The following is a 71735-nucleotide window of genomic DNA, read 5'->3' as shown; positions in this document are numbered from 1 at the left end:
CCTCACTTTGGGCTCCCTAAGTGCTCCTCCTCAGAGAGAGTCCACATCTCACAGATCTTCCAGTTGGAGCCCACTGTTATTATACTGAAAGCCTATTGGTGCAGCAGTGGTGGTGATGGTGTGCATTGAATGTATGTATGTGTGTGTGGTATATGTGTGTGTATGGCTGTGTATATATGTCTGTTGCATGCATGTATATATGTGTATATGTCTGTTGCATGTATGTATATATGTATATATGTATGTATATATGTCTATTGTATCTGTGTGTGCATAGGTGTGTGCATACGTGTATGTATATGTGTAGTGTGTGTCTGCATGTGTGTGCAGTGTGTGTGAGTATTCTATAATCACATGCATGAACCTCTGTCTCTGTGCTGTGCTCCTCACAAGTGCTTCTCCCACAGACCAGCTGGTTTTCTCTTCCTGTCCCCTCCTTCCTGTCCCCCGGCTGCCACATTCCCAGCCTGTTTCCTTGAAACTCTGACTCCTCTTGATTGCAGTGTCACCTGATCCTTGTTGTCAGGTCACAAGAAGGCTGGAGGGGCCTGGAGGGAAGGAAGAAATGCCCTTCCTTCACCTGGCAGAGGCTTTGGCAAAGTGTTTTTCCTCAGAATAGGCTCTGGGCATCTTTCACGGTGACTGTTCTTCCTTTCCCCAGCCTTAGTCACAAGATCTTTCTCAGATGAGAAAGATGAGAATCTGCTGAGTTTCCTGAAGGGAAATTGCCTGGAAGCGGGCCCCTGAGACGGCCACCCCCAGCATTTCTCACTCACGCCAGCCCACGCACAGCCCCCGGGAATTTATCGCAATTACCATGTGGCTTTTCTCACCAGCCTACAGCTCCAGCAGCTCCTGCTCCTGGGAAGCAGATCTCAGCTGGGACTCTTCAGATCTGCCTCTTTCCAGACGAGGGGGGAGGGGCGACAGTCACCCTGCGACCTCAACTCTCTGATGGGCCAGGAGAGGCAACTGGTCTTCAGTGCATCCAGCTTTTGCTTGTTCTGAGGATGAGTGCTGGCCTCTAAGCCCTTTACATGTCAGAGATGAAACTGGAAGCTTCCCATGACAAACGTACACACAGTTTTATTCTTTATTATTTTACCATTACTTCATCATGGAAATTTGAAAACACTTCTTAAAGTAGAGAGAAAAGCATAAAGACCCCCTGGGGTGCCTGGGTGACTTAGTCAGTTAAGCCACTGGCTCTTGGTTTCTGCTCAAGTCATGATCTCAGGGTCATGGGATTGAACTGCTCATGGGGCTCTTTGCTCAGCAAGGAGTCTGCTTGAGATTCTCTCTCCCTCTCCCTCTGCCACTCTCACTTATGCTCTCTTTCTCTGTCTCTGAGATAAATAAATCAATCTTTTTTTTTTTTTTTTTTAAGCATAATGACCCCTCAAGTGCTCCTCCTTACGGTAGGTCCTGCTTCCTGGAACAGTTTCCTCCCGGCCCTCCTGGCTGCAGCCTATCCCAAAGCTCATAGCACACAAGTGTGTACTGAAGCTTGATAGGGCAGCGTCCCAGATACCAACCTGATGATGGATGTACATTACTATGAAAAAAAAATCCAGCTTCAATCATTATCAATATCTATGGCCCACCCACTCCCCCAAGATCATTTTGAAATAAGCTGGACATATTAAAATTTCACCCATGAACATTTTAGCAGGTGTGTCCCGGTGATTCTGTCGTCAGATGTGACCACCTGCTCCTACATTCAGGCAGCGTCCATGTGTCCCATCATTTCAGAATCATTTTGTAACAGATCATCTGAATCAGGGCCCAAAGAAAGACCTTTCTATGTCACAGTCTTCCAATTGTCCCCTCACCCCATACCTTTTTTGTGGGAAAAAAGTGGATAATTTGTCTTCCAGTGCTCCTCATGGTCAGCTTTTCACTGATGATTCCTCTATTCCTTGTACTTCCTATAAATCAGTAGCTGGAACACAAGGTTTGATCAGATTCATGTTCCTTTTTTTTCTTTTTTGGCAAGATTCCTTCCTAATTCTTTTTGTGATGCCTGTGGCCTTAACTCATGACTCCAACAGGGACTACAAAGCACAATTTTCTCATTCACAAAACCATCTTCATTTCCTGGCTGGAATATTTCTATAAAGAGAGACTGAGCAGGAAGTTGCCCTTCATGGGCAAACCCTGGCTTGGGGTTGCTCAGCAGAGACCACACTTTGCTGTTTGCTCTGTCTCCCCTGGTGGAGACAATTCGGGGAGATTCAGACCTGAGTCACCACCACCATGATCCACCTCAATTCTCACATGAGTCCTTTAACACCTAACAAAAATGAAGCAGAAAAAAAAAAGAAGGGCAAAACATTAACATGTGTTAGAATTGAGTGACTATGTTATTCTATGTCAGTAGTTATTATGATTCTCTACCCTTTTTTGAATTGTAGAGTATCTTATGGCAATGTTTCTTATAGTGTTAAGAAAATGTGTCCGTGACCTTGAGGTAGTGAAAACTATAAATAACTTGTAAAAACCCAGGAGATTAACAGCCTAAAGATAAATAGGTCAAACCCAGGAACAGAAAAAAACTAAAGAAAAGCAAATGGTGAATTAATCTCACTAGCAGTGATGGGGGCAGAATGAAATCAGGGTAGGATATGAGATGCAATTTTCCCCCCCTTTCATTTATTTTTTTCTCTTCGGCATTTAGTAATGCAAGTGTTTGGGGCATAGAATTTTCCACTGAGTGCAACTTAGACAAATGTCATGACTTTTGTTACATACGTTAAAAAAATTCATTACTTTTTAGGTTTCGTGCAATTTTGATTCCGAGTATCTCTTGGAGACAGAATTTGTTTCTTGCATGAGGCAAAATTAAACATTTTTGATGTTTGAGTTTTCCTGGTTGTTAATTTTCTTTTATTTCTCCTCAGTGCCGTTTGGTCTGAAAATGTTAACTGAGTTATTTCTACTTCACAGAATTTTTTTAAACTTTTATTTCAGGCTTTATATATCATCAGTAAATATTTCATGAGCAATTCAAGATAATCTGTATTCTTTACCCCCTGCCCCCCATAATAGTGTTCAATATCAATCTATTACTTTTACCTTATTTGGTGGGTCACTCGGATTTTCTATATCATTTTTCTTTTAAAATGTTGTCTGCACATTAGAATCATCTGGAGAGCATATTAAGTTCAGAATCCTGAGCCTTGCTCCAGACCTACGGGACAAGAATCTTCTAAATGCATTTTCAGAAGCATCACAGATCATTCTGGTGCACATGGCACTTCAAAAATCATTTGCTATAGTCTTCATTTTTCTCTCCTTGAAAATATACACCCACACACACTCATCCACCTACCCTCATACACTCAGACTTACATTCCCTCATCCACACACACATCGCAGCCCTGCACCTTGCACAGGTAATGCTCAACACAGACTTAGGTGAATCACAATTTATCTTCACATCCTTAACTTTTTGATGGCCAACCTATATCTAGATTGTTTTTGTGAACTCTTTGATTTTTAGATTTGGAGGTTATCTGAGATCTTCTTCTGAGCACATGTTGTAATTCCACTGATTTCTGTTCTTGATCTGTAACCCTGGATGGAGAAAGTGTGTGTGATGGATGAGTACTCTGCCTTTGGAGTCCTAGAGACCTGCGTGGGGTTTGAACCTCAGCTCTACCATTTACAGACTATAGGAATGCCAAAAGTTAAGTGATATCTCTGTGGCTAAATGGGATCTATGTAAACATTTAGCACAAGGGTTGGTGACTTAATGAACACTCAACAAATAGAAGCTATAAGGGACAAGGCCTGTTAGCATGACTATAAAAATTACTTACCACCAAGTGAATGAAATTTAAAAGCTTAAACATGTGAGATAAGTTACTTATTTTGATTTTTAGATGTGGGAAATAAGAACTGAGATGATTTAAAAAACACCAAAAAAAGGATAACATTTTTCTCAAGAACTGGCAGGTGGGTTGTCCCTTGTTGCTGTCCTGTTTTCACCTCTCCCTGTGCTTTTCTCCTTCTTAGCTTTACGAATTTTTTTTTAAAGATTTTATTCATTTATGAGAAACACACACACACACACACACACACACAGAGCCACAGACACAGGCAGAGGGAGAAGCAGGCTCCATGCAGGGAGCCCGATGTGGGACTCGATCCCAGGACCCAGGATCGCAACCTGGGCTGAAAGCGGTGCCAAACCGCTGAGCCACTGGGGCTGCCCAGCTTTATGCATTTTGATCCGAGATTATGTGGGGTGTAAAAGTCGCTGCGGGCTCTCCATGGTGGCTTTTTCATTACAAAGTGAGCCTGCTCACTTATTGCTCTTTGCCTCAAGTTACATCTTCTCTGTTACTATTATTGCTGCCTTGCTTTCTTCTGAATTGTGTTTGCTGAGTACATCTTTGCCCGCCTTTGTCATTTCAGGTGTTCTGGGTTGTTTTGCTTTGTCGTTTGTTTTTAGATGCAGCTTCCAGATGGGTTTTGATTCAATCTGAAAATCATTTTTCCTTGTAATAAAGCGGTTTATCCATGACTGGATATTACAGATATATTTGCCTTTAACTCTTCACCTCATTATTCTTCGTGTCTTCTACGCTTCTTTTGCTCTTCTTATCTCTTGCTCTATGGCTTCTCTTTTTGAGTGTGTCAATATTTTCCTTTTGATAATTTGGAAGATTTACAGTCAATTTTATTTCTTCTAGGATTAGCCTTACAACTTTTAAGAGCTTACAGAAACCTTCTTTCTCACTAGCCAACTTTAACATTATCTATTGATTCCCTTCAAGGAAACAAGCACTTCCCCTACCTCATAATTTTTATGTTATATTATATTCTTCAAGCAGTTGCTGCGTTATCTTGGGAAGTACCGTCTTCCACTCATGCTCCACTGGGCTCCAGACCTGGCCAACCAGCTGTCTCCTTAATAGCACTATCGGGTGTCTGAATAAGCATCTTCACCTTGATACCCCAGGCCTGAATTGGAACTCTTGCCTACCACACTCTCTTGCACGTTCTCCCACATTTCAGGAAAGAGATCACTCTCGACCTCTTTGTCAAAGCCAAAAACTGCAGGGTCATCCCTGATTCCTCCTTTGTCCCTCTCCAGAAAATTCAATCCAATATTCCTTCTCCAAAACATACTTGAATCCTGTTTTTTCCCCCTCATCTCACCAGATGCCCCAGCTCATGACACCGGCTCCTCCAAGCCTTTCTGCCCACCTCCCCACTGGGTCTATCTATTCTGAACATGGAAAGGGGGTGTCTTTGTCCTGCATCAGGCTTTCTCGGATCCTGTCGTCCTCAGAATGAAACTCTCTCCCCGCCATGGCCTATGAGGCAGGCCTCTGCAATGGCAGCCAGACCCAGACCCAGACCCCGGGGTGACCCCCATTTATCTGCACACTTTTGCACAGTTATGAGTTGCACCCCCTTCCTTCTGAAAGCCTCTCTGTTTGGACGACATGTCATACAGTGGCCTTGGCTCCTGCTTGTCTTTCCCACAAATGCACACCTCTATGAGCCGGCCCCCTCTGCCTGCGTCACCACTGTAAACCCCAGATCAGAAGCTGGGCCTGGTCCATAGAGTGCATTCAAAAAAATATTTGTTGAATGAATGGATATATTTAATCGACTTTTTTTTTTTCATTTATCAGATCTGGGCGGTATGTAACAGCTCCCAACGGAAGTTGAGAAATTTGCTCACTTTACACTTTCTCCATCTGTTCCATCTCCATGATTTTCTCAGTTCTGTTCTCTCATTTGTGTTTCCCCGTAGTTTATAATATTCCCCTTCCCCTGGATGCCCACAGTCCTGATGCCCTGTGGTTCTCAGTCCCACCTTTATAGGAACGCATGCGGCTCCCACCACCTTTGAACCCCTGGGCTCCTACCACTGCAGCCGGCCTCTGCCTCTCTCTGCCCAACAACCCCCCCCCCCTGCCGCAGTGGCTGCATTTCCCCCATTTCCCACCTCACCACCCCCCTTTCACTCCCAGATCACATCCTTTCATGATATTTTTTTGTGGGTGAATATTCTGTCTATAAGGCAGAACTGTTGGGGCCCTGACAACAGACCCCATGCTGTGTTTCCTCTGTGTCTACATGGTGTCTAGGCAATGATTAAGTGCATCCTACATCTTCAGAAAACTGCCCCAAGCCCAAAGTGCCCTCCCACCCCCGGAGTGGCTGGCACCCACTCCGAGGAGGGGAATGCTCAGTGAAGCTCAGGTGGGCCCCAGCCGAGAGATGACCAGGAGCGTGCAACGTTTGTGATCCATGTGTGGGGTAGCGAACACCTGAGGATACAGTGGAGCTCGGCATCCTGATCACTGAGGAGTCATGACTGCATGACATCACATGCCAGTGACAGAGTGTGTCCAGGTGGTAAGTGCTGAGGCTTCACATGGGTATGGAAGCAGATCCTGGTGGAGCCTGGGCCAGGTCAGCCATCAAGAGAGCGAGGGGGGGCAGCTCTTTTAGGGTCCCCCATCCCCCAGTGAGTCCTTGTGTGCTTGCAAGGACAGGGGACCTTTGGTGGGAAACCCCAGAGGATAGGCCCGGGCCGTGTTTGAAAAGAATGCTTTTTGCAGAGATTTATAATTTTTATAATGATTTATAATTTATAATGATTTATAATTTTTCATTACATTTGCACAAATAATCTCTGTGAAAAAGATGTGCCATCTCATATAAAGGGTGTCGCTTTACTTGACTGACAATAACCATTTGTATTAGAATGCCCTGGGCGTAGTTTCTGAATTAGAGAAGGAAGCTTTCTCCTTGAAACCTACACTTCCTTGATGGACACCACACACATAATTTTATCTTCGTCTTTTGGAAATAGGTGATTAATTATACTTTTGTTATGTTTTGTTCTTTAAAGACATCTTAAAAAAATATATATCTTCTTTACAGAATTCCAAGGGATCCCATACTCGTACAAGTACACAGCGAAGGGACCATTCTACGGCTGAGACCACTTGCTGTTATTATTAGGGTTTCCTTCCTTCAGTCCTGTGCATTTTGTGTGTGGGCAGATTCTGCTGCTGTAGCGCACGACCCTGCACGCGTGCGGTGGCTTGAAGTGACACAGATTTCCTAGCTCACGGCTCTGTAGGTCTGAAGTCCATGGGGCTGACTGCGTCTCCGTCCTGGGGGCTCCCAGGCCGACGTCCAGCTGTCCTCAGGCGGGGGTCTTATCTGGAGGCCCTGGAGCAAGAACCCGTTTGCAAACACACTCATGTTCTTGGCCAGATTCCGTTGTTTGCACCGTTGTTTGCATCCGTAGGGCCAAGGGCCCCATTTCCTTGCTGCTGGCGGCTGTGGCCTTTGGTCCTTACTAAGCTGTCTGCTTTCCTCCTCCCCGGCCGCCTCCATCCTCAGACCAGTGCTGTCATACTGTCATGCCCGTAGCTTCAAATCTCCTGGATTTCCCCCTGCAGGCAGCTGAAAGATGCCCCCTGCAAGGGGTCTGGTGTGATGGGTTAGGTCGTCAGGGATACTCTACCCCTATTTTGGGCACCGGTGCCTGTAGCATCACTCAGGCAGCAAGTGGCATCTCGCCCTGCTCACGAGCTCTGAGCTGTAACCGGGAGAATGTGGGGAGACATGCTTGGAACTTGGCTGACCACACGTCTGGGTATTTTATTTTATTTTATTTTATTTTATTTTATTTTATTTATTTTATTTTATTTTATTCTATTTTATTTTATTTATTTTATTTTATTTTTATGTCTGGGTATTCTAAAGTATTTTATTTTACACTTTGATTTGGCATTTTATGTCACTGAAAAGTGGAATGGTACTGGCACTGTTTTTGTAAGTTTTTCACTTAATGGGAATGCTTTTTCTGTCATCAAATGTTCTAGGACGTGATGTTTTAGGACCAAAATAGAGGTACATAATTGATTTTTATCATATCTGTGTTATTGGGCATTTGCATCATTTCAAACTTTTCTTTAAGGAATTCTTTTTGAAGATTTTTATTTATTTATTTGACACACAGAGAGACAGATAGCAAGAGAGAGCACAAGCCAGTGGAGGGCCAGAGGCAGAGAGAGAAGCAGGTTCCCCACTGAACAGGGAGCCCGATGCGGGACTCGATCCCAGGACCCCCGGATCATGACCTGAGCTGAAAGCAGATGTTTCATTAGCTGAGCCACCCAGGGGCCTCTTGCTTCAAACTTTTCTGTCTCATAATTCACGCAGCAGTGAACATAATTCTGTACCCGCGTCCTATACATCCTTGAATGTGAATGGCTGAATGTGTCTCAGGGTGAGTATGTTGTGGCTTCTGAGACAAACTGCCACACCGGCCCCAGAAGAGCCAGGCCAGCCACACTCCGACTTCGGGACCACTTATATGGTCTTGCTAACATCGGGATGACTCCCTCTGACTTAATAGGGTCACAGCAATCTGATACTGTGACACTGAACAAACCAACCATCTAAAACCCAGGCCTTGGGACTCAGCACATTTTCAGTTAGGGGATGCCAAACACTCAAGATTCTTCCCACACCTCGAGGATCATCCATTGAGGGTTGTCCCCCCACTGGGGACCCTGTCTCAGAAAATAACAAGAAGTAACAACACTTATATGGCTTCCCTGGGGGACCTGAGTCTTCCAGGGTGGTTTTTCAGGATGGCCACCTCACATAGGGTTGACATGGCCAGTGAGATGCAGCCATGTGCCGAGAATGTCACCCATGTCACCCACGACCTCCTCTGTGTCAAACCTGATGACTGGCCTCCCAAGCCCCAAAGTCTTGTGGCGACAGCAGGGCATATCTGGGTGACGCTGCTGAGCAGGGTGGGCTCCCAAGATTTCCAAGTGGATGTCACGTCTCGCCTGTCACCGTCGTGGCACCTATGGAGCCATTCTTTCTGATCAGTGTCTTTCCGCCTTAAGAGGTGGTCTTACCATCCCTTGCCCAGGTCCACAAAATGAACCTCTAATTGTAAGTTTTTTTCTAGAACACAGACCCCATGACAGACGTAGGCTTTTTCCTGGAGCCCTAAACGTGCACCATAGAGGCAGTGAACTACTTGGTCTGGACGTACATCCAGCCTGTGAAAGGACACCTCTTGCCTGACCGACGACTCCAGTCCTGGCTGGGGAGCAAACCCCCATTTACCCTCCGAGCTGTTGAGGGAAGCTGTCCTTGGACCCAACACCACACGGACTTATAAGCAACCCTCTCATGTGCTTCCATGGGCAGGAAAGTTGCTTTGGGGGAAAATTATAGACACCAAATTTGGTTTTTCTAATGGAAAAATTTGTGTGTTTTCAGGTTAGGACCCAATCCCTAACTTTACTACAGTCGCAAGCTACTACCCCATAGATTTAACTCCTAGAATGGCGTGGCTGTTAGGTATAGAGCTTTCCAGAATTTGAACTGATTGTATAACGCAACACAATACGCAATGCCACAAAGATTTAACAATATCAATAGCATTATGGAGTGATATTCAGATATTTTATATCCCTTTTGACAACTCTGGGTATATTTTATGCAAATAAAGTACAGAAGATCACACAGTGACCTGTAGCACCTTTCCTGTTAGGGATGCATTTTCATATGCAGATTGGAGGGAAGCTTCAGGGAAGCTCAGGTGTCTGAGGGCTCCTGGGTGGGGGAAGGGGGGTTGCAGGTGGCCCTGCTCAGGGGCATACAGTGCTGAGATTGCTCCTGGACACATGAAATCAATCCACAGGTGGAGCACTTTGTATTTTGATGGTGAATTCCAGCCACTGCAAGAGGGCATATTTTCCTTTAGGCAGGATTTCTTAAACCTACTATGCATCTTGTAGAAAGCAAAGTGAGGTTTGATGTTTTGAGTTTTCTTTTTAAGATTTTCTTTATTATTCATGAAAAACACAGAGAAAGAGGCAGAGACACAGGCAGAGGGAGAAGCAGGCTCCCTGCGGGGAACCTGATGTGGGACTCGATCCTGGGACCCTGGGATTACGCCCTGAGCCAGAGGTAGGCGCTCAACCACTGAGCCACCCAGGTGTCCCATGGTGTTTTGTTTTTGTTTTTGTTTTTTAAAAAAAACATTAACACAGGGCTCTGCACCAAGCAATGTCCTTGAAGCCTGTGTGCTTATTTTTGGGTGGACACCACCGCTCAAAAGCCCTTTTGGAACTTCATTGACACTGACTTCAGAGCCAGTTCATTGGTCAAAGAAGCAAACTGGTGCTCTTAAACGCAGTCTGAGGTCAGTCCCCAGACCTGTGTCTGTCCCCTCAACTTCTCTCTTTCTCTCCATCTCTTCCTTCTTCTTCAACAGTTGGGATAAAGCCCACGATTCCCAGGGGAAGGTCATGTATCTGGCCCAGTGCTCAGAGATTGGAGCTGGGACATGGAGGGTTGGGAGTGAGCCTTCAGGGGTGCTGGTGGGGGGCCCAGGCCAGGGCCAGGTGAGGACCCTGCAGGAAGTGAAGGAGCCCTCACTACCCTCTCCTCTTCACAGCTGGGAAGTGGCTCCTCTGTGGCCTCATGCATTCCCTACTCAGACCTCATAGAACCAGCTAAGGTGGCTATTCTTATCATCAGGAGGGATGTCAAGGCATGGAGAAGTCAAGAAGAGCCACAGTCGGGCCTCAGGAAGTGGCATCACTGCTTTTGCACACTTCAGGCAGCATTGCGAGGGCCGCCTCTTCCAGCAAGACTTGCTGGCCACCTCCCCTGTCCCCTGCCCTCAGAGGTAGTGACGTGGACCTGGTGCTCCGTGGGAACCACTCGGTTCCACCATTGTCAGGCTTCAGGTGCTGTGTTGCCATTACTCACTTATTCTCCACTCTCCCCTTGGACACCGCTTAAGGCAGCACAGCTAGATTGCTAAGAGTTAAGGACCAAAAGCCAGACTTCCTGGGCCTGAATCCCTGCTCCGCCACCGGGTAGCGGTGGGACATGCAGCAACGTTGCTTATCTTCTCTGTGCCTCTGGATCCTCATGCGTAAGATGGGACCAACACAGGAATTGGCTCATATGAGCAAATGTTTGGAAGGCACTTGAATAAATCAGGTTGTAGGTGCAGAGTAGGTGCCAGTGGGTGTGAAATAGATTATGTACCTGTGTCAGGAGGGCTGAGTCTGTACCTTTGCCCCGTGGTCCCCAGCATCGAGAGCATCCAACACAACACCTGCTATGGTCTGTGCTCAGTGAAGAGTTTTAGGTGTTGAAGGTTACTGTGCTCAGGTAGGTGTCACAGCAAAAGCTATGTTTTTAACCACCATATTAACACCACTTCTCTGAAATGTCAAATTTTCCCTAAGCATACTGCTTCTTCAAATGACAAAATTTCCCTAACTGTGATGCTTAAAACTGCAGCAGATAATTGGTATTCAAAATGCATATGGAATGTTATTCAGCAAAAAAAAAGGGGGGGGGAGGAGCCATCAAGCCACGAAAAGTCATGAAAGAATCTTAAATGCGTATCACCAAGTGAAAGAAGCCCATCTGCAGAGGCTCCGTGCCATAGGATCGTACCTCGATGACATTCGGGAAAAGACAAAACTATGCTGACCTTACAACCATGAGCGGTTGTCGGGGATGAGGGAGGAGGGAAGAATGAACAGAGTAGAGAGGATGTTTAGGGCAGTGAGACAACTCTGTGTGACACCACAATGGTGGCCACGTGATATTACCCACTTGGCAAAACCCACAGAAGCGAAAAACAGCAGTGTCCGTCCCAACGTAAACTGTAGACTTTAGCTAATAACGAAGTATCGATACCAGTTCATCAGTTATCACACACGTCTCGCTCTAATGTGACATGTTGGCAGCAGGGTGTGTGGCTAAGAGCAGAGGGTACACAGGGAGCTCTCTGGGCCTGCTGTAAAATTTTTCCATAAACCTAAAACTGTTCTAAAATAATCTGTTGAGATAAAATTTTTATGTTTTACATTTGTTTTTATTTAAGTTAGATTTGCCAACATATACTATAACACCCCGTGCTCATCCAGTCGTGTGCCCTCTTCAGTGCCCATCACCCAGTGACCCCGCCCCCCATCTCTCCTTCCACAACCCTCTGTTTCCCAGAGTTAGGAGTCTCTCGTGGTTTGTCTCCCTCTCTGATTTTTCCCCACTCAGGGGCACGCTCAGTGGTTGAGCTTCTGCTTTCGGCTCAGGGCATGATTCCAGGGTCCTGAGATCGAGTTCTGCAACAGGCTTTCCGCAGGGAGGCTGCTTCTCCCTCTGCCTGGGTCTCTGGCTCTCTCTGTCTCTTATGAATAAATAAAATCTTTTTAAAAAAAGATATAAAATTTTTAAATGTGTATGAGGACTCCAAGCCACCTCCCAATCGGAGAAAAAATGACAGGTGTTCACATGAACTCGTGCAGTGAACGAGTACGCATGGCAGGCCAAACACCTTGTGCTTATCTCATTGAATCCCCAACAACAATGAAGTAGGCAGGATGCTTATTAGGCAGAAACCAAAAGACAGACACATTGTGAGTGTATCTTCTGATTTTTCCCCCCTCAATTGGGAAGACATGATTTTCTTCATCTGACCCCTTCTTCTCAACCATGAAACACAGTATTCATCTAATTTGATAGAGTTATTCATTAGCTATCATTAAACTCCTTTCACATCACTTTAGAACTTTTTGCTTTTTAAACACATTGAAAGAGAATAATCTAGAGGAGAGAGATAAAAATAATTTCTTTTTTTTTAAAGATTTTATTTATTTATTCATGAGAGGCACAGAGAGGCAGAGACACAGGCAGAGGGAGAAGCAGGCTCCTTCCTGTGGGGAGCCCGATGCGGGACTCAATCCCAGGCCCTGGGGATCATGCCCTGAGTCAAAGGCAGATGCTCCACTGCTGAGCCACTCAGGTGCCCTCTTTTGATCCCTTTCAATTTCAAAAATCTGAATTATGTTAAGTCCCCCCTTGTTCTCAGAACCTGGAGTCCTTTGAAGGTTATGATCCTGGACCTGGACGTCTTCCCTTATCTGACGTTGCGGAATCTTCCCTCTGCCTCCCCGGCAGCCTGACCAGGGTCCACGGTGTGGAGGCGGCCTCACTTCCTGCACATGTTTACGGCTTTGCCAGGGCTTCTCTGGAGCACTTTTTCTTTTGAAATACCATCTATTGTTAGTTGTTGTGTAAGGCTTCCTGTCAGTGGAGCTGTTGTTTAAATAAGGCATTCCTGAAAATTACCTTCTCCCCACTGGCTTTTTTCACTTTCCGGGTGGAGGAACTTGGGGATTCGAAGAGATCCTCTGTCTGATGAGGTCACCGGCCTGCTCGCAAAACCCCGGCTGCTTGCAGCTTTGCCCTCAACATGCTGTTGTGGTTGGTCATTGCTCTGTGATAAAGCTTGTGCATCTCTGTGGTTTCCCAAAGGTGCTATGATTGATGGAGAGGCTGGAACACACACCAACAAGGAATGCAAGGTCCTTCAAATGGATGCAAAGGACATGCAACATCCACCTGGTGCAGGGGGCCCACCGCCTGCCCACAAGTCCCCTTCAGGGCGCCGAGCTGGGTGACACCTGCTGGTTGGGACGAGTCCACCAGGTGTTTCAGGAAGCTCCCTGCAGCATCCTCTGGGCGGCTGGTCACCGTGGACTCTCCCTGCCTTTCCAGAGCCTGGCTAGGAGTTTGCCTGGTCCCTGGGTTCAGGAGACTGTGAACCCCCACTCTCGAGCTCCTCCTGGGCGTACCGTCCACTCGCCTGCAGCCCCCACCACCAGGCCCCCCGAGATCCATCCTTGGGGCATCTCTGACGAACCTGTTACTCTGGCAGAGCCAACTGTGCAGAGCTGGTTTTTCTTTCTTTCTCTTTCACACATGTCTTGCATCTGAGACAGAACAAAACAGATGCTCATCCCTCCTCCTACAGCAACAACTTGAAGGAACACAAGAAGAAAATGTATCAATTAAACCAGCAGTTCCAACACTTCGTGGTCCCAGGATCCCTTTATGATCTTAAAAAGAAATGGAGCACCCCAGAGGGCTGTTGTTAATCACTTGTTTACTGGTATTCACTGTCCTGGAAATTAAACCTGAGTTTTATTTTTTTTTTTATTTTTTTTTTTTAATTTTTAAAAAAATTTTTTTTATTTATTTATGATAGTCACAGAGAGAGAGAGAGAGGCAGAGACACAGGCAGAGGGAGAAGCAGGCTCCATTCAGGGAGCCCGACGTGGGATTCGATCCCGGGTCTCCAGGATCGCGCCCTGGGCCAAAGGCAGGCGCTAAACCGCTGCGCCACCCAGGGATCCCTTAAAATATTTATTCATAAGTATTACTTAGTAATAAATATTTATGAGTGGAATATGTGTCAATTCATTTAGAACAACAATAACACACTCATCCCATGTTAAATGGCATGTTTTACGCAAAAATAAAAATTGCCAAACAAAACAAATGATGAGCAGAGCGCCGTGTTCTACATCTTTTCTGTGGCAGCTGCGAGACGGGTGGTGGAGTCTCGTGGCCACTTGTGTGTGTAAGCTGTTGTGGTTGCACAGGGGAGGAGGCTCTGGGAGCCTTCAGTGCATGCTCACGGCTGAGGCTGAAAAAGCAAACACCTCTAGCATTAACATGGAAAGGTTTGACCTCGTGCAACACCAGGGGTCTGTGAAGCCGACTTTGAGAAGTACTGAGTTAAATCAAGCGTTTCATTTCATAAAAACCAGTGACAGTGGTGTAACGTGCCCCTCAGGGACCCCCTCTCTGATGTTGGAGGAGCCTCCAGCCCTCGGCATGAATGCCCAGACTAGCACTGCGGGTCACCTCTTTTCCAGCACACTGGATGGCGTTCACCCCGTTTGTGTGTGATCAGGTGCCTGTGCTCAACCCATCGCAGGGGACCAGAGCCTTTTGTCCTTTTTTTTTAAAAAAAGATTTTATTTACTTATTCATGACACACACAGAGAGAGAGAGAGAGAGAGAGAGAGAGAGAGAGAGGCAGAGACACAGGCAGAGGGAGAAGCAGGCTCCTTGCAGGGAGCCCAATTCGGAACTCGATCCCAGGACCCCAGGGTCACACCCTGGTCCGACGGCAGATACTCAACTGCTGAGCCACCCAGGTGTCCCCAGAGCCTTTCTTCCTATGTGACATTCAAGTCATCCTCTCCGGGACCTTCTAGCCAGGATGACTTGCTATTTTTTACCATTCTCATACCTTCCAGGTCCAACGGGCATTTCTTCATTTTGACAGCAACAATCATTCAGACTCATCTCTGGCTCACTTAGTCAGGACAGCTGCCTTCCCAGGCCCGCTTCCTCCCAGTTGGGAAGAGGGCTGAGCACTAACGCTCACGCTTCAGCTTGCAGGAACACTCCAAGGTAGGGTGCCACAGCAGAAAGATTACTGATTCTCAAAAGGTCAAAAGTGGAACTTGATATTTCTAATTTGATTATTTTTTTAAAAAAATCTCACTTTAGTATAAAAGTGTATCCATCCCGTCTGTTCTTTTCCTTGCCAACTTTGATGCACCACCGCACATTATACCAAATCATGCCTTCAAATCACAACGATGCCCCTTCTTTTAGAAGGTCTTCATTTTCTTTTGCTGTTTTTCATCTGTGATTCAAGTGTCCTGGAGCCGAAGTCTGCATATTCGGTTGTCCTCCTGACCTCCATCACCCATGAACAGGGAAAGAAATCTCGATGGCCCCTCACTACAACACTCCAGTTGAGCAGTGGCAGCAAATGTGATAACACAACGCCCCAAATCTTATTGTCTAGCTGTTTACTGAAAAAGCTTGTTGATACCTTGTGTAAACGTGTCACATAGCTATTCAATTGTACAAGTGCCAACTGAAAAAACTCTTTCCCCCATTGGGCTGCCTTTGAATGTTTTGTTGTAAATCACTTGACCATGAATGTAAACATGTCTCAACTTTCCTTTCTGTTCCATTGATCTACCTATCTATATGCACACCAGTACCGCCAAGTCTTTCTATGACTGTTTTCATTTATATGCTTGACTTCCTGTGAGTCACTCTGCGCTCGTCTACATTAGCATTCATCCAAGGATTGCCCAGGGATTGTGTTTCAATGCCCCGAATGAGTAAGTCTTCTTCTCCTTGGCCAGTAGATCTGTCTGTGGCTGGGGAACCTAATTTAGGGTTTAAGTCATTAACGATTTTGTTCAGACTCTCACTTTCTAACTGGGCTTCTTGTGTCCCCTCGGTGTGTGTACGTGGTCTCAAGTTCAGCCAGAGACGAGAGGATCGCTGGGGACCTCTCTGTTCTGTTGCAAGCGTGCACTCAGCCTTGTGCACACACACAGACCTCCAGCCCACAGAAACGTGGGCACTTATCAAGGTACACTATGGCTGTCTCAGTCTTTCTCTTTTCCAGTTAAATTTCTGGTTAGTCAGCCAGTCAACTGGCCCCAACAGAATCACAGCCTCAGGTTCCCTGGAGTGCTGGTCTTCTTATTCTTTGGCTTCTGGACTTGATATTGTTTCCAGCAGTGACCGGCGTTTGCATCCGTGGGGTTTTCTTCACTCGGCTCCAAATCAGGTCATCAACCCTCTGGTGGCAAAGCTCACACTTTTCATGCCCTGATAGAAGAAGTCCTGCAACTGACAGAGCTGAGAGCTGGGGACAAGACCAGCCCCTGGGCGAAAGTATCACAAACTCTGTTTTTACTCAAAGCTGAGTGGTTTTACTGAATAAACCGCACTCAATTGGTTGGATGACCTTGGTTGATTTATACAGTCTTGAAATGGTGATTTTTGACATTTTTTCTCTAGTTTTCTTCTTTTTTTTTGGGGGGGGGGGTGTGATGTCTGCCAAGTTTTTCACTTGATCTTAGCCAAAAGGCTGAGAAGCAATACTTGCCAAGTCTTTCTTACTGCACCATTATGGAAGTCCTGCCCTCAGGAATCCATCTGAACAAACACTTCATATTTTTTCTGATGTCCCCTAAGGTTTGAGAACTGGTCCCAGAGATAAGCTACCCTGTTGCTATCTAAAACCGAATTTTCAATTTGTGCAACAGATTATCCTATCCCCTCTCACATGCTCAAGAACAGGAGTGTCACTGTTCTTTCCTGAGCCTGCTTCGCTCAGAAAGCCATCCCACTGGCTTTCCCAACTGCCATGCTCTTCTTCTGGCTATTCATGTGACTCCTTTTTTTTTTTTTTTTTTTTTTTAAGATTTATTTATTTATTTTAGAGAGAGTGAGAGTGCAGCAGGGAGATGCAGAGGGAGAGGAGAGAGAAACTCAAGCAGACTCCATGCTCAGTGCAGAGCCTGCTGGGGCTCAATCTCACTATGCTGAGATTGCAACCTGAGCCAAAACCAAGAAGCGGCCATTCAACCAACTGCACCACGCAAGGGCCCACAGATGACTCACTTCTTTACCTCTTTGTTCAAATCTCATTGTTCTCTTACTACTTTACCTAAAATTGTAAGTTCTCTTATTTGTTATCCTTACAGTTTTTGTTTGCTTCTCCAGCCTAGACTGTATGCTCCGAAAGACAAGCATCTTTGTCAGTTTGTTCACTGACATATCCCAGATGCCTAAAACAGTCTCTGGAATACAATAAATCATTGTTGAATGAAGGCATGTAGTATGAAGAATGTACCATGAGAAACAACATTGGGTTATTTTATGTAAATTAGTGTGAGGGGTTTAGTTATTTCCCCAAGAATGGGATATTGTTTTGTTAAAATTCTAAGAGGTCACAGAGGCATTGGGTTTCTTGGCTGAATCTTGACAAAATTAGGGAGAAAGAAGAGAGGGGAATCACAAGTTACGTTCAAGTATACTCTACTTCTGCAATGCTCAGGAATCTCACTGTTTTGATCTATTGTGCTCTTGGAGGCTGGTCATACTGGAGTTTCTTCTTCTGTTATCCAGTTAGCATCTGGTGGCAGTAAGGAAATACCTGAAGGCTCTGTATCATCCCACCCGTAGGCCTTTTCTGCTGCCGCTTCTAAGTAAGGCACTGGTGATTCCAGATAGAAGGGCATGACACCTTGGAGAGAGATTTGGTTTGTTCAACTTCACCAGCTTCCAGCATGTGAATGTTACAACCATGCTATCTGAGCTGGTGAAAGAAGAGTGATTGTATTGTGTTCCCATGACCAGGACATGTTTTTCACAGCCGTCAGTATTCTTTCTCTGCTTATCTTTTGCTATTGCTTCTGGAAAGCTTGGATATTAAGTCCTGTGTCATTTAATAAGCCACTCTTCTTAAATATTCTTTTCATGAAGAGCAAATGAACTGGTGATTTTTTCATTCATTCAACTCTGAAACCACCATTAATTGACAGTTGACCAATATAAAAAGTGAAAGAGGGCAGCCCTGGTGGCTCAGCGGTTTAGCACCTGCCTTTGGCCCAGGGCATGATCCTGGGGACCCGGGATCGAGTCCCACATCAGGCATTCCTGCAGGGAGCCTGCTTCTCCCTCTGCCTGTGTCCTCTCTCTCTCTCTCTCTCTCACGAATGAATAAAAAAATCTTAAAAAACCAAACCAAAACAAAAACCTATAAAAAAAAAAGTAAAAGAGCAAAAGATAGACCAAAGGTTTTTTGACTTCTTATTTTGAAATAAAGATAGACTCTCAAGAAGTTGTAAAAATAGTGTAGAGAAGTCCTGTGTACATGCCTAGCAGCTTCTTCTAATGAAAACAGAATACTTAACTAAACTACATAGATGGTCAGACCCAGGAAATTGACTCTGACACAATATAATAAAATATTTAAGAGTAAATGTAACTAATGAGGTGAAATTTCTCTATTTTGAAAACTACAAGACATTGATGAAATAAATGGAAGAAGATACAAATAAATGGAAAGGTATCCCATGTTTCTGGATTGGAAGAATTGATATTGTTTAACTGTCAGTACCATCAAAACCCACCTACAGATTCAATGCGATCTCAATCCATATTCCAAAAGCATTTTTTACAGAGGTAGAAGAAACAATCCTAAAATTTACATGTACCCACAAAAGACCCCAAATAGCCAAAGCAATCCTGAGAAAGAAGAACTAAGCAGGAGGAATCACACTTTCTGATTTTTAAGCAATACTACAAAGCTATAGTAATCAAAACTGTGGTATTGGCATGAAAACAGACAACTGGGCCAATGGAATCAGAAATAAACTTAAATATATATGGCCAACTAATATTTGACAAGGGAGCCAAGAATACTTAATGGAGAAAAGAGTTTCTTTAATAAAGGGTGCTGGGGAAATTGGATATTCATGTGTAAAAGAATGAATGAATGAATGAATGAATGAATCTCGACCCCTAACTTATTCACAAAAATTTACTCAACATGAATCAGAGACTTAAATGTAAGACCTGGAACCATAAAACTCCTAGAAGAAAATATAGGAAAAAAAAAACCTCTCTGACATGGGTCTTGGCAATGATCTTAAAGCACAAGCAAAATAATAGAAAATAAGTAAGTGGGACTATGTCACTAAAGAGCTTCTGTATAGTAATAGAAACCATCAATAAAATGAAAAGAAAACCTATAGAATGGGAAAAAGTATTTACAAACCATATATCTGGTAAGAGGTAAATATCCAAAATATATAAAGAATTCATACAACTCAATAGCAAAAGAAAGAAAGAACGAAAAGAAAGAAAACCCCAAATAATCCAATTAAAAATAGGCAAGGGACCCAAAAAGACATTTTTCCAAATAAGATATACACATGGCCAACATGTGTATGAAATGATGCTCAGTATCACTAGTCATTAGGAAAATGCAAGTCAAAACACAAAATCACACCTGTTAGACTAGCCATCATCACAAAGACAAAAGATGACAGATGCTGTCAAGGATGTGGAGAAAGGGGAACCCTTGTGCACTGTCGATGGGAATGCAAACTGGTGCAGCTACTGTGGGAAACAGTATGGAGGATCCTCAAAAAATTAAAAATAGAACTACTATATGATCCAGCAATTCCACTTCTGGGAATATATCCACAGGAAACAAAAACACTCACAAAGATATCTGCACCCCCACGTTCATAGCAGCGTTATTCATAAAAGCCAAGATGTGGAGGAAGCAACCTAAGTGTCCATCAATGAAGGAATGGATAAAGAAAATGTGATATATATATCTATATATAGATATATATAATATATCTATATATATAATATAATTATATAAATCTATATTGATATATTATATATATATATATATTGATATATATTAGAATATAACTAGCCATAAGAGAAGGAAATCCTGTCATTTGCAACACCATGGATGGACCTTCAGGGCATTACACAAAATGAAATAAGTCAGACAAGGACAAATACTATGTGATTTTACTTACATTTGGAATCTAAAAACAAAAAAGCAAACAAAGACCAAAAAACCAAACTTGAGAGATCAGATGTGTGGTTCTCAGGAGCAGGGTGGGGTGACGGGGCACCGGAGGATGGTGGTCAGAAGGTACAGACCTGCAGGTATAAGGTGAGTGAGAGGTCGGGATGTGACAGGCGGCACCCAGATGACATCACACTCAGTGGTGTGATACCCAGGAAAGCTGTCCCAGGAGAGCACATCCTAAGTGTTCTCACCACAACGGGAAATTTTCTTTCTTTCTTTCTTTCTTTTTCTTTCTTTCTCTTTCTTTCTTTCTCTTTCTTCCTTCCTTCCTTTCTTCTTCTTCTTCTTCTTCTTTCTTTCTTTCTTTCTTTCTTTCTTTCTTTCTTTCTTTCTTTCTTTTTTTCTTTCTTTTTCTTCTTCTTCTTCTTCTTCTTCTTCTTCTTCTTCTTCTTCTTCTTTCTTTCTTTCTTCTTTCCTTTTCTTTTCTTTCTCTCTCTCTGTCTCTCTCTCTCTCTGTCTCTCTCTCTATTTCTTTTTACATTTCTTTTTATTGTGTCTACGAGATGACAATTGTTAACTAAACTTAGACTGGTGATATCACCACCCAGTATATGTGAGTCAAACCCTGTGTCTGTACACCTGAAACTCATACAGTAATGCAGGTCAATGATATCAATGAACCTGGAAAAAACCAGGCCAGTTTTTACATGCATTCACCTAAAGAAAAGCTCTAAATGATAAGATTGTCAAATTCTAGAAAATATTGGCTTCAAGTTTTATGCTTTACTTTTTGCAGTGTCCGTGATCCAATTAAGTGATGAGAGAACAAAATAAAACTGTAGCATATTTACACAGAAATAAGGGAGTATTCGTGTCCTGTTGCTATTGTAACAAATCACCGCAGACCCAGAAGCCTGAAACAGCAGAAAGTTATTCTCACACAGTTCTGGAGGCCGGGCCATCACCATCCATCTCTCTGGGCTGGAGTGAAGGTGTCCGCATGGCTGCGCTTCCTTGGGAGCTTCTAGGAGAGAATCCTTTCCCTACCAACTTCTGCTGCTGCCCACACTCCTTTGCTGTGGCCACACCATCCTCACCTGTGCCTGCCCCTCCTCGCATCATGCGGCCTCTTTGAATTCTTCTCCTTGTGCCTTTCTCTCATAAGGATGCATGGATGTGTTGGCCTCTAGACCCACTCAGAGAATCTGGAATAATCTCATCAGGTAAGATCCCAAATTTAATCACTGGTGCAAAGACCCTTTTTTCTTTGTAAGGTCACATTTACAGGTTCCAAGGGTCAGGACCTGGTATCTTTGGGGGCCACTCTTCAGCCCGCCACATAAGAGATTCAGAAATCAAATGAGGAAAGGTTTTGTCACCTATGGAGCCTGACCAGAGGCTGAGCCCGAGAAAGAAACCAGAGCGTGTGGCTCAGATCTCTGGTCTGTGCCACACTGGTTTGTGGCCACTGCAGAATCCAGGGGTGGCAAGAGTCCTCCGCCGTAACCTCCCTTCTTTTTATCTGTTTTGCTGATGGGTTTGAAATACTCAGTGGAAATAACGATCTCCTTATAAAACACGACCGTAACTTTTATAAAATGTGTAGAGTTCGTTTCTGAGATAGAAACTACTTCTCCCTTCTCGGTGGACAGAATAACTGTTTCTTAATTTATAAACCAGGCGCTGAGTCTGGGTTGAGTCACCGTCATTGTTCTTACATTGGAACTGGCCATTTTGCTAACGAAAGTCCAGAAAATCTCCGGGTGCGTGGGCTGATCCCAAGCTGGCATTTAGATGCCTGATAAGCCGAGGAGGAGAAAGCGCGTAGACAGTGGGCTTGATTGCTCTCCCCGCCTGCACCTCTCCCCCACAATCCACTATGAATCACGCTGGATTAACAACACAGCCGAGACAAAGACACTGAATTATATTAGCATTCGCCTGCAAAGAAATTACGTCCAAGGCCCTCCGTGAAGTTACTTTGGAAAAGTCTCGTCTTGCGAGCCAATCTGCGTGTAACAAAATGAGGGCAAGGGTCAGAGAGAAACAAAGAATGTTTTTGTGACACGCTGCAGTCAGCACAGAGTTTATGTGGCAGATGTTCATCCTGCCACGCAATACAGATGACTTCATACGTGGGGGGGGGGACTCTGCTCACCACCGGCGTCCCTCCCTCCGCGACGACATCATCACCACCTCTGGAGGGCAGTTTTTATGAGCAGCGTGGAACACTGTGAGCACAGTCGTGACCGGGTGTGTTTTTACCCAGTTTGGTTGCTCAAGGCAATCCCAAATGGATTTTGTTTTCGTTTTCTGAATCCACATTCTAATGCGGGAGGAAAAGGAATGATGTCTGGGTCTACATTTTTAATTCGTGCTTTAGGTACCTTTCCCTGTATGCTTTGTCTCCTGTAATTCGCACCATTAATTTCATATGCACTAATATAGAACAAACCTATAGCCATGTGAAAGTGTTAAAGTAAATTGGATTTAAAAATAAAATAAAATGTAAATCGCTTATAAAAACTTGTTTTAGAGTTCTGGTCCCAGTTCACTTTCCTCCCCCGTGGCCAACTTAAAACCGGCAAAAAGAATGAGCATTAGAGAAGAAAATAACGGTTTTCGTTGAAAATGCAAAAGTAACTGCCAAGTATAACCAACTCGGGGTCAGATTGAGACACGACACCAGAAAGCATATGCAACCCCCGCCCCACAGGTCTTTTCTAGCCTACAGTTTTCCATAAAAGGGTAACAACCCTCCCCGTCCAACCGTAGGTCCTGGCCTGAAGCATCCATACCTGGCACCGCAGGTGAGACAGGTCGGAAGAAAACCATCCAGATGCCCAGTCTTTCCTCAAAGTGCAGGGGTCGGAGAAGGAATCTTCATGGCAGTCGGCTCAGTATCAGCTGCTCTGATACCCCAAGTGCCCTGGCACCTCAGGGCTTTGCTCCACACAGGCCTGCTTACCATGATACGGACCACAGAGATCAGTAAGCAGATCCCATCCTTGCTCGGGGGATGTGGAGTGTTGAGAAAATCCTTCCAACAACTCCCGAGTTAGGCTACTGCTCTCATTCCTCCATCTATCTTTCCCCCAACACCGTTCTTAGCAAATAGCTCATCCAGAGGGAACTGTTCTCCTGAGCTGAGAAATTCTCCAGGAAGAGTGTGGCAACAAGCAGGAGGGCAGGTGAAGAATATCTATCAGAAGTAAAAGAAAATTGTGGATGCACTTTTCTCTACAAGCTCAAGAAAATGAAAAAGAAGGTTAGTCTCCCTGAAATAAGGACTCCAGGGAGAGATAGAAGAGGTCACAGGAGAGACAGTGACGCAACGGAAGGGAGGGACAGTGAGCTGTGGGAAAGAAATGTCAAGACAGGACAGCAAAAAAGGCCCTTCCAGAGGCAAGCACGGCTGCTGGCTCCCCAGGAACAGATGCCCAGCGGGAGATAGGCCAGCCAGACGAGTGTTAGCCACACCGTGGGATCCACACCTTGGAAGGAAGGCAGGGTTGGGAAGCGGAGTTGGCAGGGGTGAGGCTGAGCTGCAATGCACACTGTTCATTTGGATCCTTCAAGAAACAATATCCAAGAAGGGATTGGACGTGCAAATTTATTGGGTAAAAAATAGCTGTTATGGGGCAGCTCGGGTAGCTCAGCGGTTTAGCCCTACCTTCAGCCCAGGGTGTGATCCTGGAGACCTGGGATCGAGTCCCACGTCGGGCTCCCTGCATGGAGCCTGCTTCTCCCTCTGCCTGTGTCTCTACCTCTCTCTCTGTGTGTCTCTCATGAATAAATAAATAAAATCTTAAAAAAAAATAGCTGGAATGCTCCAAATAGCTCAAAGAGCTCCCTTTATTCAGCTTTACATCCTGGCTGCCTGGAAAGCGCCCCCCGATCCCTCGTGGGCGCCTCAGCCCTTGCTGGTACAGCTGCTCAGGCCTTGGAGCTCCGTGGGCACCGTGGCCTTCTTCCTGCTCCAGTCCAGCAATGCCAGGCTGAGTGGCACTGAGACCAAGCTCGAGTCACTGACCTGGAAGCCTGTGGAGGATGTGGGGGCAGGTCCTAGGGCAGGCATGCAGGTTTTGGGGTGAAGGGGACCCCGAACCATTTTCAAGTAGAGGCAAATGCTAGCCCTCAACAGGCAGAGAAGAGCCACCTGCGCGGGCTCAGAGCTTCGGAGCATCTGGAGTCACTGTGTGGGAAGCGTGCCCACCACGTCCCCATCTACACACCAGGGCCCTCCTGGGGCCTGTGCTTCTCTCACGGGGAAGCCGGGCCTCTGACCCTGCAGCCAGTGAGAACCTCTTCTCACATGGCCAAGGAAGTCTCTGATTTTCTGCTTAGCCTTTAGTCATGAGCTGATTTATCTCAGCTTTTCATTTTCTTTCCCAAAGCCCGATCAACCCAATTCGTTTTCCGTGTAGTTACTATTTCCCTCACCTTTGTGAAACCCGATGGCACCGCCTGCCCCCCACCCACCCGCGATGGCCCCTGGCACCTGTAACCACAGCACCACTCTCTCGTACAGGGTGGCCTGTACCCACCTGCCACTGGTGGGTGACCGGGTCTTCTCTGTTGCCAGACAGGCAGGGCCTAAGCCAGCAGGAAATTCTCTCCTTCTGATACCAGTTGTCACAAGCTGGGGTCCCTGTTGAGCAGGCTCTGAGAAGAGAGACTAGCAAGGAAGTTTTCTTGGGCGGAGCTCTTGAGCTCAGTCCCTGTGGGAGGTTAGTTCAGGCAGCAGGACTGGGGAGGGGGCACTGAGCTGGTGTGCAGTTCCAGCAAAGGTGTGAGCCGCTCTTACAGTGACCTGTGGGACAGGACAGCCCTTCAGAGCTGCCTGAGCAGGAGTGAGCCGGCTGGGTCTTCATTCCCCTGCATTTAGGGGCCAGCGAGTGTGGCCTGCCCTCTGAAAGAGGCCTCACTTTGGGCTCAGAGGGGTCTTCAACTAAGTTAGCCCCCAGAGTGCTGGCAGCTGAGAGCTGTCTTCCCATAGCGCTCCCCCCAGTGGAGGGGTCGGGGGATCTGGTTATTCCTACAGCTGACTTGTCAGCAGCAAATGAGGCAGACTCCACTGCAAAGGCTGCTTTACTGGAATGGGAAAGCACAAGTGCCAACAGGTAATTCTACACCCACTGGAAAGGTCCTTCCGGAAGGAACGTGAATAAAGACATTGCCCAACAAGAGACCTGGCTGCCAAGAGGTCTGCCCTCGAAATGATGCTTTTTGGGTGAAGGAAAACAAACCAGATGGATGGTCAAAAATGCAGGAAAAAATGAAGGATAATGCCAAGTGTCAAAAATACATTGTTAAACCTAAAATAGCATTGACTTCGTAAAGCACTTGATGAAAAACTTAGGAGTGAAGCAGAAACAGTGGGTAGGATGGGTGGGGTCCGTGTTCCCAGGCTCAAGGGCTGGTGGGAGAAGTGGCAAAGGTATCAATTTATTTTGGACTCAGGTAAGTCAGCAATGTGGCACATCATTTTGTAAAGTAACCACGAGGCCATTAAAAGAATAGAAAATGAGTGTATGACTTTGCAACTAATAGAGGGGAAAAAAGAATTACAAAGTTCTCAGTTGGAACACCTGGGTGGCTCAGCGGTTCAGTGTCTCCCTTTGGCTCAGGTCGTGACCCCAGGGTCCTGGGATCGAGTCCCATATAGGGCTCCCTGCACTCGCTGCAGGGAGCCTACTTCTCCCTCTGCCTGTCTCTGCCTCTCTCTGTGTCTTTCATGAATAAATAAATAAAATCTTAAAAATAAAATTCTAGGTCAACACAAATAAGGTAAGAAAAGAATGAAAAATAATGTAGAATGAGTGGAACAATAGAAAAATATATTGCAAACATAAGGACGCAAAGGGGTTGGAATAAAGAATGAAAACAAGATACAAGCTAGCACTCCGCACCGTCAGGTTGGCATGGCTCTACCAACACCAGGCAAGGTGCGCTTTGAGGGGAAAAAAGCAATGAAACTCACTATGGAATAACAACATGGAATTTTCCTGTATTAACCCAAGAATTAATTCTGAATTAACCTCAGAATATGTAAAGCTAAAACTAACAGAACTACAGCAATTCACGACCTCGGTGGGAGACTTCGTTAAATCCCTCTCAGCAATTAACCAAATAATAACAATAAAAAAATCCAGAAGTTCCAGAAAGATTCAATCATGACCCTGTCCGAATAGGCCTAAACGCCACATTTCCTTGATTCTAAGAATTCACTGGCTGTCACATGCACGGTTATTTGATGAGCCACGGAGGAAAAAAAAAGAAAATCTTGTCGACTGCGACAATGACTTCTCATTACTCAGAATTACTCTCCCACAACCTACTGGCAAAGCTCTTTCATTTTTAATTATGTCGTGGGTTCGCACACGTAAAAATTGGAAGATATAAGAGAAATGAACTACGGAAGGTATTTCTGAAACATCTGTGAGAATTCTTTTCTCTGGGAGCTATTTAAGAGTTGGAGTCATCAATATGCATCATTTCTTCACCCGTTAGGGTGCTCGGTGACATCGGGAGGGCTGGGGTTACAGCACCCCTGAGACAAAGCCCCATTACCATCCACCCTGTGATGCTGTCGCCTCTGACTCTGCTGTTTGATCCTACCTGAAGGTGACGACGGGGACTTCCCAGGCACAATGGGGACGCGTGTTGCATCCTTAAATGGCCCTTACGTGATCTTTCTGCTAGAAGTTATGCACGCTTTCATGTACGCTGGGGCAATGACAGCCCTATCACAGAATGTCACATCCTCTCTGGTCATAAAATGCACTCTTAATTTTCAAGATAGTAAACTGTGCATAGCCCACATCCTAAAATCTTTGGGATACAGTGAAACACTGTACCCAACAGTGCCCGAATATGCAATATTTTCAAGCATGTGCAGAATATTTCTAGAAACTTCCCACACGATGACCTTAAAAATAAGCCTCAATACATTTTAAAAAATTGTATAATTACAGAGTGGGTTCTCTGGTCACAGTCCTATTCTCTGGTCACGGTCCTATTATGCTAGAAATCTACATACAACAAAGGAAAAGCTAAAAACTTCCTATATATTTGAAATAAGAATTATCTTTCTAAATACCCAACAGGTCCAATAAAAAATTACAATGGCAGTTAAAAATCTTTTTAAATGAACTTAGAAAAAAAATGTTAGTCTCAAATGAGTATATAGTTCATCCTCGAACAACATGGTTTGGACTGTGTGGGTCCACTGGACGCGAGATTTTTTTTCAATTAATACAGTAAATGTATTTGTTCTTCTTTATTATTTCCTTAATAACATTTTCCCCTCTAGCTCACTTTGCTTGTAAGAATAAAGCATATAATACACATAACGTATAAAATATGTGCTAATTGCAGGTTTATGTGATCGGGAAGGCTTTTGGTCCACGGTAGGCTATTAGTGGTCAGGTTTGGGGAATCAGAAGTTATATGCAGATATCCAACTGCACGGGGAGGGGAGAGGCTCCTAATTTCTCCCTCCCCCCCCAATACTATATTATGAAAGAAGAGAAAAGGAAATTAGGAAGATAACATAAAAATAAACCCAAAGAAAGATGAAGAAAGGGAATAAAGGCAAGGACACACACTAATGAAACAGAAAACAAATACCCTGAAGAGATGAGTGATTTGACTCTGGTCCTTTGAGATGGGTAAAGTCTGAACCAGAGGGATCCATGAGAAAGTCCTCCTGGAGAATTTGTTGCTGAGATTTGTCTCCAGGGCGAGAGGCCAATCCACGTGGTCCCTTTGATGGAACTTTCTTAACTCTGCAGATTTTCTGGCCCATGCTCCTGCCTCCCCTTGGGCTCTGCCAGTGGGATTGTGTTGGCTGGGGCCCTGTGCAGGCTTCGGGTTACTGTTTTCTAAGAGTGGCCCTGGACCAGTAGCTTTGGCACACCTGGTGGAGGAGGGGCTGTCAGAAATGCAGAGTCTCAGGTCCCGCCTCAGACTTCCTGATTCAAAATCCACCTCGGAGCAAGAGCCTCAGAACATCCCACTAAAGTCTGAGGGATGGTAGCCTGGAGAGATCACCAGAGAGGATGCTCAGTCTCACTCTCCAGCCCACGAAGACCTGGTGCTCGTGCTCCTCCCTGGCCCCCCACTTACTGTTCCCCATCTCCTTACAGCACTGGAAGATGGAGGTGTTTCCACATTTCCTCATTCTCTTCTCATGGATGAGCTGGCCAAGCCCCCCTGTTGTCCACCCTGCTCAGTGTCCTCCCTTGGTAGTGCTTGGCCCTCTGGCATAGACACCCTCAATCTGTAGGGCGGGTGAGTTACCTTAACACTGACCACATCATCCCTGGAGGCAAGGGGGGGAGGCACATCCAGCTCTGAGGTGAAGAAGCAGAAACATTGAAAAGGAAGTTGAAAGGGGAAGAGAGAAACCAGGTCACACAGCTCCCAGGCCAGGCTGCCAATCGCCCCTCGCAAGACGGCTGTGCCAGCTCAGCTTGCTGGCTTCTCATCCCATCATCCTGGGCAAACTCAGTGGAAAAACCATCTGAACGTGCCTCTTAGTGTGGGATAAAGGATGGCTCCCTTTAAAAACCCGTCAATTCCTCTGTCCTTTGCAAGTTCATCCCGGGGAGCCTGACCCCCTCGGCGGGTGGATTTGCGCGGTTGTGGGAGAGCCACCTCCTCCTCCCACCTTGCGCTCAACGGTTATTGTCAGAGCCCAAAGGCAAGAGTGCATCTTCTTCCTGGAGTCTTACGGATTCCCGCAGGTTCCATCAGGGACTCCATCCCCCATAGACATGCCATCCCCATGGGGTGTTCAGCGAGGAAGGCCAGAGCGTCCACGTGGCCTGCCCAGGAGAGGTCACATTCAAGGTCACTCCTACCAGAATGCTCCCTTTCGGAGCTAAGCCTCCGTGGCAGTGCCTGGCAACACAGGAGCTGATGGCTTGTCCTCCGATGGACTATTCACTGTAAGATGGGCCATCACCCTGGAGGTTACAGTTTTTCTCCAAAACCATGGTTGTAAAAAGATTCATATAAACTTTTATTTCCCGTCTTTGGAAATCTCATGCTAAACAAAGCAGGTAAGTTCTCCCAGCTAAGTAATCGGGCGGCTCGCTGGTGCTCAGAAAAGTTTAGCTGCGGAAGTGGAGGGAATAACGATGTACAGTCTTCCCTCAGACTCCTCCCAGTTTCAAATCCAAACGTCTGTAAGTCCCTAAACAGAAACATCTACGCTCCTATGGGTCATCTCTGTCACCAGGGGTATGGTTGGCTCACAGAGTCTGTGGAAAAGACGGAGACCACGGTGTGACCAGGTGACAACGGTGTGATCATGGGGCCTCGGGGGCTGGGGGGACCCCATCACGCACCTGCCACACTGAGCATGTGGAAACGTCACTTCAAGTAGCCACTGTGTCCCAAGCAGCTCCCGTCCTGCTAGAACCGGGGGAGGCTCTCCTGAGAAGCTGATCTGCCCTTTTTACACTTGGCTTATGTTTATAAAGGAATGGGATTGCAAAATTTCCCTGAGATGGGGTCTTGTGACCTTTTAAAGTGCCACAATGGCAATTTGAGCACTTGTGTGAGTTATTTTCAATACTTCCTACAGCTTAATAGAAACCAAACATTTACAAATAATAAGGCCACGGAGGCTAACTGAAATGGCCTGTTTCTTTTCATGAGCCTGGGATCTAGCCAGCTTCATGCTATTTTTATCTTGGTTTACTGCTGTGAGTTATCATTTTCGCTGCTACCAATTTTTGTGTACTCAACTATGATTAATAAAAGGGAAGAATTTATTTGTTTTTCTCTAATGAAAGTGATCGAGTTGGTAGATGCAATCTTTTAACTCCTGAAGTCCATGGGTAGAAATATTACTTCAGGGCTCGTCGGTGGTCAGATAGAGCTGCTGGCCAAGCCACTGCCCTTCCCTGGCCATTCAGCCATCACAGTGTCTGCACCCAGAGAAGAACCGTGTCAGATCGGGGTGTGGACAAGGCGCCACGAGTCACACACCTGCTCCCACACAGTCGAAGCACACGTTCTGGTGAAACCTCAAGGCACAGACTACTATGCATGTTTTTCTTATGTTTGCACATAGATACGGGTGAGGAGTTTCTTTTTTCACTGTGGCCTTCATAACTCGGATTCCAGAACCTAAGAAAGATAAATGCAGAAAATTAACCATTAGATGATCCAACTTTATGGCCAGTGGTGCAAAGGCCCTAAGCATATATTATTAAATCCAACACATTTATTGAAATATAACAAACCATAATCAAGCAACTTTATTCTAGGTAAGTTTTTTTTTCATATTTTATTTCAGAGAGAGAGTACGAGCTAGGGGAAGGGGTAGAGGGAGAAGCAGACTCCCCGCTGAGCAGAGAGCCCAACGTAGGGCTCCATCCCAGGACCCTGGGATCATGATCTGAGCCGAAGGCAGACGCTTAACCAACTGAGCCACCCAGGCCCCCTGACCTTGGTAATTTCTACAAATATGATTTATTTTATAAGTTTATCACAATTTTTTAAAAAAATATGACATATCTATGGAAATCAAGAGACATTTTGCAAAATTCGACACCATGACTTTTTTTAAGGAACATTTTAATACACTATGAATGGAAATGTCCTTAATAAAGAGTATTTATCAAAATCAAAGACCAACTGTGTACTTCATGATAAAACAAGTAACCATACCTATGTATTTTACAGCCTTTTCAGGGCCCTTGCAACTTTAAGTTTTTTTTTTTTTTTAATATCTTAACTTCAGTGTTTCTCAGATATACTTGATAAGAACAATTCAAAAGGAACCACCATCCTGCCTCAAAATGCGAATCTGCACAGTGGGACCTGGGTGTGTGGTTGTCGAAAGAAGGCCCAGGTGAGTCTTATCATTTGGAGAAACACTATCACAGCCTCTGGTGCCATGTCAGCCCATTTATCTTCATAACATCCACTTTGTTCTCTTCTCCCACAGTGGAAAGTCTTATCATGACACTTCTCAACCTCTTCCCTGAGTTCAATCACACCGCTATGTCATCTTCAAAGGTTCCAGTTTCTAATCTCTAGTCATTCTTATCACATTGAACAGTCATGACTTTTGCAAACGTTAGCTGAGCATATTTTGGGGATTGGAAATCCCTCTTTAAGTTTGCAGGCCTGTGAACTTACACATGAAAGCAATGGTTTGCCTCAAGATTGCTGGGAAGCTCAGATGTCCATGGGTCATAGGCTATGGGACTTTCAATCCTCCCTCCTACTCCCCTATCTCTTCAGTAAATCGCACATCCTGGGAACATTGTGTCTGGTATAGTATAGGTTTGGTTTCCCTCCTTCTACAGCTGAAGTACAATAGATTCCCTGTTTGCTGAGAGTTTTTACCATGAAAGACCATCAAATTTTATCAAATGCTTTTCTGCAGCTACTGAGATGATTATATTTTTTTGCCTTTTTCCTGTTAATGTGGTAAATTATAGATTGATTTTTTTCAAGTTTTTATTTAAATTCTGGTTTGTTAACATCTGTGGTAAAATTGGTTTCAGAAGTAGAATTTAGTGATTCAACACTTACATAAAATACCCAGTGCTCATTACACCACATGCCCTCCTTAATGCCCATCACCCAGTTACCCCATCTCCCCACCCCCCTCACCTCTAGCAACCCTGTTTGTTTCCTAGAGTTAAGAGAGTACGGTCTGTTTCTCTCTCTCTTTTTTTTCCTTCCCCTATGTCATTTGTTTTGTTTCTTAAATTCCACATATGAGTGCAATCATATAGTATTTGTCTTTCTCTGCTTGACTTATTTCACTTAGCATAATACCATCTAGTGCTGTCTGTGTTGTTGCAAATGGCAAGATTTTATTCTTGGCTGAGTAATATTCCATTGTGTGTATATACCACATCTTCTTTATCCGGTCAGCAGTTAATGGACATTTGGGCTTTTCCCATAGTTTGACTATTATTGATAATGCTGCTATACACATTGGGGTGCATATGCTCCTTCGAATTTGTATTTTTGTATCTTTTGGATAAGTACCTACTACTGCAATTGCTGGGTTGTAGGGTAGACTTCCTCAAGATAAAAAGCTTCTGCACAATGAGAGAAACAATCAACAAAACTAAAAGGCAATCTATGGAATGGGAGAATATAGTTGCAAATGACATATGTGGTAAAGGTTTAGCATCCAAAATCTATAAAGAAGTTATCACACTCAACACCTCCCAGAAAATAATCCACTTGAGACATGTGCAGGAGAGGGACGCCTGGGTGGTTCACCGGTTTAGAGTCTGCATTCAGCTCAGAGCATGATCCTGGGGTCCTGGGATCGAGTCTTGCTTCGAGCTCCCTGCAGGGAGACTGCTTCTCCTTCTGCCTATGTCTCTGCCTCTCTGTGTCTTTCATGAATAAACAAATAAACTTTTTAAAAAAATGTGCAGAAGACACGGAGAGAAATTTTTCCCAAAGAAGACATCCAGATGGCCAATAGGCACATGAAAAGATGCTCAACATCACTCATCATCAGGGAAATACAGATCAAAACTATGATGAGACCCCCACCTCCCACCTGTCAGAATGGCTAAAATCAACAACACAGGAGACAACAGGTGTTGGTGAGAACGTGGAGAAAGGGGAGCCCTTTTGCCCTGTTGGTGTGAATATATGGATTAATTTTTAAAATATTAAACCAACCTTAAGTTTCTGAGAGAACTCCAATTTAGTCAAGATGTGTCATCCTGTTTATAAATATCTGGGTTTGGTTTGCTAATATTCTTGCCAAGGATTTTTATGTCTTTGCTCATGAGGGATGTTGATGTCAATAATTTTCTTGCAATGTCTTTGTTTAGTTTTGTGTCAAGGGTATTTGACCTCATAAAATGAAGTCATCCCCCCTTCTGGAAGTATTCCCTCTTCTGTGTTTTCTGGAGGAAATAATCTTTAGATTCTAGAAGGTGCCATTTCTCTTCAGGTTGGATGAGAACTTCTTGAGTTCTTCTTAAAATGCAGTTCTGCCAAAGATGAATATGTCTCTCTAAAATGTCATTTTTATTTTTGAAGACGTATCAGTCGAGGTTTAGCCGGAGAAGCAGAGCCAGTTCTTTTGAAAGCTTCTCTCTTTACTGATGCTGGGACACAGGAGACTGGTGGCTACATCAGGAAAGGGAGAGCCAAGGGACCCACCCCTGCTGAGGAAGATATGCCTAACCTAATGATGCTTTCTCCCTGCATCCCCACATCAACGAAAATTAATTCATTCCCATGTTTTTCCCCCATGATTTGCTTCTTTGTATTCATCACTGATTAATTCATTGCACACTCCTGAGCGGGTCCCCCGGAGGTGCTCCCTAGCATGGACTTCCCAGTGAGAGTCTGTGTTTCAGACATTCCACTGTTCTAGCTCACTCTCCCTGTAAGCAAGGGAACCATCCTGGCTAGCCTAACATTTTAGCATATATACAATAATACTCTGTCCCTTAGGCAGGATTTCAAACCTGGAAGCAATATGAAATCTCTGCCAGGCTCTGTTTACCCTGTTTGGCCTACTGAATTAGTGGAGCAAGAAAGAGACAAAAATATGGCACCATAATGTAACGTTCACTGAGAATCCTGTGGGGAAAAAAGGCCCCCAAAATTTGGAAAGGAAACCAAGGTACAAATTCCCTCCTGTGGTGTTCAGAGGCCTGAGATACTTACAGGCGAAATACACAGCCATCTTATTTCTTAGCCTGTCATTCAGCGAGGGGTGGGAGCATCCCCTTCTGGTACATAAGCCAGTAATATACCCAGATCTTTCCTTTCTGTACCCTTACTCAATAATTCTTATCAACCTTCTTTCATGAGCCTCAAACCCTTCCTTCAAAGAAAAGGAATATAGCTCTTTGACTTGGGAAGATCCATAACTTTCTTTTTTCCATGGAAGACTACAGAGCAAGAATCAGCTGCCCACTTGAACTCCTTCTTTTATTCCTTTGCAGCCCTCAATTTGGTCTTTTTGGTTTTTCCCAACAATGCCTGCATCAGTGAGCTGTGCACAAGAAGTAAGCGCCAAGGCCTCCTTCTTTCCAAGAGGTGGTCTCATAGCCTTGTCACCTGTCTACCAAGGCTTTGTCTGGCCCTGGACCCGGGTGGGCCTCCCTGGAGGTCCTCTCCATCAAATCTTGTGCTCATTCGCCAACCAACCCAACAGTTACAAACCCGAGACTGGCACATATAGGGTGAAGTGTGTACAGCAATATCTCATATCCAGAATCCACAAGAAATGATTATCATATTATATAAATAAGTATATATTTATCATAAATATAAATGTATTAGATAAAATAAATTTTATTTTAAAATGCAAGCATTTTGGATGAAAGAAACCTGCAATTATCATATTTACCTGCCTTTTCAGATAGCCCATGGGCCTGAATTTAACCTTTTCTTGGTGATCCAAATGGTGTGGTCATCTGAAACCATCATATCTCCTGGTATTTACACCATTACGTCTTTCCTTCCCCGGCAATTTAGTGCCCTTGTGACTCACCCTAACCAAGTGACTGTAGTGACGCTCTGCTAGGCCTGATCCTTAGGAAGTCCTGGCAACTTGCACTTAGGGCTCTGAGGGAAGTCTGCAGTCTCACACCCCAAGACCACTGCGCTGTGGAAAGCCCACCCTCGCCACAAGGGAAGGCTGCCAGAGCAGGACTGAGATCCACAGCCAGCCCCAACAGGCCATCCTGGGAGCAGATCTTCCAGACTCTATTCAGGCTGTCCTTCATGTAACGCAGAGGAGAGAAAAGCTGTTCCCAGCTAGCCCTGCCCAGATTGCAGAATCAAGAACAAATCAATGGCATTGATCTGGAAGTCCCTGGATACAGTGGTGGATAATGGAAACCCGGCTTATCGGGATGGTGGCTGTGGAGCTGGGATTGGACCAACCCCAGAGGGAGCGCTGGGATGTTCAGATGACAGTGGGGGCAAGTTCTTGGGATTTACTCCCTGTGGTTTTTCTCTTCTGGCTTTATTAGGGGGTCAGCTGCGACTTCTTGCTGAGGCCTAACTGCTGTCCTGCCACAAGGGCCCTCGAATCTTCAGGAGAGCTGATAACCGGGCTTGACAGAGGGGGACAGGTGAGCACACGCAGCACAGTGGGGACAGTGATCGCGGGTGTTGACACATGTGGGGCAAAAGCATAAACAGCCTTAAAAAGACCCTTCAGACATTAAGTGCTCCTGGTAAACAGCAGAATGTCATGAACAAGCCATTAAACACCTGCACCCTGGCTACTTAATGTGATAAGCAAGACGAGAAAAGACCGGCTAATGAAATTTATTCCAGGTAACGTACAGTTAAGAATAATAAACAAAATGCTTAGGCATGAATTTTATGAAGTCCTCAGTAAATGATTAGGTATAATTTTGCATAGTTAGAAGCTCGAGGGCTTTCTTCACCTTCATGATCTCTTTCTGTCTTTGGGAGAGTTTTCATTAGAACATGCTTATTGGTTTATTAGTCTAAATAACTATGCTTTGGTGGGAGGTGCTGGCAACATGATGATGGAAATGACATCCCCCGTGGGTCATCCTGCGGGCTTTACCTGGAATCCTCTGGAATTTCAGCCCTCAATTTTGATGGGAACATCACCTATGAAAATTGTTATTCTCTATGCCAAACATTCCATCATCATCAGGATTTAATAACTTAATGGTTTCATAAGGTGAATTTTGAGATAATTCCTTGATTTCTCCACCCATATGTAAGTGGCCCATTAGAAATAAGTAGAGTCAAAAAAAAAAGTATAGTTGACCCTTGAAGAACAGGGGTTTGAACTGCACAGGTTCACTTATATGTGGGTTTTGGGTTTTTTTTTTGTTTGTTTTTTTTGTTTGTTTTACTGTAAAAAGATTTTTGTTTCCATTTGGGCCACAGCTTGGGAGAAGGCTCCAGCATGGTTAAAAAGCTGCCTAGTGGCTATGGATAAGAAGAGGTTCAGGCAAAAGCCTTGACACCAGAGGGACACCAGAAGGTTTCTTCATGGGCCGCTGGGCTCTAGCAGCTCCAGTCATGCTCAAGGGTGGGCCTAAGAGATACTTGCCCACTGGGAACCGCCAGCCTGTGGAGCTGAGTCAGGTGGTCGCCCATGTTCTTGATGAATTCCACCTCCTTATCTAGGAAGTGGGTCTCCAGGAAGTCACAGACATGGGAGTCCTCGTGGCAGGTCCCAGAGTATGCAGATACAACAGGGCTTGGTTCAGTCTTCTCCAGGACCTTAGTGGTTTCCATGACATCCAGGGTTTTACTCAATTCGTCTTGGAACCACTTCTGCACATTCTAGAAGAGGGCATCACCACCATGCTGGTTTTGCATCATCAAGAAACGCTGACCTGAGCTTTTCCCTGGCCAACTGGGGAAAGAAATGGCCCATATGTTCCAGAGCCACATCACTGAGTTCAAAATAGAACCCTAGAAGGAGATGCAGGAGGCCCACAGGTGCATGTTGACCAGGTGGTCCTGGAAGCAGAGGATGGCTGAGAAGATGATTCCAAAGGTTTCAATTGGAAAAGATGTTGGAGGGTGGTCAGAGGCTGGAGAAGGGGCATCGCTGGGTTGTTTCTATCCAAACACTGTTGAAGTAAGAGGCAGATCCGCAGGACCTCTGGGTGCACTGTCTATATGCAGATTTTTTCCAGTACAGTACTGCGAATGTATTCCTTATGATTTTATCATTAACGTTTTCTTTTCTCCAGCTATCTTAAGATTACAGTATATAATACACATAACATACAAAGTATGTGTTAACCAACTGTTTGTGTTATCGGTAAGGTTTCCAGTCAGCAACAGATTATTAGTAATTAAGTTTTAGGGGAGTCAAAAGTTATATGTGGATTTTTGACTGCATGAAGGGTAGGCACCCTAATGGCCCATGTTATTTAAGGGTCAACTATGGATCAAAGTTTGGGTCACAGCCAGATTAGTGCTCCATGAGCTTTGGGCAATGTGGCCACAGTGGCCATGGGCTGAATGAGTTCTTCTGAAAGATGTTAACATCCCTTCCACTCTAGGCTCCATGTTTGGCATCTACACGTGGAGAAGGCGGTTGCAGTTAGGAGTCTTTCAGTTTTTTTACCCAAGTGGATGTGAAAATGTAGACTTCATTAATTTATTAAAAAAAGAGAACGTAGAACATACTCTGTGCAAGGCCCTGTCTGAGAGCCTCAAGCTCCCTTAATAGCATCTCATTCTTACTAACATCCTCCTACCAGTGATATTTTGGTGTACCCTAAGTGATAAAGATCATGTAATTCACACACATCCAACCACATTCCACAGAATAAATATGCTGAGTGGAGCTGTGTAGTCACCAGCTGGATTTCCCCCTTTCTTTCTTTTTTTTTTTTTTTAAGATTGTACTTAGTTATCTGAGAGAGGAAGTGAGAGAGAGAGAGAGAGAGCATGAGCAGGGGGAGAGGGAAAGGGAGAGGGAGAGGGAGAGGGAGAGGGAGAGGGAGAGGGAGAGGGAGAAGCAGACTCTCTGATGAGTAGGGAGCTCAACACAGGGCTCAATCCCAGGAACCCAGGATCATGACCTGAGCTGAAGGCAGACACTTCACCAACCGAGCCAGACCTGTGCTTCTGGGTGCCCCAGGGTTTTCCCCAATTTCTTTTAAACATCTCAAACTCTCCTTTCGGTCCCGTGCCCAAGATGACCAAGAAAAGACGGAATAATGGTTGTGCCAAAAAAGGCCTCGGCCAGATACAGCCCATCTGTTGCACCAGCTGCACCCGTTGTGTGCCCAAGGACAAGGCCATTAAGAAGTTCGTTATTGGGAACATCGTGGAGGCCGTCACTAGCAGGGACATTTCCCAAGCGAGTGTCTTTGACGCCTACGTGCTTCCCAAGCTGTATGTGAAGCTCCATTATTGCGTGAGTTGTGCCATTCGCAGCAAGGTAGTCAGGAATTGCTCTCGCGAAGCACGGAAGGACCGAACACCCCCACCCCAACTTAGACCCGCGGGTGCTGCCCCACGACTTCCACCGAAGCCCATGTAAGGAGCTAAGTCCTTAATGACTGAAGAAAAAGTGTTCTCCAGAAAAAAAAATAAATGGTGATTATACTTAAAAAAATAAAACAAAATAAAACATCTCAAACTTATAAAAAAATTGAAATAATGGTATAATGAATACCCATTAATCTCCTTTCCAAATTCATCAATTATTAATATTTTGCTACGTTGCTCCAAAAAAAAAAAATTTTGCTACGTTGCTTTGTCTCTTTCTCTCATTCTGTCTCTCCTTCTCTCTCTGTCTCTGTCTTTGTCACACACACTTTTTGCTAAACCATTTGAAAATAAGCTACAGCTATTACCTACTTCAACATGCATCTCCCAAGAACAAGAATACTTGCTTATTGACCACAATACCTTTATCAACCCCCAAGTCAATATTTAATGTGAAAATAAATTTAGTAGTAAAATTTCCCTAATTGTTACAAAAATGATTTTTTTTTTTTAATTCAGGATGCTCTCAAAGATCATGCATTTTATTGGCTACCATGTCTCTCTAGTCTCCTGCAGTCTAGAATGGTCCTTCTACTTTTAGTTGCTCTATATAACCTTGGCAATTTTGAGGAGTCTAGCCTGGTGTCCTGTAGAATGCCCCACTATCTGGATTTGTAAATTGTTCCCATTGATTAGATTAATGTTGGGAATCTTTTAAAAAATATTTTATTTATTTATTCATGAGAGACACAGAGAGAAAGAGGCAGAGACATAAGCAGAGGGAGAAGCAGGCTCTCTCTGGGGAGGCTGATGCAGGTCTCGATTCCAGGACTGCAGGATCATGACCTGAGCCAAAGGCAGATGCTCAACCACTGAACTGCCCAGGTATCCCAATGTTGAGCATCTTTAACAAGAAAGCCACTTGGGGTGGTGTCTTCCTTTTACATCACTGGCTGCCCAGTGGTTGGGTGATGCTACCTTTGATCGATTCCTCAAGGGGGATCCTTTCCCTCTTTGTAATTAAAAATGACCTGCACAGTGATGCTTTGAGGTTCTGTGCCTGACAACTCTTCCCTTGATGATTTTAGGATTCACTGTTAAATCCTTGCCTAAAGTAGTAATTACCTTAATGGTAGGAAAATTTAAGTGTTGCAATCCTTCATTTCTTCTACATTTATTAATAAGCACTATTTTATAAAGAAACACTTCCTTTTCCCATGTTAAAGATATCACTAAGGACTTGGAGATTCTTATTTTAGTCAATGTGTTATAACCCATTCCATCCTTCATCATTGTTCAAATTATTTCAACTATGATCATTGGAAGTCCCTTTTAGCAAGTACTTGTGTCCTTCATACATGTCCCCATCAATTGTTCATGCACTTTTCTTGCTTTCTGGCATAGCAAGATGTTCTCAGCTCACTTTTCGCTTGTTTCTGATAATTAGGCATTTACACTGTTTCCATCATTAGCTCTTACCATTCATGGCATAATGAATAGCTCTGTGCATGAGTTGATTTGTAGTTGTGCTATGGTATCTGAAAGGAAGACATGTTACCGTTTTTCCTCTACTCTGTTCTCAGAACACTTCTAACACCAGTTGTGTGGGGTTTTCCCACACTGAGTAATTTTCCAATTCTTGGCAGACAACAACAAACTGCAGTTTACTTCGATTCTGACACTATCTACCTGGAATTACCATCAGATTCCAAAAGCTAAGGGCTCAGTTCCACAGGACCACCCTTATTTCAGATGCCAATTACAAGCTCATGTTGCCACTTATAGTTCTGACAGATTGGCTAGAAATCAGAGGTTTCCCAAACCACCTCCTCAGGTTAATGTTAAAATGGTTCACAGAGTTCAAAACAGGTTTACTAGGTTATCAGTTTATTATAAAATGATCCAACCAGGAAGTGATGCATAGGGCAAGATATGGGGGAAGGGGTATAGAGCTACTGCCTGCTTCAAGCATATGACCCTCTCAGCATCTCCAAGTTCATCAGCTTAGCAGCTCTCCAAACCCCGTCAGTTAGGGTTTTGTTTTGTTTTGTTTTGTTTTGTTTTAATGAAGGCTTCATTACTTAAGCATGATAGACTGAATCCTTAACACTTGGAGATCAAGTCAACCTCTCCAGCCCCTCCCCCTCCTGGGACGTCTGAAAGTTCCAGCCATCTCATCACAGAGTTGGTTCCCCGTGGCAACCAGTCCTCCATCTTTAGGTGCTTTCCAAAAGCCACCTCATTAACACGAACTTAGGTGTGGTTGGAAGGGGCTTATTGTGAACAAAAGACACCCCTTTCGCCTTTATTTCTCCACAGCTGTTTCAAGAGCCTGAGGCAAAAGAAAAATATTATAAGATACTCCTATTGCTCTTACCACCTAGGAAATTATAAGAGTTTTATGAGCTGTGTGCCAGGAACTGTGGATGGAGACCAAAATATGCATTGCTTATTATATCACAACATCACAGTATCTAAAAGGAAAATTCTGAGAAATAAGGTGGCTGGATTAAAAGAAAAGACTATACAATTTTTTTCCAGAAATTTCCAAATTCTCCCCCAGAGGTGTTGTAACATTCTGCACTCTTATTTGCCATAGACTGTAGCGCCAGCTTGAATTTTTCATACTTCTACTTGACCGTGAATTTCTCCTCAAAGCAGTCCGTGTTTCTTATACTCCATTTTTACAGTTACTTTCAGCCTTTCATCACAATCTTAAATTGTTTCATTCTTAGCAAATCTTTGTCACATGTGATAATAATTGGGGATTTTTTTCATCCTAACTTTTATTTTAATACGAAAACAATTGGAGTGACATCAGTGAGATGGCAGATTAATCATCATCATCCCTCATAGAACACTGATTTTTGGTAATTGCCCATAGATGACAATGCCTTTTTGGAAGTCCTTCAGAGAAGTTCCAGCACACAAAGAAAATGCAAAAACAGATGCATTATAAAAGGTAAGAGGAACAGTTTTACCTTGCCTGTGTCACCTCCTCCCCCAAGGTGGCAGGGCTCAGGGCCCAGAGAGCCTATGGCTCACAATTCCTCCCATGAAGGAGAGCAAATGAGTGAGCACCCAGCTTCCCTAGCCATGTAAGATGCTGCCCAGGAGGCCCAATGCTTTCTTGCCCCACCCAGAATACCACATGATCTCAGCCTGAGGGTGTCGGAGAGCCTAAGAGCCTAAGAGCACAGCAGCCAGGTCCTGGAATTCATTAGAGGACACTAATAACCACTTTTCAAAGTCTCCTACTAACTGATTTGTGGTCTCTATCAGGAAGCCTACTCACGAATTGCTAGAGGTACTACACCTATGGACACCCCAAGCAATCCACAGGCACCCCCAACACTCTGTACACTCCTTTCTTCACAACCTCATACCCCACCTCCATGGTTGGCTCCAGGCACACAGTCTCGAAGATGGTGAGAGCAAGCCTTTGCTAGGGATCAAAGAGCAGAAAGCCCACTTGACTCTTTAGGATTAGGAAAAGGTTCACAAATGAGCATTTCAGGGCACTGCCATAGAGGAAACATATGAGAGGTCATCAGCACCCAGCCTGGCTTCCTAGAATTGAGAGAAGGCATACAATTAAGAATCTCCTTCAAGAGGGAACAAGAAGTGGGAATAACTTCTTGTATTCATAGAAAAGACTGGAGAAAGCCTCAGAGTCCCTATTTAGATTGACAGGTGAAAATATCTCTCATATGATGATGGGAATTAGACTGGAGGAGGTGACTGCCTCTTCAAATGCAAAGAGAGCAATGCAATACCTCAAGGAACACAAAAAATAAGGGAAACATAACACCATCAAAGAACTGACCTCAAAGAAATGAAGATCTGCAAATGGTCTGACAAAGAATTCAAAACAATTATTTTAAGGAAGCTCAGCCAGCTGCAAGAAAATACAAATATATAATTCAGTGAAATCAAGAAAACAATATGTAAACAAAATGACAAATTCAACAGAGATGGAAATCATAAGTAAAAATCAAACAAATTCTGGAGCTGAAGAATACAATGTATGAATTAACAAATATAATAGAGAGCATCAGAAACAAACTTCATGAAGGACAAGAAAGAATCTTTGAACTTGAAGAGAGGTACTTGAAATTATCCAGTCAAGGGAGGAAAAAAAAAGATAAAAAGTATGAAAAAGAAAGAGTGAATAAAGCCTGCATGAATTATGAGATTTACTAAAAGAAATAATATTTGTATTATGGGAATCCCAGAAGGGGAGTAATAGAAAGAGTCAGAGGCTTATTTAAGGAAATAGCAACTAATATTATATGTTAACTGACTGGAATTTAAATAAATTTTTTAAAAAAGCAATCAATAAACATACTAGCTTTTTCATCTTCAAAAAAAAAAAAAAGAAAAAGTGGCTCAAAATTTCCTAGTTCTGGGCAGAGATACAGACACCCAGCTACATCAAATTTTAAGTGCCATACAGATTCAACCCAAAAAGGACTTCATCAAGACACAATATGATAAAATTCAAAAATCAAAGACAAAGAGAAAATTTTGAAAGCAGCAAGAGAAACTCATTTCATACAACAGAATCCCCATGAAGATATTGATAGATTTCTCAGCAGAAACCTTGCAGGCCAGGAGAGAATGGGAGGATGTATTCAACATACTAAGATGAAAATCACCAACCAAGAATACTTTACAGAGCAACACTGTCCTTCAGAAATGAAGGACAGGTAAAGATTATCCCAGAAAGCCAAAACTGAAGGAGCTCATCACTACTACATGTGCTTTACAAGAAATGCTAAATTGAGTTCTTCAAACTGAAAAGAAAGGACACTGATTAATAACATGACAACATATTAAAGTATTAAACTCACTGGTAAGGATGTAGGCAAATTTAGAATATTCTAATACTGTCCTGGTAGTGTGTAAATCACCTATAGCTCTAGTGTAAAAGTTAGAAGACAAAAGCATTAAAAATAACTGTAGCCTCAATACAATAATTTAGTAACAAAGACACAAAATCAAAGATGTAAGTCATGACATCAGAAATATAAAATGAGGGGAGAAATAAAGGGTAGAGGGTTTTCATGCAATTAAACCTCATCAGCTTAAATATACTGTTATAATTATAAGATGTTTTACATAAGCTCCATGGTAACCACAAAGCAAAAAGCTATGGTAAATACACAAAAGATAGAAAGAAAAATCAAAGCATATATAAAATCATCACATAGGAAGAAAGCAAGAAAGGAAGAAAGGCATTATAAAACACCAGAAAAAATAATTTAAAAGATGGCAATAGGAAGTTCTAACTTAACAGAATTGCTTTAAATGTAAATGGATTAGATTTTTTTAACCAAAAGACATAAGGTGGCTGAATGGATTTTAAAAAACCCATATCTAACTATATGCTGCCTACAAGATACTCATTTCAGCTTTAAGGACACACACACATGGAACCTAAAGACATGGGAAAAGATGCCAATTGCATGCAAATGGCAACCAAAGAAAGCAGGGGTAGCTGTACTTATACCAGACAAAATGGACTTTAAGCCAAAAAGTGTAATGAGAAACAAAAAAGGTCATTATATGATGATAAAGGGCTCACTCAATTCACCAAAAAGATATATTAGTAGATATTCATGCGCTCAATATAAAAGCAGCTAATTATCTAAAGTAAACATTAACAGATATGAAGGGAACATAGCAATAATAGTAGGAGACTTCAGTACCCCACTTTCAACATTTGATAGATCATCCAGACAGAAAATCAATAAGGACATGATGTACCTGGCCGTACTTTAGACCAACTTATGTACACAGAACATTGCATCCAACAGCAGCAGAGTACATGTTCTCCTCAAGCACAGATGGAACATTCTCCAGGAGAGATCATATGTCAGGTCACAAAATAGTCTTAACAAATTTAAGCACATTAAAATTATGTCAAGCATCTTTTCTGACGACAATCACAGGAAACTAGAAATCAGTGACAGGAGAAAGTTGAAGAATTCACAAATCAAACAATATACTTCTGAATAACCAATGCTCAGAGAAGAAATCAAAAGGAAAAAAAAAATCAGAAAAACATCAACATGACATGCCAAAAATTACGCAATGCAGCAAAAGCAGTGCTAAGAATGATGTTTGTAGTGATAAATGCCTATATTCTATTTTTTAAATAAAGATTTTATGTTCAAGTAATCTCTACACCCAATGGGGGGCTCAGATCTACAACCCTGAAGTCAAGACTTGTATGTTTCGCCAACTCAGCCAGCCAGGAGCCCCTAAATACCTACATTTTAAAAAATGAGATCTAAAAAAAAAAAAAAAAATTGACCTAGTTTTACACCTCAAGGAACTAGAAAAAGAAGAGCAAACTAAGTCCAAAATGAGCAGAAGAAAGGAAACAAAAAGATTAGAGAAGAAATAAGTTAAATAGCTACCAGATAAACAATAGGACAGATCAGAAAGATAAAGAGCTAGTTTTTTGAAAAGATAAAAAAACTGACAAATCTTTACCAGACTAATTAAGCAAGAAAGAGGGAATACTCACATAAATAAAATCAGAAGTAAAATATGAGACTTTATAACTGATACCACAGAAATACAAAAGGATTGGGAAAAATTACTATGAATAATCATACACCAGCTAAATTGGATAACCTGGATCAAATGGATAAGTTCCTAGAAACATACAATCTTTCAAGACTGAATCAGGAGGAAATAGGAAAATCTGATTGTGGAGATTGGATTGGTAATAAAAAATCTCCCTATCAAGAAAAGCTCCAGAGCAGATGGCCTCAGTGGGGATATCTGCCAAACATTGAGGGTAGAAGAAATGGGTAGATATTGTTCAAAAGGCACAAACTTTCAGTTATAAGATGTATATGTTCTGGGGATGTTATGGGCAGCATGATGACTATTGCTTCTAAGACTGTATTACCTGCTTGAAATTGGTTGAAAGATTTACTCTCTTAAGTATTTTCATCACACAAACATGACAGATAATTGTGTGAAGTGATGGATTATTAATTAACTTGATTGTGGTCAATATTTTACAACATATATCAAATCATCACATTGCACATTTTTAATATAGACAATTTCATTTATCAGTTGTACCACAATAAATTTGGAAAATTAATACATGCTCTGTTATTTGATTTCTTGGAAACTTGCAAAAGAATTTTCTTTTATACAGCATTTGCAAACCAAATGAAATCATTTTGGTTTTGTTATTGCAGTTCCAGAGATTGGCCACAAAATGTCAACTTTACATTTTTAAAGTCCATTGCCAAAGAGAAACTCAAACTATTTTCAGCAATTTCCACATCTATTTGAATAATATATGGTCCCCCAAAGTAATATCTTGAAAGACACCATGCTTTCTACCATAAAAAACATCATTATGTAACTGTTTTTCATTAGAAAATAATATTTTATAGTCACTCTGGCTTTTGTTTGCTCCAAACAGCTACAATTACACAAGTCCACCATAAAAGAAATAAGATAAACTATTTTACTTTAGAAAAAACAAATTTAGTTGTATGCTAACTAAAATATGCTCACTGGCTAAAATAGTTCATTCTTGAGTTTATATGCAAAATTAGAAAAAAAACCCTTTAAACTGAGTAAGCGTTTAAGTTATTGGGTAGGGATGTTGAATGCTTATTCACCTATTGAAAATTGGTCAGAACTCCAATGTTCTCTGCAGCATTATTTACCATAGCCAAGATATGAAATAACCCAAGTGTCCATGGATTGATGAATGGATAAGGATGTGGTATATATATATATACCCAATGGAATATTATAAAATAAGCAAGATAAATAAGTCAGAGAAAGACAAATACCATATGATTTCACTCATATGTGGAATTTAAGAAACAAAACAAATTAACAAAGGAAAAAGGAGACAAACAGAGCAACAATCTCTTAACTAGAGAGGATAAACTGCTCCCAGAGGGGAGCTGGGTGGAGGATGGGTGAACTAGTCGGCAGGAATGAAGAGCACGCTTATTGTGAGGAGCACTGAGTAATGTACAGAATTGTTGAATTGTGGTACTGCGCACCTGAAACGAATATAACGCTGTACACTAATTATACTTGAATGATTAAGAAAAAAGAAATCAAAAGAAACAAAGTGTTGGTGAGATATTTTCACACCCTGGTTAACGAATACTTTCAGTACCTTTCAAATTAGTGACAGTTTAGTAAATGATTTAAATAAATGAACCTGAAATATTCGGCTTAGTTAAAACTAAATCCTGAGCTGCTTTGAACTTGTATAAAAGTATCAGAGGACGGTCGAGTTAACGAATAGAGTGAAGATTAATGACTTTTCTACCACTGGCAACTGGGAAAAATCTACTGCTATTGCAGGTGGTCGAATATTTTGCTGTCACTTTGCCAGGTTACATTTGCACATCCAGTGCTTAGAGAGTGGCATATTCCCCAATAGTCTGTCTGCAGATGTCTCATCTGCAGCCACATGGATAATTGAGCTATTCCAGGTAGTATCATGAATTCATTTCAATCTGTATACAAACTGAAAGTAGAAGTACGATATATAATCCATCTTCTTATGCTGAATACACGCACACACAAATAAAATGATGGCTTGTATTACTGTACATCTATATTTTTGTTGAATGCCTACTGAGTGCCATGCGCCACGTTTGACCCTTTTATATAAAATCTTAGCTAGATCATTTCACATAAAATTTCCTTAATCTAGCCTCCTCAAGAGAAGAGGGTAGCATCATTTCCTGGGGCAGAGGAGAGTGGTAGCTCTCAGGCCACGAAACAACATGCCGATGGCCATCAGAGAGAATGGATTAGCAATGCATGCTCGATTGCTAGGTAACATTAAATATAATGCAGTTGCCTAGGGAAAAGCAGACCTGTTCTTAAAAATCTCAAATATGCTTTACTTGACTTTAATTTTCCTGATTGCATGTCCGAGCTTGATGGAGGCATCATGCCTTCTGTGGCTGTTCTCTGGGTGGGGGAACACTGTTGGTGCTAACCCACCTGTGGTCCCGCCCCATGCCCACTGCTCTGCTGACAGGTGCTGCCTTCCACAGAACGGTGGAAATGCCAAGAAGCTGCTTTTCCAGCTTATCCTGAAGCAAGTACGTGGGTGTAAAGCGATCCTGGCCACAGGGAAGGCTGCTGAAGGTAGGAGAAGGAAAAACGTGTCTGCAACAACAATACCAGTGTCTGTGTGAGGATGTGACATTTGCCACCAACAAGAGAGAAGCCCCCACAGAAGATGGCAGGAGGGAGGATGGGGTGAGTCTGGTCCTGGTGGTAGCTCCAGATGCTGGAAACCTGGAAGCCTCACTGGGGAGACTTCTCGGTGCATGAGATAATCAGAATCCTGGATTTTAAACCGTGGCTGCCTGAAGTGTGGCCCTAGGACAGCAGTATCAGCACCATCCAGAGCTGTTTAGAAACTTGGGACCTGAGGCCCACTCAGGTCTCGATAAATGTCTACCTCTTAACCAGATGCCTTGGTGACCTGCACTGGTGTCTTCCTACCTGCACTGGTGTCTGCCCACCTGCACTGCAGCCGCTCTATACTACCTATTGTTACGCTTTACATTCTTGGGAGCCTCCTCAATGTAACTGCCTGGTGCTCTCTGAACCTCCCCCCTCAGGTGGAAAGAACTTTCCATCAATACCAAATCATATTTGATTGTCTGAAGAACACAGAGTCAGAAAGCTGGGAGGTTTGCAGGCAAGTCTGATGTGGCCTTTTGACTAAGCACGAGGTTTCTCCAGAGCTGACCTGGCCAATTCGTTAGGACTCCGAAGACCATCTGTCTTCTTTTCTGAAACAGATCTTTCATTCTATCTGCTCAGAGCCCTTATTGTTTTAAGAGGTACATTTTAATGGAACATCAAAGAGAAAAATCGCTGTCTTAAAATATATGTGTCAGTAGTTGGCAAAGTACTAAGAGAAGAAATATTTGGATACTACTTCTTTCCCTATTTTAATTCTGCTTTAGCACACTTTTAAAAATCAGATAGGCATTTATTAGTGGATATTAGCAATATTTGTGTAGGTGCACACTGGAAAATGCTTTTAATAGATCGTGGATTCCTAAGTTTTTAAATATGCCATGTTGAACTTCATCTAGTACAACATAATTATTGGCATTTAGCATCATAAAACTAATGACTGTAGAGAGAAAGTCAGGATGTTTTCCCAGGTCCCAGAACATAATTTTCCATCATGGGGATTATTTTGACAGTTGCAGCAAATGGGGACTTTCCCCCCGTCTTGTTTTTGGATGTGAAACTGGACCTTTTTGACCTTTACACAAGTGATTATTAATCTTTCCAGACTCTCCTCATTTTTTTTTTGAAGATCCATAAAGAAGTTATGCGGAACACAACACTATAACAGAACACGGTTTGAAGACAGATGACTAACTTCGTACATTATTTCTGGATTTTCCCTTTTATTACTCGTAGCCTGAAACAGCTTCCCCCCAGAAATCATTCACTGTGGCGTCCTCCCCCTCCGCCCTGGACCCCCTCCCTGAGCAAGAGGTGGAAAGTGAAAGGCTAGTAATGGAACACTTAAAAATGATCCCACTGGGCCCTGCATGTTATTCACAAGCAAGGAATGTGGTCGTGCTTATAAGGACGAGGTTCGTCTAAAGGAATTTCCATAAACCACCAGTTGCATTACATCAATGCATCATCTTAAATCCCATGGTGATTTTCCTAAACACAACTAGCTTACTGGCTTCAAACATGCTATCTCTTCTTGTCTTTGCAAAAAAAAAAAAAAAAAAAAAAAAATTCTCTAAATGTTTATATTCCTGCAGGGCCATCCTAAAATGGCCAGTTAGCTCATGTGGAATAGTAAGGGGAAGACATGGCATGACTTACGAAGAATAAGGCTGGGGTGGAAATGCGGCCCTCCAGCTACCCTGTCCAAGTACCTTGCCCACCCTCAAATCCCTGGTGCCAAGCATTCGAACCCCAGTCTCTGTGTATTTCTTTATTGCTGGTGGGTGGTGGGTGGACAAGACATGGGCTTGGAGAGGACAGGACATTCAGAGAAGCAGGAGGGGACCCCGGGAGCCCCTTTACATTCTCCAAAACCCCTCGTGACAAAAAAAAACGGTCCCTGGTTCTCTGAAACTGAGCCAGAGTGACAGCCACTCAGATACAGGCGGAGGAGCTTTCACAATCCAAGTGTGGGCTCTTGAGCATCATAACTACGGTCAGGAGGTCATGTTATGAGCTCTCAACTCAGCTCCAGACCCATGTCCTCAGCAGACCAGCAAATCTGAGCCATGAAGCTCCCCAAAAAAGCAGGTTTTGACAATGGTTGGGGAAGCCCTGAGATAAACAGCACAGAAAGGGATGAGGTGTTGTCCATCCTCAAATGTCCATTTTCTGCAAGACTTTGTCTTTCCTGGAGGGCTCTTTTCACTCCCTCTGTCCCTAAGTGACCCCCACCAGGGCTCTCATTTCACCCTCCACCCCTGCCAGCCTCTCTTCTGAGCTCCATATGTAAACAGCCAGCTGTCCCTGAGGCATCTCCACAAGGTGTCCCAGTGCACCCGCCATGCCCATGTCCAGAATAACCCTCTTGGTCTCCTCCTGCCTGCTGACCTCCAGCTGGGTGCCCTCCCTTGGTGTATTCCAGAAGGACTGGGATTGTTGCCCATTCTCTCCTGAGTCAACTAGTCTCCACTGCTCTGTGAAATGAGCACCCTGGCCCCATGACCTTGGCTGTGCCCCCAGCTGCAGGTCACCCCTTGGAAGTATGAGGACTGCTCTCCTCAGTACCCGAAGTATCCCCACAAGGCTGGGCAGGAGGTCAGAGGGGCGGTGCGGACAGAGCCATCATTAATAGAATGACAGCATGCTTGAGAGAAGCACTTGAAACTAAGAGCTGAAATAACTACCCTGAACATCTCAGGGAAAGGTCTAAAAACCCCAAACTTCCACCTAAGGAACCTCGTGAGCAGAGCCCAGAGCCCTCTTTCTTCACACTGTGGAGAGAAAACAGAAGGAGGGACATGGGGGAGGGGGACACTCGCCCCAGGTGGGCAGATCTGCGGGGAAAGCTGAGTCAATGTCAAGCATGACGCTGCCCCTGATGCAGTGTTAATTAAGCTGAGAGTGTTTCATGGTCATCAAGCCTCCGTGGGAAAAGGAGGATGTGAAACAAGTTGCTGAAGCTGAGGATGGTTGGGAAATGGGTGGGCTAGCATGTTCCTCCTGGCTTTAGAGGAAGAACCTCACGCAGGCAGGAAGAGCCAGAGAAGGTCCCCAGGCACGATGGCAGTGGGTGGGCACGGGGCCCCACTGCGAGCGCCCCCCGTCTGCAACCAACCCATGGCCCTTCAGTGCCTCACTTCGTGTCCACCCTCTGATGTGTTCTGTCGGGGGGGTCACAAACGGATCCAGGTGATGCATTTGGGGCGGGAACCCAACAGAAGTACAATGCTCTGTTTTTCTCAGCCTGTCACATCAGGAGATGCCTGCAGTCAGTGTATCCCAGCATCAGCTTCCATGGCCAAGTTCAAGGGGGGTCTCCCGGGCTTCCCCGCCCTGACCTGACTGTTGCTCTTCTTCCCCTTGTACCCAAGAAGCACAATGCAGGGAAGTGCACCCGGACGGTGCGAACGTGCTGTGTCTGTCAAACTCTGACCTGCACGTTCTGGCACCAACTGATGATGGACTGAAGCCATCATTACTATGATCCTTGCCAAAAGGCAGTTTTCTCATTAGTTTCATTCCTTAAATCCAAACTGAGAGACATTTTACAAAGTAAAATGGCTTGTATTCCTTAAAAATACTAACTTCAGGAGAACCCAAGGAGCTGTTCTGGATTAAAGGAGCCTAAAAAGACCCAACAACTAGATGCAGTGTGTGTGACCCTGGACCAGGATCCTGCTGTCCTTTTCTCTAAAGGACGTTGTTGGATATAACACCCGGCGCTCGTCACATCATGAATTATTGAACGCTACATCTGAAACCAATGATGTACTACTATATGTTGGCTAATTGAATTTAAAGAAAAAAAGAAAAAAAAAAAAAAAAGAAAGGACATTGTTGGGACAACCAGTGAAATTTGAGTAAGGCCTGGATGTTCCGTAATATTATTACGTCAGTGTTAATTTTCTGATTTTGTCATGGTGCTTGCCTTACGTAAAAGAATGCTTCTGGGAAGTGCACATTGGAGTATTTCGAAACAAAGGGAATTGCGGCTACAACTTTCTCTTAAGTGGTCAGAAAAAAAAATACTATGTATTTATAGCAAATAATAAGGCCACTGTGGGGAATGCCGGTTTGTACTTGCAACTTTTCTGCACATGTGAAATGATTTCAAAACAAAGTTTTTAAAATGTACTGGGCATTCAAAATGAACTACGTGGGCGTGGCTATATTTGACGAGGAGTGATGGGATCACACCCATATGGGGAAAGTGGTTGGGTGATCTCGTGTCTGGGCACAATCCCCTCCATCCCCCTCTGCCAGATGCAGACCCACAGGGATCTCTGGTAAGAAGCGGCTTTCTCTACGGTGCCGTCCGTGAAGGCAAAACATCTGAGTCATGGCAACCAAGACGAGTTTTCAAGAAAACTGACTAAGAGCCCATTGCTTTTTGCCTCCAAATTCCAATTTCTGGCCATGACATTGTGGCTGTCACATAACCCCATTCTGTGTATCAAGCATCCAGAAATAGATGATTCCAGAGGCTGCGGCTTGCCTCGGAAGGTCTTACATGGTAACAATAAAGGTCTTCGGCCTCTGAGCCCTCCGATGAAGGACAAGCACACCAAGTAATCAGTCTTCACTGCCACGTGAATAAGCTCCTGTCCCCACAGAACCACTAGAACGCAGGCCACGAGCCCACAGGCCCACACTGCCGATAGTGACCTCAGCCTACAGAGGGAAGAGAGAAGTGGCCCCCAAAATAGATCTCTGAAATACTCCCTTGTCTTCTGTGACAGCACAATTTACTGTTTCATTTCGGTCTCTTATCAGGAAGCCTTCTGAATCAGTGCTCTATTTTGAGCACAAAGTCAAGATTTCGGTGGCCTCAGCCAAAGATACCCATGTGGAGAGCTGCTGAGCTGGCTCGCTGATGCAGGCCCTGATGATTCCTGGAGTCCTTCTGGGGGAGTGGGAAGGGGTTCACCCATAGAAGCCTGCCCTTGGCCTTTCTATCCTCTCCCACCCTGTCCATGTAGCATTCCACTAGAGAGAACACAAAATTGAATGTGTGCCAAGAAAATGGATCCACTTGGCAGACATTATTAGCTTTAGTGAATTAAAAGCTTGCCAAAAATCAACCATCTCTCCTGGGATTCTTGGTTTCTTCCCTTCTGAGTGTCCTTTTTTCTTCCTTCCTCTCTTTCTTTCTTTCCTTCTTTCTTTCTTTCTTTCTTTCTTTCTTTCTTTCTTTCTTTCTTTCTTTCTTTCTTTCCTTCTTTCTTTCTTTCTTCTTTCTCTCTCTCTCTTTCTTCCTTCCTTCCTTCCTTCCTTCCTTCTTTCTTTCTTTCTTTCTTTCTTTCTTTCTTTCTTTCTTTCTTTCTTCTTTCTCTCTCTCTTCCTTCCTTCCTTCCTTCCTTCCTTCCTTCCTTCCTTCCTTCCTTCCTTCCTTCTTTCTTTCTTTCTTTCTTTCTTTCTTTCTTTCTTTCTTTCTTTCTTTTTCTTTTTCTTCTTCCTTTTTCCTGGCCTTCTTACAGAAACGGCAGGGTCATTGGCATATAATGCAGTTATAGAACGTGTGACCAGGAGCCCCTCTTGGGACAGCAGGGCTGAGCCAGCCCACACCCCAGTTACTGGGTCCCTGTAACATGGGTGCTCTGCACATGCCGTGCACCATCTCACCTAACTCTCGGGACAAATTTGCAAGGCTAGTTATTTCGTCCTCATTTTTTTCAGATGAGAAAATAGAAGCTCGGAGAAGGTGAATATCACCCCAAAAGTCCATGGCAAGTACTAGTGAGGTTTAAACTCACTTGTTTGTCCACAGGGCTCTACTATTCCACTCTGTGTACTTTGATGGTAAATAGAAAGATATCCAGACCTCCTTCTTCATCTGCTTGGTGAAGGCCCCACATTTTTCTAGCACGTTGAGTTGGGTGTCTCGATTGCATGAGAACACATAACTTTAGCACCTTGTTTCACTTGCAGTTGCCACCTCTGTAACCCTGTTGAGCAGGAAAGAGAATATGTTCAAGATTTCGTTCAGTGTGGTGGTTGAGATTTCTCCACTATGTGTGAGCTGGACCTCTCAAGACCAAAGCTTGCATGGTCACCAGCTCCCTGCTGAGCCAGCCAGGTGGGCTGCCATAGCTGGTAGCCCTGCGTCCTGCCCCCTGCTACGGTTTCTAATCTCATTTGGCTTCTTGCAGATTATGTGACATCTGAGCCTATGAGAGCAGATGTCTCCACCCCTCCCAGCACCTGAAGGTCTGCCCTGGGTGTACTATTCCTTCATGGTAGGACCATTAGACTGCTTCCAATAAGCACCTAAGCAGACATGTCCTGTAGGGGACCCAGTGTCCCCTCGTACTCCCTAGGCACTCACCAAAGCCACATGACTGTTAGGTTCTCACAGAACCATCCACACCTGTCCATCTGAGGACCCTCTGGGTCTGACCCCTACACAGGCCTGGGGTGAAGTGGCAGCGGGTTGAAGACCCCAGGCATACCCTTGAACTCATGAACCCACAGAATTTGGTTAATTAAAGTCCTGAACTCTTTGACCCTTAGGTGGGACAAGTTTGAGGTGTGTTGTCTACTTCCGTCCCCTCTTGAGACCAGTGGGGTTGAGGCACTACTGTCCACGGCAAAAACTTTAAGCACAGAAACACCCTATGTTGGCTTGCTTCTCTTCTGTCTCACTTCTACGCCTTATGAGGGCTTCCTGGGAGCAGTGCCTAGTACATTCCTTGCACTCAGACCCTGGTCTCAGCTGGACTTGAGAGAAAGTGGCCTTGGACAGCCCTCGGGGCTCCTTCTCCATAGACCTAGTACAGTCACAAGACCCCTCCAGGGGACCATGGCTGTCACGACAGAGGTGAGGACGGGTGTCCCTGGGCCCTCTACTTAGACTTTTCCATGCTCCAGCCAGATGGCATCCATCTGTGTACTTTGATGGTAAATAGAAAGATATCCAGACCTCCCTTCAGGAGAGAGTTCCTGGAGGACACGGAGGTGGGCCTCAGGGTGGGACACCAGAAACATCGGTGGTTTTTTGTTCTTATGTGCCTTCCCTGAAAGAGGGGCCTCTCCTGTTCCAACTCTTAGCAGGATGAGCCTCTACCCACTGGGAGGGGAAGATCTGGTCTTCCAGGCAATGGTTGACAATGTTTCAGAAGAGAAAGAAGAATAATGCTTCTTTTTCCGCCTTCTCTCTTCCAGGTCCCCCGCTCCATTAAGTCATGATTTTTGGGGTGGCATGGCAGTCCAGTATCATGCACCCCACTTCTGCTAGCCCACGCTCAGGGACCGCCAGGCCCTGACCTCAGCAAACCACGTGCAGGAGTGAGTGGGTACATCTGTCCATTTCTTCTGCTCAGCACAGAGTCTGGGAGGGCGAGCATCACTTTCTCAAAGGTTCAGAAATAACAGAAGGAAAGCTAGTGAGTCACTGCAGGAGAAATCAGTGAGAGTGGGGGCACCTGGGTGGCTCAGGGCGTGACCCTGGGGTCCTGGGATCGAGGTCCACATTGGGTTCCCCGCAGGGAGCCTGCTTCTCCATCTGCCTGTGTCTCTGTCTCTCTCTGTGTGTGTCTCTTATGAATAAATAAAATCTTGAAAAAAAAATCAGTAGAAGTTTCTTGTGGACACACTCCAGTGACTATTTGCAAACTGGGACCCCTCAACCCAGAGCGTGGAGTGACATGGGGGGGTCTATGGTCATAAACCAGCTCCTGTGGTGAGACATCGCTGACTGTGTCTCCTTCCTGGGGACTGGTCACGATGCTAGAATGCTCTCAAGTGATGTGGTGCTGGTCAGCAGTTACCTCCTATCAACCTTGGGAAATGGTTCAAGTTTTGCTCCCGATGTCCAGAGGCCCCAGCAAGGGATGACCCAGGTCCAGCCAGTCTTGCCAAATGAGCTCAATTAAGCTTTATTTGTATGACTAAACTGGTTTCGGCTGCTCAGAGGATTTTTTTTAAAAGGCTGGTGTTCATGTGTTTTTTATTTCAACAACCTCCTGGCTCAGGGTGACTGGCTCCAGGGCGGGCACGTAACACCGGAGACCCGGGACGGCCTGTCCCAGAGCCTGCGGGAAACAGGCCTTTGGTGCTGAGTGGATCCGGCGGGGGGGGGGTGCCCAAAGGCCTGGGCCGCCCTGTTGGCATCGTGGGTCAAGTACCCCGGGGATGGGCCCAGGGAGGCCAAGCCCTTGTGACACCAGCCGAGGAACCAGCTTGTCCTCCTCTGGACCTTGCAGTAGGTGAGCCATTCAGTGCCTCCGGCTGCTTCCTACAGTCTTTTTTTTTTTTTTTTTTTAATTTATTTATGATAGTCACAGAGAGAGAGAGAGAGAGGCAGAGACATAGGCAGAGGGAGAAGCAGGCTCCATGCACCGGGAGCCCGACGTGGGATTCAATCCCGGGTCTCCAGGATCGCGCCCTGGGCCAAAGGCAGGCGCCAAACCACTGCGCCACCCAGGGATCCCCTGCTTCCTACAGTCTTAACCATGTTTTCTGTCACTTGCAGTAGAGAATCCTAAGGGATGCAAGTGTGGGGGGGTGGAGATACTCTCTTACTTTTGTACCAGGACTGGAGATTTTTCTCCACTGTTCCCCGTGGCCCTGCGTGGCCCGTGAGGCCAGAGCGTGTGGCTGCTGGTGCCCCTCAGCGTGGGCTTTTGAAACCCTCTGGGGCACCGACTCCTCAGATGAGGTGACAAAACTTAGAGGAATTTGCCCTTGAGGTGCCCAAAGGTCTGATTCTGACAGGCTGAGGTTTTATTCCCAAAGTTAAGATTTCACTCACAAGTATGTTTACGCAAAAGCCCTTGGGGAAATTACACTGTATTGATTTTTTTAAAGATTTATTTATTTGAGAGAGAGCACCCAGAGGGGAGGGGTGGGAGAGAGAGAGAGAGAGAAGCTTTAGCAGACTCCCTGCTGAGCACTGAGCTCAATGTGGGGCTTGATCTCGCAACCCTGAGGTCATTCTGAACAGAAACTGAGGGCCTGGCCCTAAAAGAACTTGTTGATTTTATACTTAGAAACAACATTCGTCCAATTGTGTCTCGCAGTATTGCAGGAAGGGAATCAAAGTTGTAGACACAGGTGTGGGGGTGGAGCCGTGGGGATATGGATGATGGGAACAGAGGTGATGCTGGAGATGAGGAGGGAGGGGAGGAGGGGGAAGGGGGAAGGGGGAGGAGGAGAAAGCCGGGGAGGAGGAGGAGGAGGTAGGGGAGGGAGAGGACAGTAGGGTCTGGGAGTCAGGCTAACAGAACACAGATCTGGCCTGAAGATGGACGCAGCCGTGATACGAGGAGTGTTTGCAAACCACGAAGCGTGTGTTTATGAAACCTCCCGAGGGGTAAACCGCCTCCTCCCCAGTTGTCACCTGGGCCGAGTCCCCCCAAACGCCCACACCCCAGCACAGGCGCCCTCTCCCCGCCGCCCTTGCACGGAACACCCTGCACCACGGGGCCATCCTAGCCATGCGCATCCTGCCCGCGTGGCCGCCGAGGGCTTGCAGCCCGACTAGTGCCACTGTGAACCTTTAACTCTTTATCGTTTAGTTTTACATTTAATTTTAAATAATTTTAACATCCCACGTAGCTGGTGGCAAGAGGAGTACAGGGATCACCCCTGAATCACTGCTTGTCCCCTTGGGGCCCCAAATTCAGGTTCACAGTCATCACCTGCCGCAGCCGCCACCCCACCAGGATCCTGTTGGTGGCCAAAAATAGTTGAGATACGGGTTCCTCCCCAGGACACCCAGGACCCCCAACCCCTCCGCCCCCACCCCCACCCCACAGAGCACCCTGCTGCTCCTGCTGCTGCATTTCCTCCGCAAGCCCCTCCCCCCGGCCACACTCTGCACTTACCTGATGTAGGTTTGTCGTCTATCTCTGCCCACCGGAGAGAATTCGGTCTCTGGCACCTCCAGCTGCATCAGTAAATATTCGGGAAGGAGGTGGAGTTGGAGCGATCGCCCTGGGAATTCCTACCTCCCCAGGCCCCCAGCACCTGGAGCCCACCCGTCAGCTGTGTCCGCCTCTCAGGAAGAAGTACAGGACAGAGGCATACAGTTTGGGCCTAAACAGACCCTAATCCCAACCTTACCACTTGTTTTGTTACATAATTTATGAAGGTAACAGTGCTCTTTTGGCTGCTTATGTTCTTATAAAAGGTGGAAATAAGGTATGTAAAGAGTCTAGCCCAATGGGAGAAACAGGAATTGCTCAGTGCACACCTAGAATTTCATTAAAGCTTTTCTTTTTTTTTTTTTAAGATTTTATTTATTTATTTTTATTTTTAAAGATTTTATTTATTTATTCATGGGAGACACAGAGAGAGGCAGAGACACAGGCAGAGGGAGAAGCAGGCTCCATGCAGGGAGCCCGATGTGGGACTCGATCCCAGGACGCTGGGATCACGCCCGGAGCCAAAGGCAGGCGCTCAACCCCTGAGCCCCCCAGGTGCCCCTTTCCGGAGGGAGACGCAGGTGTTTGGTTAGATGGACAGCTGCCTGCTGCCCCACCTGCTCCAGGAAAAATCACCAATGAGCCACACCGCTCATACACGGAGAGGGAGATATTTGTATTTAAAGGTCCCGTCAGGGTCTTTAAAAGACCTCTTTTTTTACTCCCAGGTTGGAGAAGCTGAAGTACTGTTCATTCCAGCCCCCATTTCAAGGTCAGAGCATGCAGGAGTCTCTTCTTTAGATACACACCATGGGTTTTAAGTGCCCAGACCGGGGAATTAATTTCGGTCACCAGTGTCACCCCAGAATGTGGCGCTTCCAGCGATGGTCACCCAGGCATGGCTCCTGCAGATGGCTGAGTGAAGTGGGCAGCCAGGGCTGCACCTGCGAGACGAGACTATAAGGAGAGCACCAGACAGACACCTCGTGTCCTCACCGCGAGGACCTGGCACCCCTGCTCCTGCTGCTCCCTGTGACCACAGGTATTGGCTGGTGATGGAGGAATGGGGACCTTCTCCTCTAACCTCCAGGCTTTCAGACTTGGAGTAGGGCAAGGACTCTGGTGCCCACACTCTATTGTCATCCTGTGGGTGCTGGGCCCAGCCCGGGGTACGACAGCACATCCCATAGAGTGGTCGTGGGCGGGTCAGGGGAGCAGAGGATGCACAGGAGTCAGAGGAGAGCCAGGGAGGCTGTGGCTTCCCACCGGGTCGGCCTGCAGTGTCTGGGAGGGCCCCGGAGCACCTCGTGTGGCTTTTGTAGAGCCACAACCTGGGAGAGGACCCAGCATGTGGGGACCCCCCAGGGTACTCTTTGGGAGAAGAGGCAGAGGGATGAGAATGGGACCCACACATAGGACACTAGTGGAGACTGTCCAGCCCGTGCCCCCAGCCCTCCTTGCAGAGAGACAGCAATGGTCTCACTTGCACATCAGTCCACGTGTGGCCCTTCGGGGCGACCATGAAGCCCTCCATCCCTGACACCCATACACAGGTGCCGAAGTTCCTCCCCAAGCTCTAGACCAAACTCACTAAACTCCTTAAAAGAATTCGATCACAACGTAATCTTTGCGCAAGTCATCATTGTCATCATCGAGGCATGGATTCTTTGAATCAAGTCCCCAAACCCCAAGGCCAAGGGCCAGGCATGCCCTGTGCCACACTTTTCGCAATGTTCACGTATAATGTTCACATATAGTAGAGGTAATGTTTTTACAAAATCGTTTGCTTTATGAACCTGGACTCATATTGCATATGTTTCTCTGCAAATTGCCTTTTGCACTTCTCAGAGTTATTTGCCACAAAGTGGGGCCATAGACGTCCTCCTTTTATAGGATAGATTCTGAGAAGGGAGATTGCTGTGCCAAAGGGTGAGTGTATTTGAAGACATTGATAGATATTGGCACTGATATTAAAATGGATACTGTAGTATTTTATTGGGGCACCTAGGGTGGCTCGGTCCATTAAACATCTGCCTTCGGCTCAGGTAATGATCTCAGGGTCCTGGGATCAAGCCCTGCATCAGGCTCCCTGCTCAGTGGTGTGTCTGCTTCTCTCTCTTTCCCTCTGCTCCTCCCCCTGCTCGTGCTCCCTCTCATTCTCTGTCTCTAAAATAAATAAATGCAATCTTAAAAAAATTACTTTAGTATTTTACTGATACTGCCAGACTGTTTTCCAACAACAGATGTAGGTATTCCCGTTCCCATGAACCATGATGTGCGAGTGTGCTTCCCGCCACCCTTGCCAGCACTGGGGGCCATGACTTTCTCTGATTCTCAGACAAATACATTGAATGAAGTTAATATGTTACTTCAGTTTTCCTTTCTCTGGGTATTAGCCAAATTAATCATATTCTCATAAGTTTATGGATCATCAGTATTTCCTCTTCTCAAAACTGTTCATGTTCTTTGACAACTTCACACTGAGGTTGAAAAAATACTTATCTTACTGATTTTTAAAAGTTTTTTGATGCTGTGGACATTCATCCTTATTTGTCCAATGTATTTCCTTGTTGGTCATTCGTCTTTTGACTGTGTCTGTGATTTTTTTTGGCCGTGCGATTTTTTTGACACTAATATATCATCAGGATTTTTTTTGGCGTTTACAAAAATGTTGAATTACAAAATCAAAGGCAAAATCATTTGAAATAAGTACAAAAGTAGATACAGGTTCATATCAATTTTAAGTACTGTTTATCATCAAAAAATGGAATTAAGCTCCGTGTTCAGACATTCAAGGTATAATTTACTTGTGGCATTGTGGATGTTTGACATTTTTTATAGTTTTCCTCATTTTTATCGTTTTCCCATCTGAATTGCCAATATTGCTGCATTTTTGTTTCCCAGGCTTTTTGATGCAAAGTGTTTTAATTACATAGGGATTGCAAAATTTCTGATGGGCTGGCCCGCAACACAACGGCCAAATCCAACACTGTTTGTTCAAGAAAGTAAATTCCACAGGGAAAGGAACAAGCTTAGAAGCCAAGTTTTGGAATGTGTAAACTGAGGCTGCCTGTGTGCCAGACAATTCAGGTAGGAAATGAGCGATATAAAACACATAGGCCAGGACTCCTTGTGACCATGTCTCCCAACTTTTTCTTAGTTGTTGGTGCTTTTTTTTGTTTTGTTTTTTGTTTTTTTGATGGTGGGAGGCGTGTTCGTTTTCTTCTTCTAGGATTGCTTGATAATAGCCACATTTGGAAGGTTCTATTAGTTTCCCTGCATCTGGCGGCGACTGGCATCATTCCATCGTGCTGGGATAATTCAGTAGCGTCGCCTCCTGTGGAAATAGCTGCTTCTGGCAAAACTGTTTAGTTTATCATTTAATCAAAACATTTGCATAGTTCCACTGAGTTAGAAAGCAAAAATGGGGTTGATCGTTTTTGCATAAAGACAAGTCAAATCAAGGAACGCTTTGAACCATGAAATGAAATTTAATTAAATATTGGAATGACAAACATTTCACAATGAACAGGCGTTCTTAAATAATGGTTAAAGAATACACCAAAGAAATGACATTTGTACATACAGAAAATGTGTAGTGTGACCTGATAGATATGCCCTGAGATCTTGGGTGCGGGTTACCCGTGCGTAGCTTCACTTGTTTGGGGCGGGGGGGGGTGGTTGCTCCATGAAGATGTCTTGGAGCTTCTCAGACTTTGTGACCTAAAGGCCTTGAAGGAGCCTGGAGAATCTGAAGCCCACTCACCAGGTGGCTGCACTCCTATGTGCTCGAGATGAGACTGGCCCAAGGTTTCTGCCCCAGGGTGTTGCTCATGCTGCCCACTTGCTGCCCACTTTTGAAAGAGCCTATTTAGTAAAGCCACTGCGTGTACCCAACTTCAGGGTCCTCTGGTTCTTTTTTTTTTTTTTTAAGATTTTATTTATTTATTCCTGAGAGACACAGAGAGAGATGCAGAGACACAGGGAGAGGGAGAAGCAGGCTCCCTGCGGGGAGCACAATGCAGGACTCGATCCGAGGACCCCAGGATCATGCCCTGGGGCAAAGACAGATGCTCAACCACAGAGCCACTCAGGTGTCTCTGATCCTCTGATTCTTTTCTCTATGGATTCCCTCCCATTGCTTTCCCCTTATCATTACAGAAGCTACTATTAGTTTTCTGTATTTCTGCTTTCTCCTCCCCCCCCCAAAGGGCTTTCAAACTAGAGTTCAGCCTTGTTAACCTCCTATAATTCTTTGCCAAAATACACCCTTTTGAGGGGTTCGCTGCAAATCGCCACATGTCATTTGCAAATATAGGAACATAAACTTACCATGAAGTCTCCGTGTGGTGGCTGGGGGTCCCAGGGAGCTAAGGGATGCCCTGGACAGCAGGCGTGCATGCCCCCTCTCGTCCTGCCTGCCCCTGCTGCCTGTGGCACAGCCCGCCAGGAAGCTGCTCAGCGTGGTTCACACCTGTTGGTCTGGCACTCAGAGCCAGGTGGAAGGGGGTGATGATGGGTAGGCCTCCAGGGGCAGAGGGAGCATTCCTGCCTAGGGAGGAAGAAAAAAGCATGTGGGAATTTAGCTAAATCACATAAGTTATCTCTGGAGCTTTATTAAAGAGCATATGCCCCAGGAGATTTTCAAACAACACAAAAAAATCTTCCATTCTGGACTTACTACAACTTGTCACCAAAAGTCCTCTGGATCAAGGTCCTATTCCAAATTCTACTTATAGGAAATGCAAAGTTACTTTTCTATGGGCCTCATGAAATCATCATGAGGCAGGTAAGCTCCCACAACAGGTGTACAGAAATGCACTCAATGTTGTTGACATGCAGAGGGTAAGACAGGGTTGCCATGATTACCTGGGGTGGAGAAAAAGTAAACGGAAAAGAAATCAATTTTTTTAAAAAGCAAAGAGAAGAGTCCCAGGGAAGCCAGCATGTGTTTATGAAACGGGGGCCCTTGTGGGGCAGCTGGGTGGCTCAGTTGGTTAAGCGTCCGACTCTTGGTCTCTGCTCAGGTCATGGTCTCAGGGTCGTGAGATTGAGCCTCTCATTGGGCTCCATGCTGGGCATGAAGCCTGCTTGAGATGCTCTCTCTTCTTCTTCCTCTGCCCATCCCTGTCACCAAATAAATGAAGAAATAAAATCTTAAGAAAAAAATACATAAAAGAAAGAAAGAAATGAGGGCCTTATCAAGAGATAACAGACAGAAAACTTAGAAATAGCAGCCAAAGAACAATAATACTCAGTGCGAACAGTGAAGGGTGGATTCTGGAACCAGCCTGCTTGAATTTAGTTTTGGCTCTGCCACTGACTGGCTGGGAGACTCGGAGTGAGTTCCTGAACAGAAGGGCTGCAGGTGTGTTTGTGGGGCCTGATCTGGTCTGCGGGTCACCCCAGCATCTGTGTGCAGATGAGGGCAGGCAGGGGGCGTGCAAGAAGGATGGGCAGTAGGAGGGAAGACAGAAAAATCTAAGACTGCTTCCCAAACCTCCGATTTCTGAAATAAAAATGAGGTCTGAACAAGTGCTACCCTTGCCATTAGCTACTTAAAAGAAGGCGAGATAGAAAAAAAATAACATTTTAAAGATACTGCATTTTTTCAGGGAGTGTTCAGGGTCTCCACAATTAAGGTTGTTCAGTGTCACCCAGGCCCTGGGTAAGAAATTGCTGCCTGGGAAGCTCTCTGTGATCTGGGGGTGTGTGGGGCAAGGGAGTGGGGAGCTGAGAGGTGGGGTGCTCCAAAGGCAGCTTGGAGACCTGTGCTCCTCCTGCACAAGGAGGGGAGCTGGGCGGGGAGAGGGGAGACAGGCGACTTCCCTCTGGGAGCTGGGAGGGGGGACCGCAGGCCCCGCAGCCCCGGAGAACCTAAGCTGACTTTGGTGCTCTGGTCCCAGCCAAGAAAGCAAGGCCCAGGAGAAGAGACACCCCCTCCATGAACTGAACCTGCGCTCTCTGCAGGAATCCTTGCTAGAGCTGGGGATTTAACACTGATGCCAAGGAAAGTGGTGGCTGTTGTTCTCTCTCCCTGGTAGAGCCACTCACAGAACCTTCCTGGGCCAGCTTGTGGTGATGCCCAAGAGCCAAAGTCACATTTTCAGGAATTATATGTTCCTGTGGTGAAACAGTGGCAATAAAAACAAACTTCTGGGGCACCTGGGTGGCTCAGAGGTTCAGCGTCTGTCTTTTGCTCAGGTCGTGATCCTGGGGTCCTGGGATCGAATTCCGCTGCCTATGTCTCTGCCTCTCTCTGTGTCTCTCATGAATGAATAAGTAACATGTTAAAAATAAATAAATAGATAAACTGCGTAGGGGCACCTGGGTGGCTCAGCCAGTTAAGCATTCAACTCTTGATTTCGGCTCAGGTTATATCTCAGGGTCTTGGGATGGAGCCCCTGTAAGAGCTCCACGCTGAGTGGGGAGTCTGGTTGGGATTCCCTCCTCCCTCTCCCTCTGCCCCATCCCTGCTCACATACACTTTCTCTCTCTCTCAATCAATCAATAAACAAAGTTAATGTGAAATTACCATTAAATCAGTTACTTTATAAATAATAGCAGTAAGTCTCAAAACTCATCATTTCCCAATTATTTCACTACTGCTCACTATTATCTCTGTTCTTAAAGTTATTTATGTCTATCGGATCTGTGCTGTGGACATCCTGTCTACTGGCACACTGCTCCACACCGCTTCCCAGGTCCGTGCTCAGTGAAATCAGGGTTGCAGCTCCAGTAAGCCATGGTGGGAGTCTTGACACACAGAAATCGGTAGATGACACAAACTGTTTTTGATGAGCTGTTTTTATAGTGTACCACGACTAGCACATTCGGAGGGATGAAAGTTAGCACAGGGGAAAATTCACATAATTTTGTAGATAGGAATGCTAAAGAAAAGTATGTGATTCTTTCTTATAGCTTTTCCCCAGGAAGGAAGAAGGAAGAGTAGGATCAATTCAATTCAGGAAGGGTTTATGGAACGACTGCTGTGTGTTCAACACTGGAGTGGACTTTTAGCAGGAACGCTTAAAATTATTCATGCAAACAATGCTTCTTTCTAGAAACAGGATTAAGTGATTCACAGAAGATTCTTCTATTTCAATGAATCTATTCATCTATAAAGAAATACTTCATACAAGGCCCAGCAGCCAAGATGATTGTTTTTCTCCATATTGTTGAATTGCAACACCATTTCTTCTGTTTACCGTTCAAAGCACTTAGGCCATTCAATGTGCCTGTGTGAGCTCTTTTCAAGATATAAACAGATTTTTGAAATGTAGATAATTGATCTTTGATGGAGCCCATCCTTATTGCCTACTAGAGAACTCAAACAGGTTAATCTGGAATCTTCTTCTTGGGGATCCAAAGTGATTGTCTTTCAATAAGCCCTGAACTTTTTTTTTTTAAGATTTTATTTATATTTGAGAGAGAGAAGGAGAGAGAGAGAGAGAAAGCACACAAGATAGGGGAAGGGCAGAGGGACAAGCAGACTCCCAGCTGAGCAGAGAACTTGATGTGGAGCTTGATCCCAGGACCCTGAGATCATGACCTGAGCTGAAGACAGACACTTCACCCACTGAGCCACCTAGGCTTTCCTAAGCCCTGTGCTTATTTTTTAAAAATATTTTATTTATTTATTCATGAGAGACACAAAGAAAGAGAGGGAGAGACCTAGGCAGAGGGAGAAGCAGGCTCCCTGTGAGAAGCCCAATGCGGGACTCCATTCCTGAACTGGGATCACGCCCTGAGCCAAAGGCAGATGCTCAACCGCTGAGCCACCCAGGCATCCCAGCTCTGTGCTTTATAGGAGTGGATTGAATCAGTCCCCAGGTGGGTGTCCCTTCCTCCTCCTGGTGCACATAGTGGGACACAGGAGGAAAGTCACAATTGTGAGAAAAATTCTTTCTTTCATTCTAATCTGTCATCTTTGCTGAATAATGGCATAATTTTGGCTTAATCTTGGAAAGTGCGTCACATTTAATTTTCACTTTATTAGAAAGATTCTGTGTGCACAACTGTGGAAGGGATTTGGAGACCCTACATTAAAGCTGCTATTGATGTGAAATGTCCACAAAACCCTTGGTGGTGTTTGCAAAGGCAAGGAGAAAGGCGGAGGCAGAGGGCTTGTCATCAGTGAGCCATTAAAATAGAAATGCTAAGTGGATTTGACATTTGGAAATCATATAATTCACCATATTAACAGATTTAAAAAGAAAAACAATACAATCATGTAATAAATGCAGAAAGAGCACTTGACAATAGAAAAAATGCACAAATCTCTAGCCAGACTGACCAAGAAAAAAATATTGAAGTCATAAATTAATAACATCAGGAACTGAAGAGAGGAAATCATTACAGATTCAACAGCCAAAAAATATAAAATAAAGAAGTGTATGGAAAACTTATGCTAATAAATGTGACAATTTAAATTAAAGGAAAAATCCCTGACAGACACAACTACTGAAACTCACTTCAGAAGAAATAGATAATTGGAATGGTGTTGTATCTAGGAAAGAATTGAAAACTGAATTCATAGTTCAAATCTCACACAAAGAAAGTGCCATCCCTGGATGGCTTCATTAGTGAATTCTACCGAACATTTGAGGAAAAAGCAATATCAATTTTACATAAATGGTTTCAGAAAATAGAAGATGAGGGGAAATTTTCCAACTCATTTTATGAGGTCAGCATTACCCTATAACAAAACCAAAGACGTTATGAAGGAAGAAAACTAAAGACTCAATTCCTTCGTTATCACAGATGAGAAATGCTCTTAAAAACCCTAGCAAAATGAATCTAGAAATATAAAAAGCAGGGTAATGCACCATGACAAAGATAAGGATGTCTATTCTCACCACTTTAAATCCACACAATGCTGAAGATTCTAGCTAGTGAAATACAGCAAGAAAAAGAAATTAAACACATAGCAATTAGAAAAGAAGAAGTAAAACTGTTTTTATTTAGAAAGAACATGACTGTCTTTGGAGAAATTCTTAAGGAGTGTAGAAAAAAATCTTCTAGAATAACTAAATGAGTTTAGTAAGGTTGTAGGACACAAGGACAATATATACAAAAACCAATTGTCCAGTTTGAACTCTAATCCACACAAGGTAGGATAGGCTCCTTTCTTCCGGCTTCTACCCACTGAGAATAACTCAGAACTCTGTAAATAACAGAAAGGGAAACCAAGAGACCTCTGAAATATGATAAAAAGAAGACAGGTTGGTTTGGGACCCTAGGACTAGAAGAACAATACACAGCAGAGTTGACCCTCTTCTTCCCCCAGCAGAAAAGAGTGACCCAGGCTGGGCATTCTTCAAGCCTCAACCTGTAACACAGGGCAGCCTGGGTATACCCATTCATTCTTCCTCTGGATTGAATGGGATTCCCACCTATAACATCAGGTGAGTCTAGCAGCACCAGCACAGGGGATCAATCAGGAGCCCACCCTTAAAAATGGCTGAAGAAGTCCTTGAAACAGAAAGGAAATGATAAGAGAAGAAATATTGGGAGATCAGGAAGGAAGAAAGAAAACAGAAATAGGAGAAAAAAATGGCTACATAAATAGGCTCTCCTCCTCATGAGTTTTATAAATTATATTAATGATCAAAACAAAAATTATAACACCATCTGATATTGTAGACAATTAAACTTAAATGCAGGGAAGTTGAAAAGGCTTAAATGAAAGTAAGGCTAAGATGGCACTACCCAAGATGGCAAAATGGTGAAACTAGCAGATGCCAATGAGTTGTATACATATATTTTAATGCCCATAACAAACTATACAGAGAATAAGAAAATGAGACAAAAAATACACTCAAAAACACCATAAATAAATCCATGTGAAATCCTAAAATGTTTAAGTAATCTATAGGAAGGCATGAAAAAAGAAAAAAGAGAGGAAATAAATAAGAGACTATAAAATGGCAGATGTAATCCCAAGTAAAGAAAAAAAAATGTCCCTTTAATGTAAATGGGTTAAACATGCCCCCTAAAAAGGCAAGAATTAACTTTAAATTAAATTAAAAAATGAATTAAAAAAAACAAAGCACACTACAAACTGTTCAGAGGACTCATCTCCAATTCAACACTGATAGGTTGCAAGTAAAAGGATGGAACATGATATACCATGGAAACATATTTTAAGAGGCATAGGTGATTATGTAAATATCAGATAAAATAGACTTCAGGGCACAGAAAATCACTAGAGATGAAGAGGAATATCACACAATAATTAAAGGATCAATCCACTAAGAAGACATAGCAATCCTAAATGTGCACTCACCAAACAATATAGCCTCCAAATAGATGATATAAAAACATCAGAGTTAAAAATCTTAAGGTATGATAGGACTTCAGCCTCCCACCTCAGCAACTGATAGAACTACCAAAGAAAAAAACTGCAGGGATATAGAAGAATAGTATGAGCAACAGGACATAATTGAAATACGTAGAATGCTGCATTCAACAACAGCAGAATACATATTTTTTTCCCCCAATTACCCATGGAACATTCACCAAGACCACATTCTGGGTCATAAAACAAGCATCAACAAATGTAGAATAATTATAATCATACAGAATATGTCCTCTGACCATAATCGAATTAAACTAGAAATCAATAACAGAAAGAAAACAAGAGAATCTCTGAACGCCTGGAAGTTAAATAGCACATTTCTACATAATCCATTGGTCAAAGAAGAGGCTCAAAGGAAATTAAAACTGAATGAAAGTGAAAATAAAACATTTTGAAATATGTGGGGATGGAGCTCAATAGCTCTGAGAGGAAAATTTATTTCAGTAAATGCTTATGTTAGAAAAGAGGAAAGGTTTTAAATCAATGGCCAAGTTTCCTAATTCAGGAAACTAGATAAAGAAGAGTAAAATAAAGTCAAAACAGGCACAAGGAAATAATAGAAAGAGCAGAAATCAGTAACTGAAAATAGGAAAACAACAGAAAAAGTCAATGAGACAAGAAAACGGGTTCTTTGAAAAGATTGATCAAATTGATGAACCTCAAGCGAAACAGACAAGGAAGAGAGAAGACACAAATGAGAAATAACAGAAGTGGAATGGAGAGTATCACCAGAGATTCTTCGCTCAGTCTGTTTGGCATAATATAACAAAAATACCATAGACTGGGTGGCTTCTAAACAGCAAACATTTATTTCTCACAGTTCTGGAGGCTGAGAAGTCCAGAACAAGATGCAAGCAGATTCAGTGTCAGAACTCTATCTTTTTACTGTGCCCTCACAAGGCAGAAGGGACAAAGGGGCAATCTGGGGTCTCTTTAAGGGCACCATTCCCCTTCGTGACGGCTCCACCTCTACGACCTCCCAGAGTCCCCACCTCCTAATGCCATCACACTGTGGGGGAGGATTTCAGCATATGAATTTTGAGGAGATGCAGACATTCAGTCCATTATAATCCCCCTGACTTTAGAAGGGCAGGGGAATGTTATTAACAACTCATAGGTTAAAATTGACAACTCACATGAAATAGACCAATTCTCTGAATACTATTCAAACTACCACAATTCATCCCATATGAAATAGGTAATTTAGTTTTATAACTACGAAGGAAATTGAATTAATAATTTAAAATGTCCTGAGGGGGAGCCTGGGTGGCTTAGTGGTTGAGCATCTACCTTTGGCTCCGGTAGTGATCTCAGGGTCCTGGGATTGAGTCCTGCATTGGACTCAATAGAGAGTCCATAGAGAGTCTGCTTCTCCCTCTGCCTATGTCTCTGCCTCTCTTTATGTGTCTCTCATGAATAAATAAAAATATATATTTTTTTAAAAAATTAGAATGTTCTGGAAAAAAGAATATTTAGGCCCAGCTGGCTTAAATGAAGAATTCTACTAAACATTGTATAAACCCATTTTACACATTCTTTTCCAGAAAACACAGAAGAAACACTTTCCACCTCATTCTATGGGGCTAATATTATCCTGATACCAAATGCAGAAAAAGTTCACAAACGAAAATCACAGACCAGTATTCCTCATGAATGGAGATGCAAAAATTCTTGACCAGAATTAGCAGACAGAATTTATCAGTACGTAAGAATTATGCACCATAACCAACTGGGATTTATTCTACATATGCAATCCTGGTTTAATATTGAAAAAGCAATCAATATAATCCACCGTATTAACATGCTAGAGAAGAAAAACCATATGACCATATCAATTGATGTGGAAAATCTTTTGGCAAAATTTACCAACCAATTATGATAAAAACTCTTAGGAAACTAGGAATAGAGAGGAACTACCTCAACTTGATAAAGATTGTGAATAAAAAACCCAACACAAACTTAATGATGAAAGACTGACTACTTTCTCCTAACATTGGGAACAAAGCAAGGGTGCTCAATCTCACAACTGCTCTTTAGCGTAATGCTCAAAATTCTAGGCAGAACAATAAGGTGAGAAAAAGAAATAAAATGCCTACAGATTACAAAGAAAGAAAGAAATCTGTCCTAGTTGCAGATGACATGATACTCTATGTAGTAAATCCCAAGAAACCTCCCCCTCAGAAGAAATAGAAAAAAAAAAAAAAAAAAGCTAGATCTAATTAGTAGGTTCAATAAGTTTGCATGATACAAAAAACATAAAAATCAATCATATTTCTATATACTAATAACAAACATCTGGAAACCAAACCTAAAAATGCAATAGAATTTATAATAAATCCGAAGAAAATGAATACTTAGGTATACATTTAACAAAATATACTTAGGTTATACATGCTGAAAAATGACCCAAAAACTTATGAAATAAATCAAGCAACATGTGTAAATGGAAAGGCGTATTGTTTTTATGAACTCTAGGACTCACACAGTAAAAATATCAGTTATCCCTGCATTAATCTGTAAATATGATAGGATTTTCATCAAAATCCCAGCATTTTTTAAGACATAGAGTACCTTTTCTAAAACTTATATGAAAAGGAAAAGGTCCTAGAATAACCAAAACAATCTTGAAAAAGAACAAAGTGTTAGGAATCATTCTTCCCAATGTGAAGACTTACTGTATAATTACAGTAATCAGGATAGTGTGGACTGCTAAAAAGATAAACATACAGATCAGTGGAACAGAATAGAGAACCCAGAAATAGATCTACAGAAATGTGCTCAATTAATTTTTGACAAAAAAAACACAAAGGCAATTTAATGGAGGAAAGACAGCCTTTCAGCCAATGGTACTGAAGTAACTGGATATCCAGAGGCCAAAAAAGAGCCTCAGTCTATATTTCACATGTTAAACAAAAATTAACTCAAAATGGATCTCTAACCTACATGTAAAATGTGAAATTGTAAAACTTCTAGGAAAAAGAAGAGGAAATCTTTAGAATCTAGGGCTAGACAAATAGATCTTCTCTTTGAAACCACAAGCATGATCCATAAAAGAAAAAAATAATGTTTACCTTAATCAAAATTTAAAACTTTTTCTCTACAAAAATCCTTATTGAGAGCATGAAAAGATAAGCTACAGACTTGTAGAAAATATTTGCAAACCACATATCCAACCAAGTACTGGTATCTAGAATGTATATATAAAGAACTCTCAAAACTCAACAGTAAAAAAAAAAAAAAAAAATTAGTAAAATATGTGAACAGACATTTTCCCTTAAAAATGAAATACAAGGGGATCCCTGGGTGGCTCAGAGGTTTAGCGCCTGCCTTTGGCCCAGGGCGCGATCCTGAAGTCCTGGAATCCAGTCCCACGTCGGGCTCCCGGTGCATGGAGCCTGCTACTCCCTCTGCCTGTGTCTCTGCCTCTCTCTCTCTTTCTCTCTCTCTCTCTCTATGTCTATGTCTATCATGAATAAATAAATAAATAAATCTTTTAAAAAAAAAAGAAATATAAGGGCAGCCCCGGTGGCCCAGCGGTTTAGCGCTGCCTTCAGCCCGGGGGCATGATCCTGGAGACCCGGTATCAAGTCCTGCGTTGGGCTCCCTGCATGGAGCCTGCCTCTCCCTCTGCCTGTGTCTCTGTCTCTCTGTCTCTCTGTCTCTCGTTCTCTGTGCCTCTCATGAATAAATACAATAAAATCTTAAAAAAAAGAAAGAAAGAAAGAAAGAAAGAAGGAAGGAAGGAAGGAAGGAAGGAAGGAAGGAAGGAAGGAAGGAAGAAAGAAAGAAAGAAAGAAGAAAGAAAGAAAGAAAGAAAGAAAGAAAGAAAGAAAGAAAGAAAGAAAGAAAGAAAGAAATACAAGGGATGCCTGGGTAGCTCAGCGGCTTAGTGCCTGTCTTCTGCCCAGGGCATGATCCTGGAGTCCTGGGATCGAGTCCCACATTGGGCTCCCTGCATGGAGCCTGCTTCTCCCTCTGCCTGTCTCTCTCTCTGTCTCTCACTAATAAATAAATAAAATCTTTTTTAAAAAATGAAATAAAATTGCTA

General features: G+C 43.9%; 2 protein-coding genes across 7 annotated transcripts; one reads left to right on the top strand and one right to left on the bottom strand.

The window, feature by feature from the left end:
* The first annotated feature begins 21172 nt into the window (after positions 1-21172).
* Positions 21173-54988, top strand: LOC144320914 (small ribosomal subunit protein eS26-like). Of its 6 annotated transcripts, XR_013386538.1 has the most exons (5): positions 21173-21489; positions 31026-31136; positions 35263-35364; positions 47302-47509; positions 53141-54988. XR_013386538.1 is itself a non-coding variant. In XM_077910027.1 (4 exons), the coding sequence occupies exons 3-4, from the start codon at positions 36708-36710 to the stop codon at positions 38283-38285; spliced, it is 423 nt and encodes a 140-aa protein (XP_077766153.1). In that variant the 5' UTR covers positions 21173-21489; positions 31026-31136; positions 35263-36707; the 3' UTR covers positions 38286-38374. The 6 variants fall into 6 exon arrangements, 2 of the variants coding, with proteins under 2 accessions (XP_077766153.1, XP_077766164.1); XR_013386536.1 differs by lacking the exon at positions 53141-54988 and having other exon boundaries at positions 47302-47514; XM_077910027.1 differs by lacking the exons at positions 47302-47509; positions 53141-54988 and adding an exon at positions 37938-38374 and having other exon boundaries at positions 35263-36782.
* On the bottom strand, positions 27489-36538 carry LOC144320926 (uncharacterized). The gene is made up of 3 exons (XM_077910062.1): positions 36330-36538; positions 30269-30409; positions 27489-29535 (listed from the first exon to the last, which is right to left on the bottom strand). The coding sequence occupies exons 1-3, from the start codon at positions 36515-36517 to the stop codon at positions 29469-29471; spliced, it is 396 nt and encodes a 131-aa protein (XP_077766188.1). The 5' UTR covers positions 36518-36538; the 3' UTR covers positions 27489-29468.
* Positions 54989-71735: the final 16747 nt, after the last annotated feature.

The sequence above is a fragment of the Canis aureus genome, chromosome 1, assembly GCF_053574225.1.
Source record: "Canis aureus isolate CA01 chromosome 1, VMU_Caureus_v.1.0, whole genome shotgun sequence".
Taxonomy (NCBI): domain Eukaryota; kingdom Metazoa; phylum Chordata; class Mammalia; order Carnivora; family Canidae; genus Canis; species Canis aureus.
This window is presented reverse-complemented; position numbering and strand designations above follow the sequence as displayed.

Coding starts and splice junctions, on each gene's coding strand:
- LOC144320926 (XM_077910062.1), bottom strand. CDS start 36,517: ATGGAAACCACTAAGGTCCTGGAGAAGACTGAACCAAGCCCTGTTGTA. Junction 30,410..36,329: donor AGGCTGGCGGTTCCCAGTGG/GCAAGTATCTCT, acceptor TATCTTTCTTAG/GTTCTGGAATCCGAGTTATG. Junction 29,536..30,268: donor CTTCGACTGTGTGGGAGCAG/GTGTGTGACTCG, acceptor TCTTTTCCACAG/ACTCTGTGAGCCAACCATAC.
- LOC144320914 (XM_077910038.1), top strand. CDS start 36,708: ATGCAGGAGGCCCACAGGTGCATGTTGACCAGGTGGTCCTGGAAGCAG. Junction 36,783..37,937: donor CTGAGAAGATGATTCCAAAG/GTTTCAATTGGA, acceptor CCCGTGCCCAAG/ATGACCAAGAAAAGACGGAA.